The 72,089-nt window shown below is 41.5% G+C and overlaps 1 protein-coding gene across 2 annotated transcripts; it reads left to right on the top strand.

Moving 5' to 3' along the window:
* The first annotated feature begins 16,369 nt into the window (after positions 1–16,369).
* Positions 16,370–67,759, top strand: BASP1 (brain abundant membrane attached signal protein 1). 2 transcript variants are annotated; one of them, XM_058809926.1, is made up of 2 exons: positions 16,370–16,574; positions 66,164–67,759. In XM_058809926.1, the coding sequence occupies exon 2, from the start codon at positions 66,173–66,175 to the stop codon at positions 66,902–66,904; it is 732 nt and encodes a 243-aa protein (XP_058665909.1). In that variant the 5' UTR covers positions 16,370–16,574; positions 66,164–66,172; the 3' UTR covers positions 66,905–67,759. The 2 variants fall into 2 exon arrangements, with proteins under 2 accessions (XP_058665909.1, XP_058665918.1); XM_058809935.1 differs by lacking the exon at positions 16,370–16,574 and adding an exon at positions 16,703–16,840.
* The last annotated feature ends 4,330 nt before the right edge of the window (positions 67,760–72,089 follow it).

The following is a 72,089-nucleotide window of genomic DNA, read 5'->3' as shown; positions in this document are numbered from 1 at the left end:
TGGCTTATTACCTTTTGGATTAAGATTTCATGAATGCCAAGCTCCTTACAGCATATTTTTTCCATTGGAAGGAATTCAGGGCTCTAAAATGTCACCAGCCATCCACAAATAGATCATGCAGGACCTGCATTAGCTTGTTGCATTTCATCTTTATTTCTCAATTTCATATGAAATGATACTGTCTAAAGTTAAGTTTATTGCTTCTTTGCTATCAAGGACAGTCCTTGAAGATGCTTTACATATAAAATCCAACACCACTTTTCCAAGAGCAAATATTTCCAAAGAACAGAATTTTCCCAGAGTTAACAGTGACTCACTCATGAGGTCTGAAGCTTTGACTGATGTAAATAAGCAGAGAAATAATAAATGAGGTTGTCATCTACATCAGCTGAAGCTGTCTTACCACACAGCCCTGAGAAATTTGCTGAAGGCATACCCATTTTAAGAACTCACTGATGGATCATGAAGTCTACTACTGATATGCTTTTTTATTGTTTCCTTTTGGGGTTCACTTGAAAGCTGTAGCATCTGTGGGCCCCAAACAAAAGACCACAAGACTGAAGCAGTTATCTGTTAGCTGCTTGTGAATGAACATAAGCCAGACCAGAACACTTTTGAAGAAAACTGCTTTAAAATCATGAGGGTTTCCAAAGTGAAAACAATGACATGTTCTGGACTAAGACTCTTTCCAGAAACTAAACAGTAAGTTACAAAATAGGACAGTTTTCAAGCATTTTGGAATGACAACAGTTCAAGATTTTTGTGGTGAAAGCATAACCTTTGAAACTGTTATTTCACAAACAAACGGCAAGCTCTGTCCTTCTTCACACAAACACAAGATTTGATTGCCTCTGTAAAAACTGTCCCCAAAGCATTTCCTTTAGCTGGTGTGGAATGCTGACTATTCATTAAATCAGGCACAGAAAGAAATTTTTTTGGCCCTTATGAACTTTTGAAGCTTTAGGGGCTAGCAGCTGCTTATCTTGTGAACAGAATTTCCTGTTAGTATCCTTCTAGCCTATTTGTTCACTGGAAGCCCAACAAATGTCAACAAAAATAACACTCTATGTTCCAATTTTTAAACTCAATTGAGAAATCCCATATATATATTACACTTCTCAAACAGACCTGTGTACTATTAATCAAAGTACTATTATGACCTTGATCAGACCTTGTTTAGGTCTGGTGGTTGTTAGCTGAGTTGAAATTATAAAGATGTTGAGGAACTGATTATAAACATCATGTTTGTGTAGCATAAAATGTACTTCCAATAGCAGTGCCAGCAATCATTTTAGGAAAGACTAAATAATTTTAATTGTTAAAAAAATGGCCCTTTTCATGCTTTGAGAGTCTGATTCTTGTTAAATCTGCTATTTCTGTAGAGCTAAAGGATAAATGAAATATTCTACTCCCTCAAAAGTTCATTCAAATTGTAAATAGTTGAAATGAGTCCTTCCCTCTGATCAAAACCAGCCCTAAGGGAATCCTGCTTGATTTTAGGATTGGCAAATGTGCAGAAACATGAAGCTTTCTGATAATGCCATTTCTGGCAATTCTTGCTGCACAGAATGGCGCAGATCTACTGTCTCCAAGGGTATTTGTCACCAACATTAAATCAACTGGGTAGATACCCAGTTTCTGATGGAGCAGGACACACAAGTGTAGCAAACAGTGCTGCTAGGCTTATTCCCAGGGTGGCAGTCTGAAAGCTATGTCTGATTTTTCAAAGCAGGGAGCAGACACATGAGAAATAATTTGTTTTATTTAAGACACTACTGGAGACATTACTGCAGAAAGCCAAGAACCTAGGAAGACCACCCACCATCCTGGAATTAAAACTACATTGCCTTGAACTCCTCTGACAGCAGTGGGTGACATTTGCAGCACACAAGTTTGTGGTGCTCTGTGATCCCTTCTAAAAGGCAGGAGCCGATTGGGAAGCCATGAGAATTATGCACTACAGAGTTTCACAGCGTTTGAAGGAAGTGATCCTCCTGCTGGCCTTGCAAGATTTAAAGTATCAAGAGAAACAGCTTTGTGCAAGGAAACAAGGAACTCTGTGAGCAATTGAAGTTACTGTAACAAGTGGAAGTTTGTTTTCCAGATCCCGGCGGCTGATGTCCAGTGTCTGCCCCACACACACACGTCGTGCTGCATGTGCATACAGCAACTGCAAAGCACGTGTGCAGTAAAATCAGAGCATCCAACATCTGCCCAGCACATCTGGTCTTGTTTACGATGATGAGATGCTGACTTGCTATGTACATGCGCCTTAAGAGAAACGTTTTTAATGTGCCTTTAATAACTTTTTTGCCTTCTGACTCAATTGTCTGTCTAAAGATGTGTCCAAACATTCTCCTAAACCCAAGGCATTCAGGATGCTCATATCAGTACTTTCTGATGTTCTGGGGTGAAAGTTGACATTAAAACTTTTTCCTAAAGTGGAGCAAAACTGGAGTCCCTTCAGAAATGAACACATGCTAGCTTTTCATGTGAAATTTCTATTGTCACTGTTAGATAAAACTGCCCAATAGGTTCAAAGCTGTGAAGCGATGGGGGTAAGAAGTTTAGAATTTGCATTTCTGATTGGAAACATTTTATTTTCCATACCTTCCTTCATACAGAACATCAACAGTGGCACTGTCAACACTGTCCTGTAACATGGAGTCCAGAAAGCTCTTTGTATTGTCAGCAAATAGCAAATGCAGAAAACATGAATTCTCCACAACTGACATTCACCCTAAGATTGAGACAACAAATCCAAAGTAACCTAAAATGCCTTTTTATTGACATTAGTGATTTTTAATACTTCAGGGAGTATGTGCTTATTCACACATATATTTCCATTGTATATTATCTGTTAGGATACTGCATTCCTAAGTCCATTGGTAAGGAAATTTTTTTGGCATCAGAAATTCAAGAGGCATACACAAGCCACATACAGTCTTTATTACAGCTTATTACATGGACTGCAAGTATAATTTTCCTTATTTGTAGCTGAAACACATTTTAAAATAGCTGCTTTATAAATAATCAGGCATATAATGAAATCCACGTGAGTACTTCAAGGTGGTTCTGGATTCTCACACAGAAGTTCTACAGACCAAACCTGTGCAGTGTTTCCCATGTGAAGGGGGACAGACAGCCTTTGCTTTCCTTTTATTGAGTGCATGGTAGTGTTTTGGGTTATGAAGAATTGCTTCATGGTGTTCATTAGCATTTCAAAAGCATTTAGCTTGGCTGGAGCACTATAAAAGATTGCTGTGAACTGTATCACTGTACATATATAGGCACTACCGAATACAATAGGAAATAGGATATATTTACATTTTTATAGAGTTTCCTGAGTTAAAGGAATGTGCTGACTACTTTGAAGTTGAGAGCAAATTCTCTTTCTTCTCTTCCTCAGCCAGAATGTTCTTATGTGCAGCACAACTGTAGTATCACAGTGTAGGCAAAGTCATTGTTATTTTACCTGTTCTTGCATTTTCAAGGGTGCAAATGCAGGTATGGGTAGAAAACTGAATCTGAGTGCTGGGGCTTGTCTGGTGACTAATTTCACACCTTGTCTGTGCTTGTGAGACATGTCACAGGGAAGAGCTGTGTTGTCCCCTTTCAGATCACAACTACATCTACCCCTGAGTGCAGAAGGGTAAGAGGGACATGTCCTAGAATTCTATTCACTCCAAAATATGAAGCATTTAACACAGTAGGTTTTGCATGACTTGTGAAAGTGAACAGGTAGCTAGCTAGAAACAGGGTTCAAGTTTGCAGAATACTGTATTCCTTCCTTGCATAACATAAATCCTGCTGAACAGTAACTGAAAGGCCATGATCAGACAGGAGTAAAGGCTCCTTGTAGGAAGGATGAGCAGGGGAAAAGAGACACAAGTGAGAAAGAAGGGAAGGGAGGTTTATTAAGAGTCAGGTTGTCCAGTGTTTCAGCATAAAGCTGTAGGACACACTCACTGAGCATGTCCCTATGTCAAAAGCCCAGGAGGAGGGTGCACTGAGTCTGTAAGCACCACCTGACCAAGAAGACATAGAAGATGAGGCTTTCTAAAATGATTAGTAAAGGTTCCTTGGTTATATGCTCTCATCCTTGTGCTTCTCAAGCCTCTAGACATCAACAACATGGCAACATTCCAGGAAACCCCTAAACTGCGTTGGTGATAATTTCACAATAAAAACATTAGAGGCTCAACCACAGGTTGAGCTCTATCAGACTATTGCTCACAAACTGTGAAGAGCTGGTGGAAAATGTAGTTGTGGTTGGCAGCTTAGGCTGTAGTAGCCACAGGAGCTCAATAGCTCAGGATCTGAAGGAGGGCTGGGAAGGAAAGCAGCAGGGTTAGGATTTTGTATTTCAGGAGAGCAGACTTCAGCTTATTTTTAGGGAATTGCTAGGCAGAGTGCCCTGGGAAGCAGCCATGAAGGGGAAAAATGCCCAGGAAAGCTGGCTAATTTTTAAAGAAAACTTCTTGAGAGCTCAGGAACAAACCATCCTGTTGGACAGGAAGACCGGGAATTCTGGCAGAAGGCCTGTTTGGCTAAGTCAGGAGTTTCTCAATGAAGTAAAACATACAGACAAAAAAAGGAGTCCACAAGAAGTGGGAACAAAGAAAGGTAATGAAATAAGCGTGCAACAATATTGCTGAGCAATGCATTAGGACAAATGTTGTAGAGAAAAAAACAGGATGGTCAAAACAGAAGGTGGATCTGGAGCTAAAGCTGGCCACAGTCAAAAAAGGCAATATGAGATGCTGAGGAACATCAGCTGGAAAAGGAAGCTCAGAGAAAAGGCAGGCCAGTAGATGAATGAGGAGAGGGTCTAGGAGAGGGTCTTTCCATGTGACAAACATGGAAATGACTAAAATACTGAAGTAATAAATCCTTCTTACTTCACAGACAAAACCTATTCCCAGAGGTGGTGAGTAGGGGGGCACAACACATTAGAGGGAATATTTGTTCATGGGAAGAGGTGGATGCTGATGGAGATGGCTGATGTGATTGTGGTGCCATTGTCCATAGAAAATAATAACAATCAGGAGAGGTAGCTGAGGACTGTTTCCTCTGGACATTTCCAAACCCATGGACAAGAAGGCAATGAAGACTAGTCAATAGTTCCAAAGGGTCAATCCTCATTTACTAGCCAATTACCTTCTCTGACAAAATGACTGACTATGGAGGCAAGGGCAGATTGATGGGGATAATATATCTGACTTTAGGAAAGAATTTAACATCAGCTCCTACTGTAATCCAAATCTCACCTAGCAGCTCAGAAAGTTTGGACTTGAATAGAAATTTGGGCTCAATGGATAGAATTCAATGGCTTGAGGTCTGACTGCTAACTAATACAGTTCTTCAGAGGGTAACACTACAATCCATATTATCCAGGGTTTCATCCACAGTCTTGATGATGCACACACCTTCCACAAATTTGTGGATGATGTGAAATTAGGGGGTGGCTACTGACACCTCAAATGGCAGAACTTCACAGTTGTTCACAGGTTCACAGTGACCTGAGAAAATGGGACTCAGTAAGACCAAGCACACCTGGGGCAGAATAAGCCAATGTATCAGTACTAGCAGGGAATTGCCTGGAAGAACAGCAGCCTCAGTGATAAAGATTGGGATTACAGGCATGTGACAGTGGATGCCAGGCTGAACAACTGTGTGCTCCCATCAAGAACAAAGCAAGTGGTTAAGGGCTTTCTTAGGGGTGCATGGCTGGCAGATCAAGGGAGGTTACTCCTTGCTTTAATCTGCTGCTTGGGAGACCACAGCTGGACTAATACGTCTGGCTCTGGAACTCACTCTATGAGGGAGATGGGTTTGCAGAAGGTTACCGAGGTGGCAAGGGATGCAGAACACATAAGCTGTGAAGTAAAGTTTAGGGAGCTGGGTTTGTTTAGTTTTGTAAGGAAGAGACAACAGGGTCGTTGAACAGCCCATAACTACACAAAGCGAAGGTATGAATATGACTAAGACAGATTTCTTTTTACAGTAGCAAGCACAAAGCAGACAAGAGTAAAGGACACATTTTGCGGCTTGGGAGGTTTAAATAAGACACTAGGAAAACATTATTCACCAAGATGGTAATGCAGCACTGGAAGATGCTATGAAACATGCTGTAGAGTCTCAAACTTTAGAGATTTTCAGCACTTGTCCAGATAAAGCCATGACAGGCCTAATATAACATTAATGATTGCCCTGATTTAAGCAGAAAACAGAACTATATAACTCCTCAAAACAGCTCTTGTAGTATGCTGTGATGTGCCTCTAGTCTTGAAATCTGGCATTTCAAGGAGCTTATTTTGCTACTGGGCTGTGTGTCAGGGAAGGATATAAAATTCAGATTGTATGGGAATACTTCTTGGTAAGGAAGTAATTTCAGTTGATGGCCTTTTTTCCCTTCTTTTATCTAAAAGCAGATATTTTTTAGAGTTTGTTTGGTAAGAGAAGAGGAATTAGCATATTCAAGCACTTTATTTTGAAAGGTCTGTGTAATCAATAAAATTGGATTGCACATAAATCCAGAAAGTGTTAATTAAGCAATCAAATGGAAAGCAACCTGTAGTCAAACTGCTGACGTGTAATTTTTGTCTACAGTATCAACTTTAGTATACTGTGGTAAAAACGGTCTGGTTCAGCCTTTGTACCATAACAGTGCAGGAGCTTGCAGTATATTCTTCCCATGATTCCTCACATGCCAATGACCTCGTAGTGAACTCAACATTCCTGCTATTTACTGAGGTAAATCTTGTTTTATCTTCAGCAGAAGGCTGGAAGTAAAGGCAAACCTTCAGCATCTGTCACTCATCACATGGTATTGGGAATGAGCTGTACCAGCTTCAAGTGCCTTTGCATTTTGTACTGAAAGCAGCTTTAGAAATGTCAGTGGGTACAGGGAACAGGAGGAGAAGTCAGCCTTCCTTCAAGCTTCCTATTTCTTTGTCTGGTTGGGGCGTCTTGCACTTTTTGTGATAAAATTGCTCATGCCTGTAACATAAATTGCTGGCTACAGGCTTGCTCCTCCATGAGAAAGGCCTACTCTGTGACTGGTAATTTTTGCAAATAATTTCAAAATTTCAAAATTTCCAAAAAGCTTTAGAAAGGGCTAGCAAGTATTTGCTTCTGTATTCAGAAGAAAGCAGTCGAGAAATCAACATGAGAAAGCTTATATTTTGTCCCCTACTACTGAATTTTATCTGTGCTCAGAGGCATAATTAGTTAGGAGATATACTTTTCCTTAAAAACAGACTTTTAAAAAATAATATGCAAAGAAAGAAGTCAAGAGGATTTGCTTTGTTATGTGACCAACTTCAGCACACAAAGTAAACAGACATTGAGTAGAAGTGGCGGAACAAGAAAACCAGATGTACATTGTAGACTGAACAAGATTGAAGCTTCAGAATATGCATGTGCCTATGCATTCATTACCCATCACTGCAAATTCACCATGAAATCCTCAAAAGTAAGCCTGTTACATCTGTTCTGGAAAACCAGTATTCTCTCAGAATATGACCGGCCCAAAATGCCATGGTCAGCTTTCCTTTTTGTGTGCAACTGTAAGGATTTTTATTCTTAGTATTGGTGGCTTCCATGCCAAAAATTGTGTGAAGGTTAGCATCTTCCTGAACTGATCTGATAACCCCTCCAATACCTTTCTTTTCTTCTGCAAGGAGGAAATCATCTGCTCTAGGTGCAGTTCTGGTGCTTCTTCCCTGGTGCATAATTTGGGAGGTGACTGAGCCAACATCAGAGCCATTAGCTACCAGTGCAACAGAGGGACGCAGCCCCCACTAAATCCAGCCTTGCTGCCTCTGAGGCTCTTTCACTGCCACTGCAGGGGTATCACCCATGCTTGTGCTGTTTGTGATCCTCACACCAAGAGCAGCCTGGCAAGCAGCACAGCCCTGCTGCTCTGCTCACCTTGGTCAGGACCTACAGCACACAGGTGTGCATGACTGGGAAAAGTGGCCCCACACTGCAGCAGGACAGACTGCACAGGTCCGAACAGCAAGATGGCTGTAACTTGATTTTCAGTCAATTTGGACTCGATTTTACTTACATTATGAATTCCTGTAGATCCCTTACATTCCTTTTGCACTGGTCAAAAATGGTATAAACCCCTACCTCTGCCAAGGAGCCAAAGTGCTGGTTTGTAAGGGTGGGAAAGGGAGAGAGTGGAGAGGAAGAGTACAAAGAAGAGCTAAAACATCTCTTAAACTCCAATATCATTGTTCTCTGGCCACTGTTTTGTGCTCTCATTTCCTAGTTCACTTTCTCAGTTCAAACAAATAGCTGCCTGGAAGCCCTCCTGCTAATGCAGTGGCTACCATATATGGAGCAAAAACTCTTTAATGATTTGAGTAGTAACCTCTGCTTGTTAACAGCTCAGCCTCAAGATTATGGAGCTCATGGAACCCAAAACACATTTACTAAACTGGCACTTACTTCCAGGTGTGGTATTAGCCTTGTTATCCTGACTGATGAATTAAAACACAAGTTTGCTTAAGACCAAAGAGCAGATGGGGTCAATACAAGCTGAAATCTGTGGACTTGACTAACCAGAAGTAAAACCATGCTCCTCTTCATAAAAATCCCATGTTGAGGAGCCTAGACTGTAAGGTGACATCACAGACTGCTCTGCTGGTCACAGCTCTTCTGGAAGGTGCTTGGGAGTTTTACCATCTCAGAAATGATGGTGCTACAGGAAGAACACTTGGAAAATACTTGCAGAAAGTTAAAACTTCGCATTCCAACAGGCGGCTTGTCTTCTGAGTTTTGTGTCAAACCTACCAGCAGTAAGGCCTCTTCTAGTGATTTTGATGAGAAAAGATGATGTCTTCCTTGTCCCACAGGAAAATTATCTGCTTTTTAACTCACTAAATAGAAGCTGTTTGCATGGCCTGAGTGGTTGTTACTGAAATGAACTGATCTTCAGTGAAGGACAGAATGGCAGTGTGGTGGCAACAGCAGCCGTGCATGGCACCAAGCTGCTACTAACCACTAAACAAATAGGAGCTGCTGGGCAAGCAAAAGCAGCATCTGTTTCTGCTACATGAAGTTTTCCAGTTACACTGGTGTACGAACTGCGACTGATAAAGAAGGCAATGTCTGATAATTCTGTGCTGGGGTACAGTCAGTTATCAGCTTCTGCATCTCCACAGATCCCACTGGTCTTCATCTTTTTCCTTCAGAAGTTTTTCAGTAAAGCTTGAACTATTTTGTGTGTGTAAGTAAGTGCTGGATTTATGTACTGTGACAACCTTGATCCTGCCATATGTCAGGAATCCCCATATGCTCTTTCATTTGTAGCATCCACAAGGTTCACTCAATAAAGGCAAAAGGTACAGCCTGGCTACAGACCCTCTGTCATTCAGCTACAAACAGCTGGTAGTGCACATTACAAGGCTTATTTAAAGCTCAAGTACTTTCACCCATCCTCTCTTATAGCTAAACTTGGCACATAAAAATGTGAAAATAAAAATATCAGTGTAGTGTAGCATTTCAAAGAAGCATTCAGGAAGCAGACAGCCTGTCTTGCTCCACCATGGAGAATCCTGTGGCTGAATGCACAGCCCATGCTCTGAGAATGTACTTGTCTCTGGTATGAAAAAAAACAGGTCCTCTAGGTGTGGGGTGCACAAATTACCACCTAGCTGCTCACACTTGCTTTTGGTAGTCCGAAGCACTGAATCCTTTGTGTGACCATCTACTGCTAGCATTTTGACTTCAGATAAATCTCCACAGCTGGCTCTTGACTGGAAGAAGAGGAGTGTTTTTGCACACAGGAGTGTTTTGAACGGTTCTATGGACATGTTGTTAGTTGAGGAATAATGGGTTAGAGGCACAAGTACAATCTGACTCTTTTTCTGGAGGAGCCACTTCAATCTCAGCATTTACAAATATTTTTAGCTTTAGCCTCCTCAACTGTAGTAGTTTGACTCTTCACAAGCCATTTGCAGCTTGCTCTTGGCACAAATAGCACAACAAAGAAACAGCTTTAAACCTAATGCCTCCAGACTGAAGGAATGAAGGGGACTTAGAAAGGTGGCTGTATTGGTATATGACTAGAGCTGCTGTCATTTATGAAGGTTTAAACTCTTTTCCATGCCCACTTCAGGCACCATAGATTACCAGAACACCTCATTTCAGTCAGTTCCTGATCTAGAGATACCCTTCATTGTGAGAGGGTGGGAAAGGACAGGCAAGGTATACAAAATAAGTTTATAAGCAGTAGGAAGACAGTAGAAAGAAAACCAAAAGATCCTATAAATTCATCTCCTACAATGAGTAGCCAGGGTTTCCCACAGCCAGCTTCCAGGATGGGAGTTATGTCAGCAGATGTCAACAGGCGCCACAACAGCTGGCTACCAGGAATATTTGTCCCATCAGAAAAATTTGACCATGTCTGAAAAAATTTTCCATCTTTTCCTTTCTTTCTCTGCTCTGACTCTGGGGTAACACTGGCACTGTTAGGAGAGTTTTAACTATAAGACTGTGTTTGCAGAAGTACAGATGTAGGTGATCCTCATGTGACCCAGCTTGAATCCGAAAGCTGAGCTGTGGCACCAGTGTCACCAGTGCCTTCACCAAGGATCAGCATGCCAGGTAAACCAATTGCTTAAGCTGGAGTCACCTCAAGGAACTGCATGCTGTGCTGTCTTCACAAAGCTAATGGAGGTGCCAGCAGGCAAACTGGGTATTGCAGAACAGCAAGCACAGGGCTAATCCACGAGGGAAGAGGAGCCAGGAGCTGAGAGAGGGGCAAGTTAAGGAGATAAACCAGACCCAGGGTCCATCCAGAAGTTTCAGTCAGAAGAAATAGAAGATTGGGTCAGAGACAGGGATGGGATCAAGGAAAAGTGTGGTGTAGCTGGGACAGGGACTGCTGGCTTGGGCTGAGCTGGAATGGAGTACTGAGTCATGGGCAGGGGTGGAGGAAGTTCCAGGGGAGGCTTGGCAGGGGCAGTCAGGGCCAACAGTGACTTTGGGGCCATGGTGCTGGGGTTCACAACCAGAACTTCTCTCTCAAGGTAGGAATCCAAAAATTTGTGTTTCAGACAGAACAATGTTTTAGTTCAATAAGTAAGGTATGTAAGCATCCTTTATTGTAGATTTCAGAACACCAAGTAAAGAATTGTTTTTTTTCTCTGAGGGTATTTGACACTCTTTTCTGTGCACTCACTTCTGCCTTTTAGGAGGTACATTGTAGGTAGCTGTCACATCAGTTTGATCATCCAGTCAGGTGTGCATTTGCTCCTGCATTACTGGCATTCTTGTAGCTGAAAGAAAACAGAATAAAATACTACAAGAGAAGCCAATTCTGATCACTATCAAGATATTGATATGGTCACTCCAGCTGTTAACTGAAAGACATTTTTGTTCATTCCTTATTCAGCTATTTCTTTGGTGAAACTTGCCAGTGAAAATGGAGAAAAGAGTCTGAGATCTAACCTATAGATGGTCATGGAGAAGCCTGGCATGAATAAATCATAAGGGAAGCTCATGGTAGTTGAACACATTTGCTTCTTTTGCACATAAGTAACTCTAACTCTTTAGGGTAAGTGGGGTAAGAGACAGAAATAACACAGATAATTGTCTGAACAGCAAATATATCCATCTTTGGAAAAACTTGCACACAGACTTCAGTGGAGCAGTGAAGCCTTTTAAAATCGATGGCTAGTGCAGGACCTCCTGGGAGGCACATATGCTTTGTGTTATAGACTGTGCTGAAGCCAGAAATGCTGGGGTAAAGCAGGGTTCACAACCCACATACCCCTACCTGGCTATAGGCACAAAGTGCCACTTCTTATGATATAAACAGAACCAGTCTAGTAAAACTAGACTCAGATGCACCTAGCACCATAGGATTTTGGGTTGTCCAGATTAAAATTGTTATCAGAAGTTTGCATCTGTCTTTATGTCAGGACTTAAATGTGGATTGAGGTGTCCCAGTAGTGATTTATCAAAGTTGTTATTTTGGGATTTGATCAAAGCTCTTTATTTTATGTGCTTTGCCTGAAAATTTCCATAATAATACCTTGTGTCTACCTATGCCATTGCAGTTAATTTTTGAAATATATGTAGCTACTAGTTATATAGAAGAGGAGATGATATCCACTGCAAATAGAAAAATTTAGATATGTCTTTCAGCTTCTTGCATTTGCCTCAGAATACATGACTCTATAACCAAGAGAATCAACAAGTAATTAAACTGTAATTACAGTTTAGATATTAATTATAAAATTTACTTTAAATGAATAATAATCTTAAGAAACACTTAAAATTTGCATAGCATAGTGAAAGAAAAAAAACCCCATTATTATTACGAAAATGCTTATGGGGTAAACGGGCTTGGGAAAATCACTACATACGGGAAACTGCGGTTGTTCTCTCGCCTGTATACCGGGAAAAGCAGGATCTGCCAATAAACTGAACAAAATGCTCCCTCTCGTGGCGCAAACTCGGGAACAGGAGAGCGCAGGGCAGCAGCCGGAGGCCGGGGCGGTGGGGCGGCTGTTCCTGCAGCTGCAGCCGGAGCTGGCAGGAGTGGGAAGCCCTCTGAGCTGCGAGAAGCCTGGGTTTGCTCCTGGTTTGTTGTGATTGTAAGGGCGGGGAAGGCAGTGTTTCATTTGCAAGGCTGAAAGAGGGGCACAGGCGAGGGTTTTTACTTGATTTGTTTTTTCTCCCTTGTTTGCTGGTCATCTCTCTCTTCCTATGGAATAGAATGGAAAGCTCCCCTGCTACCCCCCAGCATAGGAACTCCTTACTGATCCTAGCGTCTTCTGAGGAAAAAGCCCAGAGTGCTCAGACACAAAAATGGAATTGTGGGTGACGAGGATACAGGCAGAGAGGTGGAAGGAGATGGGAGGTGGGCTTGTGAGTATTTTGGACTTGTGTTATGGACATGCTGGGCTAAGAGATGTGGCTTGTGGCTCTTGTCAGACCGAATATAATCACAGAACAAAGACTTGATCAGTAATCAGAACAACAAACAATTAAAATTAAAGATGAGGAAAGAGTATTTAGGATTGAATTTTTTTCCTTCTGGAAAAGATGGAAATATGACAGCAGGTGACACATAAGAGAGACAGGGCTGAACAAAGCTGGGCCTGAAATGTTGAAGCTGGAGGGAAGAACACTGAGGTACAGTAAGTGGCAAGAGGTGACAGGAAGAGCAGGCTAAGAAAGCGGAGGTAGCATAGGTATTTGTCAAAGCAGAGTAACAGTGTGGATTTCAGAAAAGCAGCTGTTAGTTACACAAAAGGGCCTAGACTTGCCTTTCCACAACAGACCTGGTTATTCATCCTTTTTGCAGATGTCTCTGTTCTGCATTTTTTCTTCTCCAGATACTGGTTTTAATTTCTGAAGAAAAAGGAGAGGATACCTTACACCCCGTTAGTTAAGACAAAGGCTGTTTAGAATATCCATTTGCCTAAAAGTATCACTTTTATTAAACAAGATATTCAGATATGTATCTTTCCTTGATGCAGCTGAGTAACTGAAATGAGCATTTGACAAATTTTGAATTTGGCTGCCCTGAGATACACAATTTAGCGTGGAGGTGTATTTGAAAGAATACTGGCTGCTAAACTATGGTTACCATCTGAGCCCTCCAGTTGCTGAAAATAACAAATTATCATAACCTCTCACAAACTGATAGTAGCAATGACTATTTCTGTGCCATTTTCAGTTGTACAGGCTTTTCCAAGCAAATGACTCAGAACACACTTTTATTTCTGAAATATATTGTGACCCCTGTGTAACTTGTAATTCAGCTACAAAGTCTGATAGTGCTCCATTTCATGCAGGTGAGCATTCACTGCCTCAGCTCATGTTTAAACACAAGCTTAAATAAGAGCCTCTTTCTTTCCCTCTAATATTGCTTCACACTAATTGTGTGGTGCTTGGGCAATTTTACAAGACAATCTCGACAGTCGGAATGTCATGGCCTCATGGGCACGGTTAGCCTTGATCATCTGGGCCAGCATATCCTGGGGCTCCCTCTGAGCCCTACCCACGGCCCAGGACTGATTTCAGCCCAGCTCAGACCCCCAGCCCCTTACTGAGCCGCTCTACGCTCACGCTGCTGCGTTCTGCACGCCTCTGCTTTACTCCACGGCTAGATTTCGGACCCATCTTGCCTCTCGCTTCTCGCCAACGCTGCCTCACAAATACTCCTGGCTCAGAAATAAAACTGAGGAGGGGTTTTCTCCCTTGACCTTGCAGCACGCCGCCCCCGGGCAGGCGCCTGCCGCTCCAGGGATGCTCCCGGGAAGGAAAGCGGGCGGGCGGACGCGGCTCCCGCGGGATGCGCAGCGGCAGCGCGGGGGCGGGACGCGCTCGACTCCCCGGGGAGCAGCTGCCTCCTTCTCCGGCGTGTCAGGGCGTGTTCCCCTCCCTTTCTTCTCTTTCCTCGATTACCTAATTTAACGCTGGCTGCTGCATGCCCAACCAGAGCGGTGCAGCCACCCCACCCCCACCCCCCCCCCCCCGCCCCGAGCCCCTTATCGTGAGCGCAGAGATATCGCGGCCGGGGAGAAGGGTCTCGCCTGCCCTCCCTCTCTCCCTCCCTCCCCCAGCTGCGGCAGGGCGCAGCCAGTCCGCACCGCGCCTCGGGAAGGTGGGATGCTGCATCGGGGCAGGTGTGGCATGCCGAGCTCTGCGCCCCGGCGGCTGCGGAGCGAGGGTTAAACCACCAGGAAAACACCGAGATACGAAGCAGAACTAGGAAAGAAAAAACCCTCATAAAATAAAAATATGAGAAAAAGACTGACTTGCAAACGCTTTCATGAAAATGTACGGAATTGTCCCTGCCCGGTGAGCCCGCTGTGTCCAGGCTTCTCCTTTCCTCCCTTCACTCCCAGGGCTTTTGTGTAACCACGGGGGTACAACGGGGGCTCCGGCCGCGCTGCCAGGTCGTCCCCGAGCGTCTCCTCTGGCGTTTCGGACCGGCTCCCCGCCCCGGCAGCGGCTGGGAGGATGCTCGGCACAGCTACAGGTTGCAGGGTGCGGTGTGTGAAGCACAAACTCAAATGCATTTTATTGCCCGATAGTTTTCCCTCGTGGGAATGTCCGGGAAGCGTGACATCGCACATCACACCGCGCACCACGGCCCTCAGAACAGCACCCTGGCGGCCGCACCCTCCCTCTCCACAAGCCCTGCTCCCCTTTCGATCCATATCCATCGAAAATGCAAGCCGGACTTAACCTTATCACGAGCCTACTACACGTCTCTCGCTCGGTCCTTGTCCCCAGACAAATGGGAAACAGCTTCCATTGTTCTCGCTGAGAGATGGTGCTGCCGGCTGTGAAGCCCCGGCGCAGCCGGACCGCGCCCCTTGAGCCGGAGGTTTCCCCAGACGTGCCGCCACCGCGGTCCGTTCCCAGCGGCTCCGCTCCTTCCCGGGATGCGGGTCCCGGGACCTGGCGGGGCCAGCGCCCGGCACAGCCCAGCCCAGCCCGGCCCGGCACAGTCCAGCCCAGCTTGGGGAGCAGAGGGCGCCCCAGCTCCGCGCATCGCCGCCGCCGCCGCCTTTGCCGGGCTCCCGCAGCGCGGAGCGGGCGCGGAGCAGCGAGCGGGGCGCGCCCGGCCCCGCCACAGCCGGGCTGTAAAAAGAGGGCGGTGGGAAAGTGCGGGCAGCGCCCTCGGTTGTGCTGTGGCGGCCCCAGGGATGCTTTGGAACAGGGGGAGATCTGGAGGGATACCAGTCCTGAAGCCCCAGCGACGTTCAGGCCAGCTCTTCAGCTGCAGGAGCGCCCGGGAGAGATCCATTCTCCTGAGAAATGTGTTGCTTTCCTCTATGTGTTGCTGCCTTTTGTGTTTAACCGGCAGACCCTCTCCTTAAGCGTGCCAGGAGCATCCAGGCTCGGGAATTTTTAGTCTCCTCCGCCCGTGCGGCCCTTCTCCGCCGTGCGAGCGGCTTTACCGCTCCCCAGAAGGGCTGCAGGTGTAGGCAGGCGGCCCGGCTCGCCCGCTCCCTCCGCCGCGCAGCATCCCAGCTCCGCCGGGCGCGCTTCGGGCGCGGAGGGTCGCGGAGCGCCCCGCACCTCGCCGCGCCGCGCCCGCTCTCCTCGGGGCAGCGAGCCTGGCCGCTCCCTTCCCTTTTTTTTTTTTTTTTTTTTTTTGTTTGAGGGGTGTGGGGGTGTAATGCTACAAGGTGCGTTCGCGGAGCCGCGGTCCGGCCCCCCCTGCACGGCCGGTATTTAAACGTGGGGTCCGTGCGCCCCCTAAGCGCCAGCGCCGCGCAGCGCATCCCCCGCCCGCCAGCGCGGGAAATAAATAAATAAAGCGTGTGGCTTTTGAACTGCCCACAGACTGTCACAGGGAAGGGGGGAGGGAGGGAAAGAGGGAGGGGGAGAGAGTGAGAAATGCAGAGGCAGCAGCCGCGGTAGCGGCGGCAGTGCTCCAGCAGGCACTAGGCACTCCGGTCCCGGCGAGCGAGCGGGCGAGAGCCACAGCGCTCCGAGCGAGGCGAGGGGGCTCTGGGCTGCCCGGGACTCTCTTTGTGACACCCCAGCACACAAACACACCGACAGGGACAGAGGAAAAACACAAAAAGGTAAGACGCGGTGTGTTTCACTTATGCCATTTACACAGCAGCCCGCGAGAGCTTTGCCATTTTTATCATTTCCCCCCCTTCCGTTGTGTCTCGATTTGTGGGGAGGGGAGATGCGCGTGTGAATCGGTAAGAGCAGAGAGAGCGGAGCAGCCCGGGAGGCGCCTGCCCGGGCACATTTTAGGAATATCGCTGCGAGGAGCTCGATTCCTCGAGAGGGGACCACCTGGGAGCGGGATCGAGGCACACAACGGACCGAAGGCGATTCCGTGAGATTTAAATGCCCGGGAAGGCTCTCCTGGGGAAGGGTGGGGGTAGCGGTGGGTGTGGTGGGAATAATAGTGGTTTATGTCCAATTTCTTTTCGGCGCTTTTAGCCTGTTTCCAAAGGGAGTCTCCTTAATTAATAACAATAATTTAAAATAAAAAGAGAAAAAAAAGGGGGGAAAAAAAGGGGAAAAAGGAAGATGCCCCAAGCTCTCCATGAAAGGAAGCGCTGGGAGAAGAGCACGCACGGCGCCAGGAAGATGGCAGGGCGGCTGGGCGGGGGGCGGCGGTGCTGCAGGGGGATTGCGGGCTCCGGGCGGCTGCTGGGGCGCTCCGCGGGCTGCGGGGGGCGTCGGGGCGGGCGAGGAGCGGCCAGCGGCGCTCGCCCATTGTGGCCGGCGACAAGGCGATTGTCGCTTGCCCATTGTGGCGCGGAAGCGGCGCTGCCTCCGCGGTCACGCGTGCGCGTGGGCGCGCCGGCGGGTTTGAAGCGCTGCTCCCGGCCGGGCGGCACACGCCGGGGCTCGGCTGCCCGAGCAGGGGCACGGACCCGCCGTCAAACACGACAGGGACCGCCACTGCTGCTGCTGCCCCCCGCACTACGCCCCGATGCGCCTGGTCCATGAATATTCACCGACTGCCGCCCTCCGCTCCCCACAGGTCCCCATCGACCCTCTGGTTTTCCCCCCACCAAAGAAAGCTACGACTCCCCTCGACCTTTTTTCCCCCCCTTCCCCTCACGACGCGCCGTGTCGCCTCTTCCCCACGCACACGCGTGTCTTTGGAACGCGGCACCCGCAGGGCGCTCTTCCCGCGCCTCAGCTGGGCGTGGCGGCACACGCGGGGGAAAGGGAGGCGGACACACGCACACCCCCGGGACACCCCCGGGACACCCCCGCCCTCCTGCCACGCCGGGTGGGCGCCGCGCGGGGGGATGCGGGGCGACAGGGGGGTGCGGAGTGGAGCGGGGAGGAGTGGAGGGGGGATGCGGAGTGGAGAAGGGATGCGGAGTGGAGGAGGGATGAGGATGGAGGAGGGATGAGGATGGAGGAGGGATGCGGTGGAGGAGGGATGCGGGAAGCCCCCGTCGCCCTGCCCGCGCCTTTGTCTGCGCCCGGCGCATGCGCGGAGGCGGCGGCGCGGCCGGGGCCGGCGGCGGAACAAAGGCGGCTCCCTCAGCTCCCCGAGCCCCGGGCTCCCCCCGGCCGCCCTCGGCAGCCCCGGGACTCATCGGGGTGTCCCAGTCGTACCCCGCACCCTTCCCTCCCCGCGCTGAGCCAGGCTGAGCTTGGCGTCTGTTGCTGTGCGCGGTGGCGGAGCGGACCCGTGCCCCCCCTCACCTCACCCACACAAAATTCGGCGTTTAGGAAGGGGAAAAGGCCGGCCCGTTGCCCGCCCCCTCGGGTTCGGTGGGCGGCAGGCGAGCGCCCGCGGGTGCGAGCACCCCCTGAGCTCCCCCGGGGCGGGCTCCAACACCGCCCCTGCTGCTCTCAGCGGCCTGAGGGGCAGGAGCCGGGGCAGGGGTCCCTCTGCAGCGGCCTTGGGGACAGGAGCTGGGGCAGGGGTCCCTCTGCAGCGGCCTTGGGGACAGGAGCCGGGGCAGGGGTCCCTCTGCAGCGGCCTGGGGTCGCTCGGGGGTCCCTTGAGCAGAGAGGGCGAGGCGGGCGGCGCGTACGTGCCGCAGAGGCGGCAGAGCCCCGGAGCAGCCCCACCGCAGGGACGCGCTCCCGGCCCGGCTCCGGCCGTCTGGGAGGCACACGCGTGCTCTGCGTGCCCGGGCGGGCGCTCTTCTGGAGCATCGCATCTCCCTCTGCCGAGGGGAAGCAATCTATCAAGAGGAAGATTGTGTGCGTGCGTGTTAGTGCGACATCTTGAGATCTCTTTTGTTCGAATTGTTGCGTCTCGATGCTGGCATCGGTGCCTGTTCCTTCTTCACCACTCTTCTTTCCCGGCTCTTGTCTAAAATTCGGATATATCTCTTTCTAGAGGGAGCATGCTTAAGCCTGTTTGAAATGTATGATTTTGTAAGCTAATGACGGTTTCTAGCAGAAGACAACTGGTGTGTTAGTCAGGCTGGAGTTAAAGCTGACAAAAGAATATTGCCAGTGGGCTGCTAAACAGGCGATGGCAGTGGATTTTATTGCTTCCCCTCGAGGGTGATGAACATTCACTAGAAAACATACACCCCAAGGCTCCTTGCATAGCAATTACTTGATATTTCCAGTGTTTCCAATTAAGATCTCCTCTGAAGAAGCCATCAGAGCCCTAAAAAATGTCTAAATGTCCCCTCTCTGCTTGCCAGATGCTTGCCAGGCACCACCTAAACTGGTGGCCAGGCTTCAAACACTGAGGGTTTTTTTTCCTGTGTAGATGTTCCCCATTAGCCAGGGAGAGTCTGAAGTGGGAGTGCCATACTGAAGGAAGATGCAGCATCTGCTGCTACTGCTCTCTCCAGGGGAGATACCTTGTCCAACACAATCCTTTTGTATTCAGGCTGTTTCTGAGAATTCTGGATAACGTTCAGGGGTGAAGAAAGAGAAGAAGCGAGAACATGGCCGAAGGTTTTTGCACTTGCTGTCTACTCATTGTCTCCCACAACTTCATTTGAGGGAGAAGCTTTGCTTTGTGATCTCCCTTGCTAGTGGATTGTATGCAGTGGATATTTTCTTTTTGTCCAGCTGTTTCAGTTTAGCCAGGGAGCACCAACTCTGATCGGTGGACTGAATAAACACAAAATATTGGGAAATTCGTGATGGCTCTGTCTATTCTTGTATGCTTCATGTATGGAATAGCTGATTGTGTAATACTCCCTATATTTCCCTAATTGTACGTAGCTGCCAAAATGCAATCATGCAGCAGTTTTTTTATGTTAATTTCAAACTCTGAGTGTATCATATCCAGTTAAAATCAACATTAAAAGGGTGAAAATGGTAAAATCACTGTTCAAGTTATTGCCTGAAGCAATGATCAGGTGAAATTTTTTTCTCCCCACCCCGCCCTCTTCTATACATCATTGCATTTGAGATGCAACACCCTCTAAAGCAACATGGTGATACAAGGTTGACTTATTTGATTTATTTCAGAAAGTGGAATACCTTTGGTGCATACCCTTACCCTAAGTCTACAGAGTGTGCAACCTCCATAATTCCCGAGCCATGTCTAGAGCTGTCTCCAGTCCTCAAGTACTTGTGTTTTGATCTTTCAAAATCAAGTCTGTGGAATAAATTGTATTTTCCAAGTGAAGCTGCTTCTGTTTGTGCTGTGTTCCACTGGTAGCTTTGGCCCATGCAGTGAACCATGAAGTCCTTCAGCAGAACCTCCTGCGTACACGACGGCTTCTGTCGAACAATGGTGAATTCTTCCCTTGTGCCAGCACCTACCCATGGCCCAGTGGCACACACTGAGCAGGGTAGGAAAAAAAAAAAGCTGGTTGCAGGGTAGAAACAGGCCTTCCCATGAAATCTTGGGTGAGTTCTGTGTGGTTACAGTTTTAGACACTCAGCTACCATTGAGTTAGTAATTATTTGGAAATCTGCCATTGAAAGCTGATCTTGCACTAATTTACTAATTTTGAAATTTTGAAAACAAGAATTTTGGAGGGCTTTTGTTTGGTTTTTTTTCTTTCTTTTTTTTTTTTTGGTCCCATCTCTATGAAGAGTATTCTGCAGTTTTTTGTACACGTTTGTGCACAAATCCCAGGTCTTGATCTAGGTGCGTAGGTGCAAGCGTAGTGTCCATGGGTGCAGTGTAAATTTAATGGGTAAAATCTAGCTCTTCAAATAAGAAAACTGGATGATCTTCAAATACATAATGAAGAGTATAATAATCAACCAATATTCAAGGCCTTTCCTTTATTCATACAAGGGTAGCAAAGGCAAGCCATTTTGAGGTACGCTACAGAAGTATGGAGACTGATTTATAACTAAAGAAAGATACTTAGGAATGACTTGGGTTGCTGCTTCTGTGTCAATAAGGAATGAAAAGAATGAGGTAACAACCAGAAAAATCAAAGAAATTCCTGAAAGCATTATAGACTTGATAATAGAAACCATATGCAGCATAATGGGGGTTTCATGCATTAGTAGGAAATGCTTTCGAGATTAAAAAAATATGCAGGGGGAAGAAGGGGGGAAACCTTATGCGGAATGGAAAGGACTTTAAAGTCTTCCTTGCAATATCTTGTATCTCACAGTTCTCTTCCCTAAAAGTGGTACCACCTAAGCTTCTTACTTCAAGATGGAGAAATGTGATTAATATTAAAATGTATCTACTGGTTATTTGGTATGAAAATTCATAAGTTTAAGATAGAAATAAATTGATAGCCATGAGATTCCTCAAACATGAAAGATTCCTGACTTGCCAGAATCTGAAAAGAAATCTTTGGCTTTCGTCTGCACACCAATAAATGTAAAGAGATACTGATTTGTAACACATGTGGAATGGTCAGGTTTTGCCTGGGAGCAAGATGTGTAGTAATTCTGTCTTAAGTACAGTTAATGGAATTTAACTCAGAGGAAACAGTTTTATTAATAAAAACCTCGTGTCTTAGGATATAAATAATAGTCTGATCTCTTTTGATGTGTTTGGTATTGTCTTCTGCAGAATAGGAATGAAGCAGTCTGTATGGTTGCCTGACTTGTTGGGTATATACTGCCAAGTACCCCAGCAGTGCGATAGCGTTGGGAAAGCCACATGCTTTTTAGTCACATGTTGCATAGTTTAGATTTTAGCCTGGTAAGTGGTGCCACATATGATTATGATCTGCTGATCCAGGGATTTTTTTTTTACCCTTTAGGAATTTGAACATCTTTTCAAAAGATTTTATTTTGTGTACACTGCCTTAGCAGTTGTTCAGAGCAGCATGACCTGGCACTTCATGTAAACTGTAGGACTGATGGCAGGATCTTCATTTTGAATAGAGACTTACTGTCCTTACAGAAGAGGCAACACTGAATGTATGATAACAATGGGCCTCAGCAACCAACCTTGATGGATGATGTCACGATGGTGATTGTAATACTACTGATGCCTTGGCATGAAGAGGATATGAATGCAGTGTTGAAGCATAATCTTTTCCTTCAGGCAAAAGACTAGTAGCTATAATGACAGTTTCCCAAGAATTAATTTTAATGATAGAGATCTATGCCATCATGATGTCGTGTGACAAATGGAAGCTAGTTCTGTAAGAGTAGTGAAATCAGGGGGCTGCTGGCTATCTGCTGTTTCAATAGTCTTTAAATACTCATTGGTATACAGAACACAACCCCTGCAGAGGGACAGAGCCTGGTAATAGTTTTTGAACTTATTTTCTGCTATTACTGTTTTCCTTGTGTGATTGGTTGGTGATGGAGGGGCTCATATTCAAAATTACATCTTGATATGATTAACTGTTTTAGAATGAAGTAGATGGTCACATAGTGGGATCCTGTAGATGTGCATCTTCTAGACAAATTTAAGATGATTGATGAACTATGGAGAAGAAATTAAGCAAAGACAAAACAAAGAATGGATCAACAATAGCAGAATTGATGCAAGTTTCCCTCATCTTCCTACCTTAGAAAAACACATGCAAAACATGCACAAATCAAGATGTATAAAACAGTGAAAACCCAATTACAAACATAGTCAACATGGAAGGTTACACCATGGGAAATGCTTTGGTATGTGCTTGTCTGAGATAGTGGAGCCAGAGAATTGCTCCATCAGTTTCCTGTAATCATCCTTCCTCAAGGCAGTGAAGCGCTTCATTAGCGCAGAACGAAAACAAAAACAAAAACAGGGTAGAGATCGTATAAAATTTAGAGTCTGGAAAAGGACAGGGTGAAACCTGTCACCACTGGATGAGGTGTTCAGATTATTTCTACATTTCCATTTCATATACAGAGTTTCCAGTAACGCAAAGTTGCTGTATTTTGGCCAGTGCTGGTAAGTGCATGATTGACTTTTGCTGCTAACTGTGCAGATCTGATGGGAGGAGGCAAATTCAGTGAGATCTGAGGTGGTGAAAACAGTCCTTATGCGTTTCTTGCTGTCCCCAGGAAAACTTCAGCAGATGGGGAAGATGTGCTAGCTGCTCTAACAATTGTTTCCTAATTGGATATACTGAGACAGTGGGGCTCATTTTCCTCCAGCAACATCACTAAACCCTGCACCAGTGAATGCACATTCTGCACTGGGAATAGCTGATGTCACTGAAGAGAGGGTGAAAGATGTGTGTTTGCCCTTGCTTTTCTTTTCAGATCTACAGGCCTTGCAAAGCAAGGGAGACATAAGTTCTCCAGATGATAAAATTCAAAATCAGGTCAGGTTTTCCAGGCTCTTCCATTCCACACTTTGCTTGAGATGTAGGAGAGTACTGTTGGTTTGCAACTTTGTTTCACTTGGAGCTTTCACTAGGAGCTTGTGAGGCTTCTGTAGGGGACTTGAGTGTTCAGGATAGCCCCCGAGCCTGTAATTCAAATGCTTAAGTTAGCAGAACAAAGCAAATGTGGAAACGTGGAAACTCTTTCCTTGTTTGCAGTCCACACATGCTCTGTGTAACGCCAGCAATCATAGCTAAGAGCTTTCTGATAGCCCTAGAATGCTGCATGTAGGATGTGACAGTTCAAGGAGAGTGACAAGTTGTCCTTGAGGATATCTTTTTTCTGAAGGATCTGCTGTTACACGCGAGAATTTTGGTAAGAGGAATTTATCCATTCTCTGCTTCTGTATGCTGTTCCCTTTTCTCATTTCCTACCCTCGGAGATCTTCATCTGGAAAAAAAACCATCCTCCGGTGAAGAGGTACCAGCAGAAATCTTTTTAGCTGCTTGTAGCCATCTGATGTTCCACCAGTATTGTGCATTTTAATGATTTATTCAGTGCTAGTTTCCTTAGTGATATCTAGGGAAACATTCAGCTTTCTGCATATTGGCCCATCCTTTCCATCCAGTTGCCTCGAACAGATGACATTACCTTAATGAATAATAGTTTTAGAGCCAAGCTAAGTAAGAGCTGCCATGTGCACTGAAATATGATAGCTCACTGGGGTGCACTCTTTTCCTCTTCGTGTAATAGTGAGTAGAAGCCTCAACAGAGCTCAAGAAAACTAATATTACAGTATATTTTTGTAAGCACTAGAATGATTATTAGGTCACTGGAAGTTCAGCTGTCATCCTCTTCTGTGGATGAGTCAGTGACTGACAGATTCATGAAGAAATTATTGGTGCTGCTAGCAATAGGAATGTGGCACTCCTTATGGTGTCTCATTCCCCACTGAACAGCACACTGACAATCCACTGGGCCACAGTGCATGACAGTGGCCTTCAGTGCTGAGGTACCTCCTGTTACCAAGGGTTCAAACTGGACTGCAAATCACCTACAGGTGTCCTTGCAAACACCTCTTGGAACGTCACTGTTACCAAGACACTACGGAGAAGAGCAAATATATCAGCTAGCAGATGACAAATGCTGGAAGCAGGATAAAGATTGTGTCTTTAAATACTTGCCATGTGTGTTCTGAGCTGGCATTGATTATGGAGTACGGTGTTGAGGGAAATGAGCTGGCATTGCATGCTCTCCCACAGCCATTGACCCTGTGAGGAACATCCGAGTGCCTCACTATCCGAACACAGAGGTGATAGAGAATGAAGGAAATTCTGCACTGACAGATTTGTGGTTCAGAAAAAAAATGTCTGTCCAGGAGTTTTCTGTGGAACAATGACAGTAAATTTACAGACTAAGGAAAGAAACATTCATCTCAGCAGCTTTTATTTCCTTTCTACTTAAAAACCAAGTTCTTTGGCACATTTTCTCCTGACTGAAGAAGCTATTTTGAATGCTTCTTATTAGAAATTGAATTCTAACCTGTTGGGATTTATCTCTGTCCATGTTTGTAGATGTATCTCATTAAAAAAAGTTTTATTGTCTTCACATGAATTTTTCATGTAGCTTTGGCTCTGTGCACTTCCTTGCCATATTACTGTAGCTCACTTATCTGTATTTAAATGAAGTTATCATGGTGGCTATGCAGCCATTTCCCTTGCTTATCCTTTCTAGAAGCCCATATTTTCAGCCATGAACTAACTCAGCCTATTTCAGGGAACACCTTGATAATCACACAGTGAGAGGCAGTGTGTGCATAAGCAGACACGCAGAACGCAGGAAGATCTATGTCATCAGCTTAATTGTGTGCTGGCATTCATGTATAATGAGAGTCCACAACCACTTCTTGTAAAACTTTAATTTTAAACTCTGTAACTCATGCTACTAGACCCCAGCGGTTTGCATGCATATGGCTCCCAAATCTAGATGTTCACTAAAGTGAGATCATATCAACATGAGAACTTGGTCTTAAACAAAGTTTCATGCAAATCCTGTAACAATATGGAAAACTTGGAGCTCTGCCAGCTGAAAGCTTTCAACAGTTTTAAACTTCTTACCAGCTGAAGAAATATTAATGTGATTTCCTCTGCTGAGTGAAAAGGGAGAGAATTTTTCCTTTTTACACATTGTTTCAGTTTTAAACAAAAGTGGCTCTTGACTAAATGAAAAAAAAAAATTCCACCAGCAAACCCAGCCCTTCTGTGATAGCTTGAATTTTGTCTTATTTTCAAGAAGAACTAGATTTGTTTGATCCTGTAGACAATTAAATTGCTACAAGCTCATAATTAGACTGCATTAGTGAGTTGAAAAACCATCCAGAACACAGTTTTAGGGGAAAGATTTCCTATTATAAAGGACAAAGCTTGTCTGTCAAGCTGTGGCTGTGCTGGGTTGCTTATTGCATAAAGGCCAGTAGCTGTCACAGTCATGCTGGCCCAGGCTTCTTTTATAGAGAACCATTATTTGGATCCACTTCTAATTGCTCTAGATTTTAATTGTGTTTAAATAAAACATAACATTTATAAATTATGGAGATGACAACATGATTGCTGTGGACATTGAGTGTGATTCCATCAAGGTGAGGACTGTATTCAGGCCAAGTGAGTTCATGATGACAGATATATATGTCTTTTATTCTGAAGGACAAGTTTGTAGCTACAGGGTGAAGACACGAAATAGCCTTTGGTCTCTCTGGAGGGTCCCCGAGTAGGGGGCCGGGGAATTTAAGGGTATTGATTTAGATCATCTGCTGTACATTGTGGTCCCAAAAAACCCTCTCAAATAACATTCTTTGCGTTAGAATTACAGCTAGTCATCTCAGTTAATTGACTCCGTACACAGAGAAAACTTACAGTGTTGATAGAGCCAAAATAATAGATAAATAAGAGGTTTATTCACAGCCTCATCTCCGCCCACAAGCTGTTTCAAGTTTTGAATACTAATGCTTGTTTCAAGTATGCAGAAGTTTTGGAATGAAAATCTGGAGTCCTCCCTGGTCCCAAACTTCCTTTTTAACACCCTTGGAATTGACTGTGGGTCCACTACCTGGTCCTCAGCATTTTAAGGTTTTTTTTCCTAAGCTTCAAGTTCCTGGCTTGAATCTCTTGCCTGTCTCACCCTGCTGTCTCTGGAAACATCACCTCTGAGCAGCCTTAGGGAAGGAGGTCCTCTGGTCATTGTAAAGCAAACAAATAAAATCAGACTGTTCAAGGGAGCCCTCTGGGCTGTCTTGCAAAGAGTGGCTTTGGTGAGACTGCATCCATGGTTGGAAGTGCCAGTCATTGGTTGCTCACTTGTGATGTTTGTCGACTCCCTGCTCTGGAAAGAAGACCAAAGAGGTGACTTAATTATTACAAATGCCCTGTTTTATCCTTATCTTTTATCTAGCCATATGATTCTGATCATCTCTGATCTAGTTAGTTAGGGAGATAGTTAAATATAACTTCATGTATCTAGGCGCATTTAGCTATTTGTGGTTAAATCTGCTCTCGGTTCCTAAGAGACTGTATTTCAAAGTTTCAGAGACACAGCCAGGAATACTTTCATATGAAATAAAAAATACAGGGAGTTTGTCTTAACTAACACAGTGGGATATTCTTTTATCTTAGCAATACACCTCACAGCTTACAATCACATTAAAGCCTTTCATGGAAACAAGGAGTCATCTTTCTGTCTTCTGTCACTAAGGACTAGTAGGTAACTGAGTGGGATTTCTACTGTTCATGTAGATAACTTTGGACTGCATGAGGAAAACAGTTGCTCTTTGCTCTTTAACAAATGACAGATGATCAGTAAGTTAAAATTATTTTAATAAGTTTTAATGAATAAATCATAGTAAAAATTCCTTGTCTGTGGGATAACTTCTAATAAGACAGTATGTGGTAGTTGTTGAGAATATATGGTCAGAATTGCCATAAAGAAGATTTTGTTGATGAGAAAGGGAAAACAAGCATAACAGAGGTCCATTCCTTAGTTGTGTTGGGTGTTTAGAACCAGAACAAAATAAATTGCCTTTTAACTATCCTAAAATGGACATTGAAGAATTTCCTTTTTTATATTGTGCTTTGAACATTTAAAGATATAACTTGCATGGGTCATATGCCACATAAAAGAGAGCTACTGTTCGAGTGGATGCACATGTAAACAGTGTGATCAAACAGGACCTATGAAAGGGAGAAATGAACACTTTGGTTTTTGTGCAGTGTAAAGAAGCAAATGATTATTTTAAGACTAGGTAAGAAATAACCATTGAAAGATTACTTAAATATGACTCATTCTGCCTTGGGGCAAGGAGAGGAAATATCTTGACTTCTCTTGAGGTGTCTTTCAGTCTTGTGGTTTGTGTGATCAGGGACATGGGGAGCCTTTGGAATGAACTAGTTCTTGAGTGCAGAGAAATTAGTTTAGTTGAAACAAAATCCTTCCCAAGTGTACTGATTTATGGGCAGTGTGTCTGAGCTCTGTTAATATTGAGATCCAAAGATGAACCTCTGCATAGATGCTTTATGGACATGATATGTGCCGTAAATAAATACGCAAATAAGGCTTTCCTAGAGCTGGCAAGAGGCTATTTAGTTTATTGATGATGAACAGCATAGGTTGTTAAATGAAGATTTCTCATAGTGCTCTTGACAGAATTCTTTAAATGGACTGTAAGTTTGAGGATATTCTTCAAAATGGAGCTGATGTGCAAAAAGGGGAGTAAAGCTTACAAAAATGATTGAGGCTTTTCAGGTCATAAGTTTTATTTAAAGACAGTGATAAGTAATCATATGTCTGTGTTTGAAAATGTTACTCTTCAAGCCGAGAATGAAATTTTGTGACTGCATCTGAGGACAGTTGCATACTTCTGATTGATATGACACTAGGATGTCTTTTGTTACTTAGTTTATAGGCTGCAGAAACCTTTGCTGGGTTGTTCCACAGATGAGTGGAGAAGGCTATTCACATGTTTTCAACACATGGTGACTGAAACTTAATGGTATAATAACTGTAGCTTGGAAAGTGATATAATCTCTAAAGAAATCTTTGGTGTATTCATAAATGCTTTTGAATAAACATAATATTCAGCTGAACAAATATCTTTGTGCAGTTCATCTTTTGCATGCATGTGGGCAGCTGCCATTGAAGTTCCTGGCTCAATACCAGGGGCTAGATCCATGCTACTTTGGACTATGTGTTTGAAATCAATTAATCAATCAATCAATCAATCAATCAATCAATCTTTTCCTACCTGAGGGCAACCTAAGAGTTATTTAGTTTCCACATGTGCTTACTGGAAATAGTGTGCTCTCAAGAGGCACTTGCAGATTTTGCCTGTGTTTTTCTGTTTAATGTACCAGGTTCTTGGCTAGTTGCCCACGTCTTGGTGTTATTAGAGATAAGGGAATGCTCACCTTCGTTTAGCTGCTAATTGTTAGATTATTCAGCAAAGTATGGATGTTAAGTTGTGCACAGCAGTGTGTTGGGCACTTTTTAGAGTAAGCTTTTCCAAGAGGGAGGCATGTTTAGGAGCAGAGCTAGAGTGGTGGGCTTGATTCTGGTTTTATTCATGTTGATCAGTGAGTATCTGATTTGAATCTAATTGAGTTGCACTAACAAAGTCAGAGCTGTGAGCCACTAGAATTTCACTGTAATTTGGATGGTTGAGTGGGCAGCACTGATTGGGATTGATGTTTATATATATATAAAATATAAAATGCTTGTGTTTGCAATCATAATACAAAAGCATTTACCAGAACATTAAATCCCAGTGTTCTGTCACCTGTCTGCTTTTCTGTCTTTCTCCTTGCTTCCTTTGAGAAACAGTGGTAGGTTAAATTGAATAATATCAATGTTGAAGGCGAGTTTTCTACTGCCTGAAGAGGAAGGAGCATTATCTTTTCAATCTGTGCAAGGTAAGTGTGTGCAGCAGTCAAGTTTTCATGTTGAGAAGATAGGTCAGAAAACAATATGCCTTAGGTTAGAATTCTTTTGGTTGGGAACAAAATCCCTGGCATTAGGTCTTATTAACATTAATAAGCTCATATAAACTGACACAGAGTACTGCAAAATGGAATGGGGTTTTTTTTCCTGTTCGTGGGCCTGTACATGAGAAAGAGCACACCTAGTAATTATGGCAGTGAGGAAAAGGAGTGTGCCCTGGATAAACTGGGTTCTGCAAGTGTGTGCTACTATGCAGTAGCATGTGCTACAGGAGGTGGGGAATGTGTGGTAGTGTAGACACAGGCAGTGCCCCCTTCTCTGTGGGAGATCTCTGTGTGGGAGCTATTGAATGAGGGTTGTGGGTTAGCGTGGTTGTGGGGATTTCACTGCTTGTCCTGGGTTTAGTCAGCACCCTGAATCAGAGCTGCCTGCAGCTGTGTTTTGATGGTTTATCTGGTTTTGTTAAAACTGCTCACAAGTAATCCAGCCCAGCCTGTTTCATCAGCTGCCTTATGGAACTCTGCCAGGCAAACAACAGGTAAGCAAGATGAAGGGCTAAAAATGACATGTTGGAGCTTCATTTACAGGCTGATAAATCCTAGAAAGCAGTTTTAGTATTCAAGTATTATGTTCATGCTGATGCCTAAACTCAGAGCTGGTCTGATTTGTCATAGAGAAATACCTCACAGATATCAGTCAGATATGGTTGACACAATTAGTCACTTTTACAGAAACCTTTTCTACTGAACAGACAGGCCAAGGAAAATAACCATGAATTTTAAAATCAGCACTCAAATTTGCATTTCAGGAGTAGAATATGGTTTTGAGGCTACTATCTGCAACATCCTCTGCTATGAGGATAATCTGAGAAAGTTGGGGTTGCTCAGGCTGGAGAAGAGAAGGCTACAGGGAGAGCTTAGAGCAGCCTTTCTGTACCTGAAGTGGCCTATGAGAAAGCAGGAGAGGGGCTTTTTACAAGGAAATGTAGGGATAGGAAAAGGGGGAATGGCTTTCAACTAAAAGGCTAGATTCAGATTAGATATTAGGAAGAAATTCTTTGCTGTGAGGGAGGTGAGGAACTGAATAGGTTGACCAGAGAAACTGAGTATGTCCAAGCCCTTCGTCTAGTAGAAGTGTCCTTGCCCACGGCAGGGGATTTGGAACCAGATCATCTTTAAGATCTCTTCTGACTCAAACCATTCTGTGATTGTAACAGCATTTCTGTTTTCTACTGTAGGTAACTAGCCACTTAATAAAGAGTACCATTCATAAGAGTTCCTAGGTTTAAGACCTAAACCATGCAATATGGACTAATAAGTGTTAATTAATGAGACACATATATAACATGGACAGTCAGGATGCAAACACTTGCTCCTGCTGACTTCTGCTGGGGTATTAGTTTTGTCTTCTATAAAACATATTCAGCAGAATATTATCTTGTTTTGCTTGGGTCAGGCTCAGCCTCTACTGATAGAGCTGTCTGCTCTGTGCTATACAAAGTACCAACTGGCAAGATAATGTCTCTGGTCTGACCCCTCACCAAGGTGTTGAAAGCTCAGATTCAAGCCTAAAATTGGCAGGGGAGAGTTGAAACATGCTCTTTTATAGAAAAAGTGACCCTCTTTAAGCGAGGGGCGGCTAAATTTTTGCCTGTTAGATTGTGAAAGCTTATATAAAAATGCCACAAATTCCAGTCTTTTGGGAGACTGTAACAGATTTTTACCATGTAATTCTAGTATAAAGAAATGTCTTTGTTTGAATTCATAATTAAACATGTACTCCTTATGCTGTTTTGCAGTATTTTATTTGTAGGAGTTACTGGGAAGATGTTCAAGTCCCCAACTGCCAGTTAAGTGTCTGGTATGAATCTTACCCACAGAGCTGGTCCCATTACTTTACATTAAAGAAAAAAACATAGTGTGAATGCTTAAAATTTACATTACAATGTCTGTGATTTTTTTTCTTATTTGAGAACTAATCCCATCTCAATATTAGATAGATACTAATGTGTGGTAGATGCTTCCACACCAAGGGTGCAGGTACAGCTGACCTGAACCAGCAGCTCCATGGGGTGGGCTGGCTTCATGCTTTTCTGTGTTTGTTTTGTTTTTCTTCTGGCTGGGCTCCTTTCCTCACAGCTCAGTGAACTGAATCACCTCACACAAGGCTCAACTAAGAGCCAGACCAGCTACAAGGCAACAGGAGCTGGCAGTGGCTGTCCCACTTGACAGCAAACTATTTCATTTGGCTTAGCTGTATCACCAAAATACACCTTCATTCCAATATTGTAAAGATTTTTAGTGTTATTCGTCTAAGCATGCTTTTCATCTAAACCCACATTTGTAAGACGATTCATCTTATGACTAGAACATGGAAACATCACATTATGAAATTTAAAAAATAATTGTACTTTAAACCCAGTTGAGAAGTCTTCCAATAAAATGCATTTGTTTTAAAATATAGTAAGTGAATTACTTCAGTCACAAAGGGCTAAATGTGCCCAAAGACCACTGAATGTCTTTCAAGGGAGTTCCAGTATGGGAAATCAGAACTGAATTAACTCAGACTATGACCTGTAATGACTGTCTGCATCTCTTACATCCATTATTTTGTGTAAAGGAAGACTGACTCAAATATTAAGCTTGCTTTTTTTCCCCCTCTTTTTTCTTTTTCTTTTTCTTTTTCTTTTTCTTTTTCTTTTTCTTTTTCTTTTTCTTTTTCTTTTTCTTTTTCTTTTTCTTTTTCTTTTTCTTTTTCTTTTTCTTTTTCTTTTTCTTTTTCTTTTTCTTTTTCTTTTTCTTTTTCTTTTTCTTTTTTCTATTTTAAAGTAGTTTCCTGTCAAACCCTTATGGTTTATCATGCAATCCTTTTGTTTACATCTGAGTGAAGATTGATGTGTAAATCTCAGGTGTGACTAAACTGGTATGGTGAGTAAAGGGATGCCTCTGACCATTCCACACTTTGGTGTCTTGGCCAGGAGCAAGATTGTTCAAGGGATATTGTGATCTTGGCATTGCAATAGAGTTGCAGAAGGCTCACTAAATTCTTATTTTATGTTATCTTTTCATTTGAATAATTAAAATAATGAGTGGGTTGTTTTTATAAAACTGTTACGTTGAACTGGAAACCTGGGTTCAGACTTTCAAGTTTTTTAGTGTTTGCTTAATGCTGGTTGGAGGGAGTTTGGGGGGATTTCCATCAGTTTTAATCAAAGGGCCTCTATTTTAATTACTAATACATATTTATGATCTCTTCAAAGGAGTTGTGGGGTTTTTGTTTCAGTTTTTTGTTTAATACAAGAGTCACTTATAGTTTGCTTCAAAAGATAAAGGTTATTTTAGCTTGACAGTTTCATCTGCAATTCTTGATTCCCACTACAAAACAGGTCTTTCAGACTACAGGCTGTACTCCTTGATAGAGCTAGCTCAGTACAGCAGCAATCAAAACATGTTGCACATAACAAATTGCTACATCAGTGCTGGTTTAAGAAATCCTTTTTATCGTAAACAGGAACTTAGCACTTTTTCTGAAATGTCTTATCCTGTGGAAAACTGCTCAGCATAATTTATGATTTCTCACTTAGCGTATTTATGAAACAGCTGTAAATCTGCACTTCATTTTGTACAGGGGTTTTGTATTTATGTCTAACTGTGTCAGCCATTTGGCTGCAGGAAAACGGTACCACTTGCTCAAGGGAGGGGAAGTTAGCCCTGTTAGCAAAAAATGAGACAGTTTGTCAGGACAGCAAGGTAAGTGTGCTATTCTTGTGTAAAGCTGTGTTTTATGAGGTGAGCCCAGCAATCATATTGTCTTTTCATGCAGTAACTCATTGGACACTTCCTGCCTACCAAAACTCCGGGAGAAGTCTTTTCTACCATGTCCTGAGGCAAGGCAGTAAAAAGAAAGGCCTATTGATGGGATTTTTGAGAAACAAACTGCAAGTAAATGCATTTTCTGATTTTATCTGGAAGTGGAGAATAGTTGGACCAGCCTCATCCATCAGTTCTACAGCTTTCTGCTTGTTTATATTGCTGTCATAAAAGTGGGTGTCTGTCCATCATGCATTTAGTAGCTTTAGAAGTGCAGTTGGCTCTGTTCACAGCAGCACCATAAGCCACATTCATGAGGAAGCTCTGTGGGAACTAATTTTATCCTTCTGAGAATTTTAACCACCTCCTATAGAATTTCACAGGCATTTTGCCCTACTGCTTCCACTAGCATGGACACCAGTATATTATACTTGTCTGTGCCCCATAGTTCTGTTTTCCAACTGCGTGCTTCAGTACCAGTTTCAGTATTGCTTTGCCTGGGGTAAGTGTTCTTGTTTCATTCTTTGAAGCTGAACTAAATTGAATTGAATAAAAGCAACACATCAAAAATCAGTGGTAGTCAGCTTTATCTTTCATTATAAAACTTTTTTTTGCACACACAGCTTTTCAGAAATGCTTGTAAAATCTAACAGACCCTCTTCAGTCTTAAAAAAAATGAGTAATGACCAAATGGCAACATGAGAGATGACAGTAATGATGGAGATTCCGCTGCCTTACATTTGCACATTTCAACATATGTATGGCACTGCAGAGACTGAATCCATCCTACAAGTGTTAATGGGTCCAGTATCATTCCTTCAGCCCAGATAGTCAGCATAAATGCAGGTTAAAGCACACCAGTGTTCCCTCTGTTAAAGGGAGCAGGACACTGACCCCTGTTATCTAGTGAATTTGCTTCTGTAAAGCAAACTCACACTGAGTGAAAGAATGAAGCTTCTATAAACTGTCATGGACACTCAGATAAGTGTATGGCTAGCATATCATCCCTGATAGAAATACTAAATACTGGAAATACTAAATACTACAGTACTAATATTCAAGGGGAACAGACTGAAAAAAAAGCAGTTTTTGACTTGAAGTTGTGTTTTCACAAAACTTCCTGACCTGGCCACCCCTGGCTGATGCCACGTGGCTTCTTGGTGGGGAAGCTTCCCAGCAATGGGGTGTGAGGAGGAGCTTACCCAATGGTCCTGCTGGGGAAACTGCACAACTGTGCTGCTGCATCAAAACCTGCTTCTTTCTCCTTCTGCCTGTGAGTTTTTTTTGCTCATCTACCCTGCTGGTGCTGCTGGGATGGCTCTGTGGTGCACCAGTGCTTTTGAGTTCTCTCAAGGTACATGCTAGAGCTGCATGGCAGCACAGGGCTCAGCAATCTGCAGAAACCATGCAAGCAGCCCTGCAAACACACAAAAAGCTGGCCCAGGCTGTGCTTTGGGTAGCCACATGGCCAGCATCAGCTGGTGTAGCTGGTGTTGAAGCCAGGCAGCGTGCCTCAGCGCTGCAGGCGGTCTTGTGCGAGCCTGTGCCTGACGAGGCCTTGGAGCACTCCAGCTCCTCACCTGCATTAGCATGTCTGATTGAAAAGCTGTTTGCTATCCCACAGGTATAAAAGCCACTGCCTCTGAGAGGAGGAAAGGTGACTTCTTGAGAAGAACTTCTTGAGACAAGGAAGAAGCTATATGAATTTTGATCCGAAACTCAAGTGCTAGCGCTAATACATAATCACTGCAAAAATCTGATCTGAATATTATCAGCTCCCTCTGCTCTTTTGCGAGGACAAACCTTTCTTTCTAAATCTCAACAAAGCAAGCTTTTAATGTGGGTCAAATGGAAATCCTGTTTGTTAAAATGTTGCTAAAGACAACTAGATTTTTAATTTCAATGGAAGAGGCTTCTCTGTGACCCTTAAAGGCATGCCAGTGGACTCTTCCAGCACATGCTTCAGTAAACAACAAATGAATCACTGAGGTGCTCTAACAAGGATTGATGTGTCCACCCAATTAGAGGGATATAAAGAGCTCTCCCTTGAAATTCTGGGTTCATTTGGGTTGCTCTGCTATTTCCGCAGTCTAGCACTGAAGCATTGCTTCAGGGGTATTGTTGGCCTCAACAACTGGCTTGTGTGCGTTGTCCTAGCTAACAAGTATGATTTTTGTACTGATATTTCTCCCATGAAGTACTCTAGCAGAGAAATAAAAAAAATAATGCTGAAGGTCAAAAACAAATTCCTCACTAATATCTGTTTAAGCTAAGAACAAGATCTTCTCCAAATTTAGCACTGCTCTGAGTGTGATTGATGAGACTCGCAAATCACCTGTTTTCAAGGGCTTGCAATTTCTTAACTTTACATGGGTTTAGTTTTCTTTTTGTCTAAAATATGTGCAGTTTTGGGAGGTGAGAGGGTGCAGTGCATGTTTTATGATGTGGGTAATGCAACTGGTCAGATGAAGCAACACATGGGAAATTCATTAAGTATTCTGAGGCTGTTTCCTATTTCTTTTGGAACAATGTTTCTATTTTCCATTTCAACTGTACATGTAACTTGTACTGCTTCAGAAGTTTCTTACATCATCTTAAAAGAAAGATACAAATTAAAATATTTTTTCACTCTACAGAGAATTTCCATTTCATATAAATAGCCCAATTTTTTTGCCCAGAACAACATATAAAGCAGCCTAAAGAAGGATATTGTGGACATCAAGAATAAAGCAAGGATGAGAGTATGTTATGTTTTTCAACCAAACACCAAATTGTGGAGCACTTCAAGACTGCACAGGGTATCTTGCAGGTGCGATTTAAGGATTCACTCTGACAAAATGTGTTGGCAATTTACAATTTCCTTACCATGCTTCTAGGAAAAACATATGATGTTATTATATCTGAAGATCGCTACACATTGGCACCTGAAATTTCATTTCCTAGATCACAAATGAAACCCTGACTTTTTTCTTGAACTGCCTTGGCTAAGCAACAAATCATTACAGACCATCTGGTTAAGATATTCAAGTGACTGTTAAAGAAGATGCTTTAACTCCTACCTTTTTGTTGCTTCATTTTATCCCTTCATTGTGAGCTGGGGACTGTAACTTAGCTATGGTTAGCAGGTATTTGAATTGCAGTGACATGCCTGGGTTCGATGGTATTTTGATGCCTTGATTCATCATCTGTGAAGGTCCTTGCACCAAAGGCCTAGTGCTCTGAAACACATCATTGTTATATAAAAGATTTTGCTCTATTCTGTGGGTTTTATAAAAAATGTAAATGTAGTGTTGCAGTTCTTGCCAAGTACCTTAAGAAACAAACTCAAATGCCTAAATAAGAAGCCTTGACATCTACCATTGGTGGAGAAAGTCACGTTCGTTAGTATTCCTAATTACCCACTGCAGATAATTAGCTGACCATTTTTGGACATGTTTATCATAACTCAGATATGAAAGCAATGAAAATGATCTGAGGATTTCTTTGAAGTAAAGTAAAGATGAGAAGTGTTAGTTAAAAATAAGTTCTTTAAGTTACTGCCTCTCCTCTTTGTATAGCCAGAATCCTAAATACCAGGTGCTCAGTGAAGCTGAGCATATTTCAAAAAGTTTTAGATGAAAATTGGTTTTAGCCAAGTTACTAGAGCCAGTTACTTTAAATTTGGGGTTGTGCTGTCTTTTAAGCACAGAACCTTCCTAGATTATCTTTTGCCAATTCCTGATTTTTCATACACAAGACTTTATTTTATTCATAGATCAGCTGTGTTGGGAATTGTTTGATCTCTATTTCCACTATTTATGTAATCAAGTCACTGAACTACTGCGAAAATTCAGTAGCAGGCAGTTGTGTACAGAGTGTCTGTGTCTTCTGTCACTGGCCTTTGTGTCCATAAACCTAAAAGCTGTTGCCTGGCCATTCCTCTTCTTGAAAAGTCTTCCTGTTTGCCAGGTCCTTGAGGACATAAAAGAATTGACATATTTATTTAAAATTGAAGCACACACACACACGTGTGTGTGTGTGTGTGTGTGTGTGTGTGTGTGTGTGTGTGTGTGTATGTGAGGATTTCCCATCAGAGTGAAAAAAATTTTAAAAAGCAACACAGTGAAAATATCCTGGAATTACTTCAAAAAATATCCCCCTACAGTATTGAGTGAGAGCTCTTTATTTAAAATAACCTTAATAGCATTAAATACTACTGAATGGAAAAACAGATGAACTCTGTGCTTCGATTTAATCCATTGCTGTGTGCCAATGTGTGGTTTTTTGCAGTACTGGAGATTATTTCACCTCTGTTTCTCTTGGGCAATTGTTTTGGGACTGGACCAGCATAATGGACAATTCTCACTAGCTCAGATAATGAGAAAGAAAAAAACACACATGAGAAAGGCTTGGTAGAGAGAAGTCTGTACAAAACTCCATGATTTTAACTCCTGTTCAGTACCAGACCCAATCTAGCTGTTTCCAGGACCTCATGAATCTTTGCAAGGCAGCAGGCAGGCAAAGCACTTGTTCTTGCTCTCTATGGAGTTTGTAACATAAACCAAAATTTGTTTGTATGAATCAAGGATTGCCTTGCTACCTTGAACAGTTTGTGTTCTCTTTTATCTTCTTTCCCCTTGAGACCCTCCACCTCCCATTTTCCAAACCAAAACAAGGTAGGCAAAACTCTACTCACCCAGGGGCTCTCAGGCTAGAACTTCATCTCTTCTTGTCTCTTAACAGGGTGATTTTCCCCTGTCTGAGGCTTCTGTGTTTCTGCTCTGTGAACATTGCCCTTACAATTTGTCACGATTGTCCTATTCCTTATCACAGCAACAGCTTCTTTCAAATACATTCTTTTATTGTGCTGATCCCCCTGTAGTGAGCTATTGGCACAGGCATCTCTGCTATTAAGAATCCCTCTTGTGCCATTTCCTTAACCTTCTCCCAAATCCTGCACGTCTTTGGATCTTAGGGCTTTTCTTGCAGTCAGTTCCCATCTAAGTTTTGCTTCTTTTCCTCCCATATGCTGCAAGGTAGTCCCAGCCCCTGACTGACCATGGGCTTCCCTTTGTGCTCATGTGTTCTCCTTCATCCCTTCTCCCTGTGTTCACTCCTGCCTGGATACAGATTAGGTGAGAGACTGCCTGGTGCTGCCAAGGCTCACGGGAAATATACTTCCAATAGACATTGCAAAGCTTGCCAGGGCCAGGGCACAGGATAGTTTATTCTGGCAGCCTGTATGGTCACCAGGCTGCCAGCTGGCAGTGATTCTTTTGTGTGTTTGCAGCATCTCAAAACATACCAGTCCTTCCTTACTTTTGGTTTATTTTAAATCCTCTCTTACAAGCCTTAAATATTATGGGATCAGCTTTTCCATTGTGGGCTGTAGGAAAGGTTGGAGCCCAGAAGGCACACACTGAGTGCACACGTGCAGCACACCATGAGCAAGGAGCTCCTTCTGCTCCTTGAGCCTCAGCCACGTCTTCAGCTGCACTGAGCTGAAATCCTCTCATGGGTTAAGAAATTCTCTGTGATACTTTACACCCCCACAACCTCCCCCAACAAGTGGGAGGTGCCAATGAGTACCTCAAAGCAGAAGTCTCTATATCTGGATTACTTCCTTTGCTGGAGAAAATAATTACTTTTAGCTGGCAACTACAGTCATTTGGAGACAGAGAAAATATCCTGTGTGCTTGGTATGTTGGAAGTAGTGAATAACTGAGGTATGTAGAATGGAAAGAACTTACATAACACACTTTCACAGATCAGTGGGGAGACCTGAATTTGCTCAGCCCTGCTCTGCTGCATGAGGCTCTCTAGTTTTTACCTTGCAAATACTGATTAAACATAGAAAGTGAATTTGATCAGCCATCTCTTGATAGCTTCTAGATCAGTTATGATCTTTTCCCAGTGTCATTTCTTAGGATGTTTAATGAGCAATTTCAGCTATTGCTTTTACATCTTACCTTTTGGAATATATTCTTATACATGAGTGACCTCATCTATATCAGCCACTCCTAATTCTTTCCTTTCCATTCTTGGAACATCTCATGGCTGCCACTGTCAATACTGAGTAATAATGAGTTTTCCTGCAGTCACCTCAGACCACTCACTGTAAACAGCTTCTATTTGCATCCATTTGACTCTTTAAAGACTTTTTATTCTAATCTGTTGGAGCACACAAAAAGAATATATAAAATGGAGATGTCTGAATAAAGTTATTTTTTTGTACTGACAACATGATTGATTCCGTTAAAATAATGTTGATTAAATATTGCCTGCATCACTGTTGTACTTTTAAAATTTTAATTTTCTTTATTGAAGACACAAGAAGGCTAAATCACTTAAAATTGCAAACTATTTTAGAACTATGTCACAGCTACTGGGAGGATCTCTGGGATGTTCCTCCATGTTGCCTCTCTCATTTGCAGATTTCTTACCAGGATGGTCTCTGGGATGATCCTCCATGTTGCTTCTCTCATTTGCAGATTTCTTACCAGAATACTGATTAATTCTCTTGCTAGTTTTATTAGATAAGTGCAGACCACCTGCTGTTTATACTTGAATTTTCATTTCCATTTTTGTAAGCTTTATTTTTGACACACTGATCAGAGGATGACAGTTGCTTCCTTGAGAAGCTGTGAAAATGTTTATCAAATAATGCTCTGGCACTGATGTTCTTGTGTGTAAAGCACCTTTCTCCTACCACAGGTGGATTAGAGTAAGTTACTGCATTTCTTAAAATAAATTCAGGATGGAAGTCGTAGGGTTGACTGTGTCTGTGAGGTGTTACTTTCCTTTTTATTCAGATCATTGTGCTGAGTCTCTGTTGCTGCAATAAAAGTCCGCTGCGCTTCTGTGAGAAAGTCTTGCTTAATGCAGGACACACCAGGATGTGTAATTCAGATAGGGCAAGACACCTTCAAACCATGCCAGGAATCAGTGTGTAAAATTCAAGGAATGAATTTCATGAATAACAGAAGAAATGTTGTCCTGGATCTGACATTTATATTGTGTACAGTGGAATAAATACCACAACTGCTTTTAATAATAAGACGTGCCTCTCTGAGAGAGTATCACTTTAAGTTCTCTCGAATTTGGAGTATTTCTTCTTCTAAATTTATTTTATATTGCACACAACTAGTATCTTGGTAGTGTTGAGTTTTGAGGATACTGACAGGTAAAAAATTATTCCTCATTGCAAGTCTCCATACTGATATTCTGCCATTGAAATCCAATTTATTGCAGTTATTTCCATCTTTCCTTCAGAAAGAAGTGATACTCCTGTCTCTTATCATGTCCAGGGCAATCCCACAGCACATAATTTTGCAGTTTTGCACTTCTCTTTTACAAGGCTTGTCGCTATATTGAGAAGGTTATGTTCATCTGAAGTTCCTGTCTATCCTCTTGCAGTGGCCTGTGTGCAGGAAGGAACCTCAGCTTTCTCTGGAACTGTGGCTTGCTTTCTGTCATATGGGAATTCTTTGAATCAAATTCTTTTTAAGGCAAGAAAGCAAGCCAAATCCAGATGTGGTAGACCCAGTTCCTTAAATTGTGTAGTGGTTGGTTTCATAGAATGGACACAGCTGTAAGAAGTCCTGGTCATCCAGATCACTGATTCTTCGAGAATCTGATGTTAAAATTGAGGTGAAAACCTGTTTGTATTTAGGTCTGGAAGCAACAGAATGCCCTCTGAATCCTCTTTTCTCTTTGCTTAGGCTTGTACCAGACATGTTTTACACTACTGTGGTATGCAGGTAGAATCTTAAGTGTTGAAAGAAAATGTTGATGATCTCCTACTCCTTCCTTTTGGCCTCAGAACTCTTACTTTCAGGGTGGTGGCAAATACTTCTGTGCTTTTGGAAGCCTTTCCTGGTTCTGATTGAAATTCCAGTCGTGCCTGAGTGCCTGCTTGTATGCAGGTCTTGCGTGGAGCAGCCTATCTCCAGTTCTGCTCTTAATTAGTTCGGAGCCTACAATCATCCTAAATTTGTAGATATTGAGAACTCTGCCAGTGCAACCTGATAGCTCGCCTTAGATGTTTAAATGAGTTTTGCTGCAGTACTTCAAAGGTATTACAACACCAGGGTTAGTGATGACCAGGTGACTACAAAATTTTCATTTTGTTAGATTGCCCAAATCTCATACAGTTTGTCAACAAAACAAAAAAGAAAGGGAGATATTATTTGTAAATTCTCTTTACAAAACAATACATGTGGAATATCAGCCAGCTTGGCTACCTGTGAAGTGATTGAAACACCATAAACGCTTTGCTATGAGTTTTCTGTCTCTCACTGCATTACATGAACCCAATCAACTCTACTTTTTTTTTTTTCTTTCCTTCCAGCTAGATGGTATCTATATTCAGCTGTATATTAGAAAACTTGTGAACTTAGTGTAGTTTCACTTCCTGCAGCATTTCTGCCATCCCAGGCCGGTGTGTGGTATGCCGGCGCCTGTTGTGAAACTTTCCTCTTTCAGAAGCTGTGCCCCGGGCTGTGGGAAAGACATGTTGTAATGCTGGGGAGGAGGCAAAAAACACACCAGCCTCATCTACAAAATGGTCATTTCTCAGAACCTGTGTGGTCATCTTCTCCCCTGAAAATGCTGAAATTTGGGCTGTGTTTGTATGGTTTTTTCACTTATTTTTTTATGGACAATTGTTGACTAAAAACACTTGCTGAAGGAATAACTTTGCACACATGCTACCTGTGCCTTTTCAGACGGAAAAAAACTTTTGCTGACATTAACTGTATGTCTCTGAAAAGCCTTTCAGAGCTTTTAGCAATTGTTTTTTAGCAATTCTGACCTGACAGAAAGACAGAGTATGGAAAAAAATGCTCTGCAGTATTTACTTGAGCCTTCCTTCTGTCCACACGAACCAAAATTAGCAACGTCAGTGCCGATGTTGGGTAGTTATGCCACACATGGATTTATGGGCTTGCGAAAACATCTTGTTATTAAAAGTTTAAATATTTACACTGAGGATCTGCTGCCGTATGGACTCTTGTGGGATTATTTCTAAACAGCGAGGATTTTTTTTTCAAATTGAGAATATTCTAAGGTTGATTAGCATAAAACTGCTTTAGAGCTCTTCTAATCAACAGTTACAGATTAATTTATGCTAAATCAGGGCTTAAGTGTTGCTTAATCCTTTTAGAGTTCTAGCAAAGACTGACCACTTGACCAAGATTATGTAGCTTAGAAAAAAACCCAGTTTTAAATAGAACATTGAAGCAAAATTACGTAGAACTCAGGGTTCTGGCTTTTGTTGATATTTTCACATTGGCATTTTGCAGTGCTAAGGCAAATTTTTGTATGGGATCTTTAGGAAATCAAGGCTTATGCTGTCTATTCCTCTTAAGGACCCAGTGTAAATCCCTCTAGAAGAGACTCCTTGTTTTTGGTGAGGCTTAAATTGGAGTATTAAAGCAGAAATCATTATATTGGGTTAAAATTTAAACTATTTTCTGTTTAGTTGTACACACATATAAAAAATATGCCCTTGGCTTGCCAAACGTTATCCAGTTGGCAATCACATGGCAAACAACATGCTGAAAATTAAAAGTCTGTGCTTTAAACAACACCTTCTGTACTTGATGTAATATTTCCCTTTTTATGTCAGGAACTAGCACTGTTAAGTGGAAGCAAATAATTTCTGTGAAAAAGTGCAGAATTTCTAAGTGGAAGTTTATCTACAAAATCGTAGTGGGTGGTGGAAGATAAGAAACAACCAAATATACCTAATGGAAGGATTGGCTTGTGACTGTGTGCTGCACTTGAATATTGTGGGACCTGGAGGAGCTGCAGACTGCCAAACATCACCCATTGAGGAAGGCAGAGACAGCTCTCTTTTAGCAAAACAGCAATGGACTTCAGTCAGTGTGGAGAGGGAAATCATGGGATGAGGCATTTTGTGTCAGGGAGGCATGTTCTAGCACCAGCTGTCTGCAGTGGGTCTTTTAATTCTAATATTTTTAGCGAAGTTTTAATTCATTCAAAGAACAAGATAATCCTATTTTTTCCTCTTTTAGAAGTTTGCAGGGAGGTAAAAGAAGGATTAAGTAATGACTCCGGAATTTTACACTGAACATGGATGTTGGCTCTGTTGCTGTAGCTACATCATCCATCTCAACATACAGTAGCTATGGGAACAGAGCTATAGCACCTTGTAAAAGGAATGCAAACATTTCATTGCTGGTGTGCCATTTGTCAGAGCCCTTTTCTCAGAAGCCTTAACATAATTTCTATTCCAGTCTTAGCTCATTCAAGCCTAAAATTCTAACCATGGCATCTCCCCCCCACAGAGTCAGTCTCCATGCAAACAGGTCTCTTTTCTCTGTATTCTTACAAGTCTTTCTATCAAATTTTACTTTTTTGACTGAGCAAGGACACTGAGTAAAATATAACTGTAGACAACAGGGGAAACCAAATGGGCATAGAATGGCATCACAAATAGCTTCACTGCTCAGGACACACCTGCAGTTGGACAATTCAGTCACAGAATCCCATGGGTATTGCAAGTCCAAATGTTCTGGTACTGCTGGATCTTGGGGAATATGGTGGTAGTGAGCATTTTAAAAATGCTTGACAGACCAGCTTGTCAAATAAACCAGTAACAATGAACTTGTTTCAGAAAATGTTGCAATCAGCTGCAAGGAGTTACAATACTGTAATTTAAATATAAATACAAATGAAAGTTGTAACTGTTTAGTGCTTTTTTTTCCCCCTACACATCATCCTGACAAATCCAGCAAAACTCTTGCTCTTTCCTGGCTGAAGAATGAACAATATTAGGTATATCTATATTAGGCTACTTTACCTGAGTGCTCTAAAATGTTGGTGGCCTTGGGAAGGAACAGAAGGAACCATAAATATTGCTCTGTCAGAAAGCTACAGGAAAAGAAACAGGGCAGTTAAAGTAAGATACTTATGTTGATGAAATTAATGTTCACAGCATGACTCTGTCAAAACTTGGCTTAGTACTTATAAGCAATTTATCAAAGAGAACTGGTATATTCAAGATAAAGACAGCCAAAGTGTCCTGGTTTTTGAGAGCGGAATATAGTTGAGTTTGAGCCTCAGGAACCTGATCCAGGCTTACAATTTTTGGCTTCAAATCAAACCAGTAACATTCTACTTCCTAGGAGATGAACTAAAATAAATCATCCGTGAAGCCTGATTCTGTTTCTTGCTTCTATCTATTCTACTGCAAGTAAGATTTCTTATTAAAATCACCATGGATACATGATCCTTATAATCCTGTGAGTCTTTTTCTGATTGTCTGCTTAGCTGCAGAAATTTAACTAATGCTATGCCTAAAAGAAATGAGCTGCTGCCCCTCTCCCAAAATCCCAAATCCAAGCAGCTCACTTTTAAATTAGCCACGCACATATTGACTTGGTTTCACCATGGCAGACGCATTTGACAATGCTTCACATCCATCCAAGTGGGATCTGGGCTATGTGCCCTGTGCTACATGGCCTTTTGCAGTAACAGAGAAATAAAACATGTGTGGGAAGTTGCTTAGGCATCTTTGGGAAGAGTGGAGTAGCAGTTCAGAAGCAATTGCCCCGACACAGAGCTCTTTCATAGAGGTATGTGCTCACTGCAGACAACAAAGTGCCTTTATTCAACAACCAGTGTGATTGCTGTGGTCCAGCTGGTTATTGCTGGTAAATGGTAAATCAGTATTCTGATTTGTATGTCCCTATGTGAAAGTATGAATGTGAAATCTCTGATCTTCTATCCTACTGCTTATATGCAGGATGAATTTGAGTCCCTTAAACTTGGTGACATACAGTGCATTGAGCAGCTTGGTGGTCACTGAGAGCATCTCTTGGCTGCTGGAGAAGCAGTGGTCAGGAAGGGAAGGCAAGGGTCAAAGGTCCTAATTTTAGTAACTGCAGCAATATTTTGTACATAGCCTAGCCATTCTGCCATCATCACCTTCTACTGGTATGGGCTTTAAATAAAAGGTAGCACAGATGACTTACACTGTACATGTTGTTTCTGGGCTCTTCCTTAGCAGCAGTGATGTGGTGTCATTATGTGCTTCTCAGAGAAAGAGGCTGAATTAAAAACAACTTCTGTTGCTGTTTAATGTACTGCAGCAAATGCTCTGTAGATCTGTAAATCAAGACATTTGTTCTTCATTTTTAGCAATGCCCTTTCCCTGAACTCATTTAATGAGACAGTTGTAAGATGTTTGTATGTTCTCCAGCTGGACTGGGTGCACAGTTCTTGAACTCTGTCTCTTACTACATTCTCATTTTAAACTGTCCTGTGTCAATAGATAGTGGCAGCCATACTCTTAAGGCAGCCTTGTTCCACAGAATACCACTCTGTAAGCAGTGTAGTAGACAGGAAGATGCTTGAGAGTGAGAGAGTTTGGGAATTTCTTTGTTACTGAAGATCTTGACAGCTGTGTTTTATAAAAGTGAAGGGGCACTGTAAGTAAAAGGGGAGGGTAAATTATGGAAGGTACTGTACAGACCAAAATGTGATATACAGCATAAGGTGATAGTGAAGAATAGAAGACTGTTGCTTATTATCCCTGCTTGTCACAGAAAACATGCACAGAAATCATTTCTAGCATATAAATGAAGTTTATGCAACTAAAGCAATGTGAATAATTATAAAAGTAGTTTTAGAGATGCAGATTATTGCCTCTATTTTCATCTATCTCTTAAAAAAATTAAAAACATGTTGCTAAGTGACTCTATTATTTTCTATCTGCTCTAGATTAAACTAGAAGTGAGGATTTTCTCAAACCATTTTCCAATGTGATGCCCCTTTTCTGCTGAACGTTATGGCAAATGTGGAGTGCTCAGGTTCCTGGGTCCGCCCTACATCCCAACCCCTGTGCACGGAGCAGCCATTTACCAAGGATGGGTCAGGCAGAGCACTTTTCTCTGAACACTTTGCTTAGGTTTCACTTGATGCCTTGCTGGGCTTAGCCTTGTGCATTTGAGCTGTGCCATTTCCCTGGTGACACCAGGCCCTTGGGCAAGCCAGCCCTGTGCCCAAACACATTCCAAGCTCCATTGCTGGAATTGCTACTACTGGTCTGAGGGATCTTTTGTTCTTTGCTGGTTTGCTGGATTGTTTTGTTGTTGAGCTAATGCTGTACCTTCCTCATCTAGTCCAGGGCACCATCTTACACCTGTGTACAGCAGCTAGTGTATCTAACTTCCACTTATAGGTGGGGAGAACTTTTTGTTTGCAAAGATCCCATGGAAAAACTGATGAAAGCTCATCTTGTGTTAGCATATTCTTGCCCTTTTTGAACATGTGAAGGATAGATTTCTTATATATCTTTTTGTCCAGCATTTTAGTCTCTCTTTTGTCCCTCTCCTTCTCTCCCTTGTGGAGTAAAAGTGTGCATTTACTTCTGGCAATTCCAGGTTTTCATGGGATCTTTTGCTACATGCCAATGCAGAGGAAGCAGCAAGATGATAAATGGCATCAGGAAAAGGAGAATGGGGCACATCCTGTGCTGAACATGCACAGGAGAGCCTGAAGCTGAGATGCTCTGTCATGGCAATGGAGAATGATATGAACCATACTGACCCTGTGTACAAGCTGGTTTGGGTTTTTGGTTAGAAAAGGAGACATCTTGCCTTCTCTGTGTGGTGCTCCACACTACCTTGCATGCTAGAATAATTTTCTGGATATTTCTGCTATGAGGAACATGGTAGAAAAACAGAGGGAAGACAGTGAGAGGGAGGTGACCTGCCATTTTCCAATATCCACTTAAAAGCTAAAACACATCCTTCAGAAATGTTCTGAGGGGAAAAGGTCACCCTTTTGTCCTTTCTCCTTCTTTTGCAAACTGTTGGATATAAAAGCAGTTTCACTCTTTAACATTTACAGATTGACCTCAAAAATAATCAGTGGCATCCTAAAATGACTGTTAATCCTGGGGGCTGCAGAGATGTCTGCCATTTGTCAAATACTTACACAACATTTGGATTATCAGAAAAGCACAAGGACCAGTTTAGTAACCTTCTCCTGGCATTGTTTGCTTAGCATTTCCTATTAGACCATGCTCACTATGAACAATATCGTTGGCTAACTTAGTTTTCTGAATTACAATCATAACTCATGCTTCAGTACCTTATGTTCTGGCTAGTAGTCTTAGTTTAAATCTGTGGTTTAACTTTCCTCTGTACCTTTAACTTGCAGATTCTACATAAGAACTTTCCTTGGTAACCATGCTTGCAATGTCCAGATTAGTGCCCTAATGACTTAATAATTTTGAGATCTAAAACACTGCTGTAGAAAAGAGTTAAAACATAGCCTGGAATGAAAGAACTACTTAACAAATGTTATATCCCCTTTCCATGGAATACATTAGCTAAGTATAGGTTGTTCAGGCTTCCAGGTCTCCTATGCAGGGTGACCTCATGATACTAAATCCAGATGAGATGCAAAGTCCTGTGTGGGGGAAATGTGTGGTAGGACAGTGTATATTTTATTTTCTTTTTGCATTTAAGGTAGAGTTGAAAATTTAGGAGGATTTAGGTGAACAGGAAAATTAACCTCCATGAACATATACCACCAAATTTATGCTAATATCTGAAAGAGATGTGTCTCCTTAGTGCTACAGAAACCTCCCAGCAATATCATGCTCCAAGAACAAAATGCATGGCTTCGGGATGTTAATACAATAATTCTATGGAAGTGTCTTCATGTAGACATCATTGTTTCAGGCTGTGATTTTTTATTCATCCCACAGTGCTTATAAATCTGCACAGAGCCCTGGAGTGCTGGTGGTCTCTCAAACCTTAGGAAGATCAGCAGTGGAGCATGTACCTTTTCAGAGCTGCAAGATTTCCATATGAGGTGTTAAAGGGAAAATAAACATTTCAGTGATGCACTCCTGTTTTCTGTAGGTAACCATTGATTCAAAATAAGTGCAGACTGACAGGCTCAACAAAGTCCCCACATCTGGATGGGAATGGAAAGTGGTAACATTTAACATTTATGTTTTTGTTCTCTTTTTTTTTTTTCTTTTCCTCTACTTCCTTTCTAGTACCAAGGGAAAGGGGAAAAAACCCCACTCTTTTCTCAGATATTATTACCTCTGTAAAAACTCCAGACTTTTTTTCCTGGCAACTTTAATTGCAATTGTGCTCTAATGTCTTTCTTTTTTAATACAAAAAATGGCTATGTGCACAAAGTTGTTCTCCAGTTGCTGTCTTCTCCTGTCTACTTATTAACAGAGCTGTAAAGTGGTTGATCATGTCACATGAGGGATGGCAGACCTTTATATTTTCTTAGACATAAATCCAGGGTAGAGTTACAGAGGGCTAATGGAAAATCAGGCTTTTAATTTCATCCTTCTGTCACTAAATATTTCATTAATTGTTGAATGTTTTTGCAGCTGAGCATTGAGTCTTTTGTTCCATGTGCTTAATTCCGTGTGCTGAGCTTTCATGGGCTCTGTGGTGCATTCTGCTTCTCAGCATTGTGCTGAGGTGCTAGTCAAGGGGAGGCTGAAAATCTCAGCAATTTACAGTGGAGAAATGGTGGTGTAGCTTGCGAATGTAAAAAAATTGCTTCCACTAGCTTCCTAAACACTGCTGGAAAGTCATTACAGTGATCTGAGGAGAGTGATGCTCAGTTGAGAAGAGACTTAATTGCTTTCAATCTGTATAGGCAGGTGGTCATGTGTAGCTGCAATATTCCTTTTCCCTGGCCATTAGCTTGCAGATTCTGATGTTCACCCAGGTTTGCCACTGAGACTAATGTTTTCCAGCTGCTGCTTGCTAGTATGAGCATGTTTCTGGCAACTGAGCTCTGCATTTGAGTAACTGTAGATGCCATACAGTTGGGCTGCATATGGACCATTGCTTTTTAAAAGAAATCATTGAATTTTAGGTTCAACAAAGCCAACTGGCTTCAGAGCCTCTGGTTAAGTATTCTTTGCTCCAGTTTCTAACTTTATTCATAGAACAAGAAAAGAGTGCTGGAGTCTTTCTTATTGTTTTTTTTACTGAAAGGGAGTTGTACTGGTAAATGCTGGAGATGTGATTAAAGATCCCAGTTAAATTCCGCCTACCTAAATAGAAAACTTATTTTTTTAATACTTATTTGAATACTGTATTACAGACATTCATTGCAGATCACTTTTGTGTAGCATTTCTAAACATTATTTTTGTATTTGAGTCAAACTGTAAAATTATTGTTAATGATGATGTCATTTTGTAAAGACTGAGTTCTTGCTTTGCACTATCAATAGTTATCCTTGAGGAAAAGAGCATAAGGAAAAACTCTCAAGACCCCTCAACTGAATTTTGAAAATGTAACTCATGCAAATAAAATCTGGAACTTAAAAAAGTGTGAGGAAGCCCCCATCATTTCAGCAATACTGAAATTGTACAGTGATTTATATCTGAATTAGCACATTACTCTGAACAAGTTTTAGAACTGCTCTTTTAATCTTTTCTAATAGCAAATAGTTATTTGCCAGTTTCTAAAAATACGGATGAGATACAAAAAAAGATGTTCAAAAATATCCAGGAAAAACAGTTGAAATGGCCTGATAGGCAGCCAGGTAAAATTCCCATGTTTTCATTTGTGAATTAATTGAAGTCTATTAAAAAAAATAAAATCCCATTATTGTTATAGTGTTCCAGCTGGAAAACCTCTCAAGAGCACCAAAAATAAAAATATTAGTAATGTGCAAGTGAGCAAAGAAGTTTATATCAGAACACTCAGTAGCTGGAGAGTTAATGGCATAGATTGTCTTAGTGATTCAATATATCTAGCTTGTAGATGACAAAATTGTTCTCAATTTTATAAGGTTAATTTAATATTTTTAGGGCAATTGTGTATTTTTTGTGGAGGTTTGAAATGGAAAAATGCCAAAGATATCTTCTTTCTCCACATGTGCTGACTTTGACAGACTCCCATCTCCATAGTCCTGGCACACTTGTTACCAGGGACTCAGTTCTCTACTTCCCATTTACAATTCCTCTGACTTCTCTATAGCCTTGTAATTCTGGTTATCAGGTTTATTTCAAGTGGTGCTGCATAGCTTGGCTTCTGAGTATGTACAGTAAACTTACCAGAACAATGCTAAGAACACTCACACAAATTTAAAAATAAATTTAAAGGACACTTATGTTTTTTGAACTTATCTGAATACCAGCATAACAAGTATGAATGATTGAAATAAATTAACATCAGTTTTTAAAATGAATGTTTCACATACCTTTCTTGCAAGCATGCAGTATTCTCAGGCATAAACATTTAAAATGAATGATATTGTGAAAAATCATGAAACAAAAATTGCTTTATGGTTTAGGACTCTTTCAAGACTTTTCTTGCTAAATCCAAGATTAGAAGTGAAATCTAGATTAATTTTGTAATCAGTACTAGAGCTGATGGTTTAAAAAACCACAAATGCTTTGATTTTATTATAAAATTATGAGCTGTCAACTTACAAACACAGGAGTTCATAGAAACTGAGAAAATTTGAAGCTGAGTGTCATTTGCTTAGGATCCCACATTATTTATTTACTTTAAGCTCTCTTCTTTCTCAGGCTAGAATCTCTAGTGTTTTTTGGCACACATGAATATATTCCTGACTGGTCTCTGAAAGATAATGGAAGTAGGGTTTTTTTTTAGTTTTAAAGGAAAAAAAAAAAAAGCCTTCCAATTTTTTCTTTCTTCCTTTGTAACTTTTGAACTTTTTACACGGAAAGTGTGTTTTCAAAAGACTTGTGGTTATGTAATGTAAATGTTCTGACATAACCTGTAGAAGCATAGGAACATTTAGGCTGGAAAAGACCTCTAAGATCATTAAGTCCAACCCTTAACCCAGCACTGTAAAGTTCAGCACTAAACCATGTCCCTCAGTGCCACATAATCTACTTATAATGAAAAAAAAAAACAAAATGTGCTAAGGTAGAGGTTCACAAATTCAGTCTGTGACTCTGGGCCCCTCCTGCAGTCCTTTGTATCTCTCTGTCCCTTGGTGCGGGTGCTGAGAACTGAGAGCTCTGGGGCTGTTCTTCATTCCCTTGACACTGACCTGGTCAAATTTGTACTGCTGATCTTGATTTACTTCCCAGGACTTCTGAAATTCCAGAATAGAATCTAGTTTGAGTACTGTGATAGAGGGTAATGTACCTAAATTTGCCACCCTTTAAATCCCTAATTCCTGCCATTTCTTTCAGATAACCATCTCCAGCAGTGTTGCTGTGTCTGTTTGATGCTTAACCACACTTTAAAGGAAGACACTTCCGATTTTCATTACTTTCTATGACTGTAATAATGTACTTGCTACAACTCAGATCTGTGGGTAGGAAAGGAAGCTTGTGCAGAATGTGACAAATATAACTCAGAATTTTCAAACTTGTGTAATCTTAAAAAAGGTCTTGGAAAGTTAGTGAACCAATTTAGAACTTCCTCTTGTATCTGTTCAAATTTGAATAATCACTCAGAAAAGGGATGTAATTTTAACAAAGACATGTATCTACTTGAAAAAACATAAATATAGCAGTGACCAGAATGTGTCCAATGCCCAGAAACATAAAGAAAGCAGATTAAAAAGGGCTTATGGTTGTTTTTCAAAGATTGAAAATTTTCTGTTTAAGAAAAAATGGCTTTGTTTTCTTACATCTGTCTTCAATACAGCACTAAGATGGCTGCCAAGCAGTAGCTACATCTTCATCCAGCTGGATACACCTGAGCTTTCTTAGCTTGAGAAAAAATCCTTCTCAGCAAGTCAGCCGTAACTGAGTGAAATGTGCATATTTGGAACTATAAATCAAAATGTCCACGTACAGATGTTCTCAGCCTAGAGGCATAAATGTGAAGGAGCTTGGTTCCAGAAGGATTTTTCAGCAATACCTGAAATTGGTCAGAGATGCTTTACAACTGCAGAATTGACATAGAACTGTGAAATCACCATGAGTGACTTGCTTGTTATGCTGTTCTTCTATGTGATGTACAGTGGGAAGCTTCAAAGAGAGCAATTCAGCGCAGTGCCAATATGCAGAAAAATAGCCTTCTCTAACAGAGAATTGGGGTGAAGGAGTCATATGGGATGGGCTTGCTTTTTAAAACAAGGAGAAATATCTCTGAGCCCTTACAGCACCTATTGGCATCAGGCTTTTCTGAGGATGGAAATGGATATTATCCCATTTTGCAAATGGGGAAGTTGAACTGCAAATTCAAAGGCCTTCCATGCAAAAGCAACAGGGAAAGATTGAGTAGGTTTTGGGTTCTTGCCTCCTCTGACCCCAGGCTGCTGTGGATCCCTGAAAATAGAAAGAGGGAGAGGTAATCTTATGGCTTTGTGATGTGTTACAGGTTTAGTGCAGTGCTATATGTCTGCTTTGAAAGGGAAGAACTCATCTGTCATTTTTACCGTGGTACACTTGTACTATGACAGGTCCCAGAGGCTTAAACCAAAGAATTTGTCTCATGCTCTACGATGGCTATTTCACCCTCTGAGAATCAGATGCCTCCTGCTGTAAATAAGCATGTTGTGATTTTAGGGAAAATGTGATGGGGTGGTTGTAGTTTCGCATTATTTATCTAAGTTGTCCTGGGTAAGGAGAATAAATCCTTCTGTATCTGTTTTCTGTTTTGGAATGAAGTGGCTCATGTCAGATTCTGTGAGGAGAAGTTTGTGACAAGCAGAGTTTGAAGTCATTGGCAAGCAACATAAAAGAATCTAAATGTTTTAGACTCATATTCACACAGAGTTGAATTTGAAAAGGAAACTTCTTTTTAATCACCACGTTGCAAAATCTAGTAAATACTTAAATAAAAGCTTTGTCCACTTATAGTGAAGAATTGCTGAGCTGAAAATGGACAGGGAAATTGAACATTTCTGTAAAAAAAGGATTTTTTTTTTTGTTTATGTGTAAATCATAAAATAACCTTACCTTTGGTATTGCTTACCAGTTACCTGTGACTAAAAATAAAAGAAATACAGAAAGTAAGAAATAGAGGTAGGTAAGAGACTGAAATGAATACGTTTGGGGTTGTAAATATTCTTAAAATAGGTGTTTCTTGTGATGTATTTCTTAAAACTGTCTCATTTGGTATATTTTGGGATAGCATGAGAGCTTTGAAAGTAATATTGCCAAATATGGATAAGAGACTTCAATGCACTTGAATCACATTTCAAGCCAGCCCCCTTGTTTGGGATGTGTGAATTCAGTGCTCAGCTTGTGCGTATGGGGGGGATTACCCAGAAAACTGCAGTGAGCAGGGCTGTGAACATGATTTCTGCAGAGCTGTATGCCTCCTGGCTCCTGACAGCCAACACCTTGAAGTTTATGAAGTGCAGCTCCCTCTCCCCAGTGCCCAAGAAAATGAATTGCCAAACTCTGGGAGCCAGAGCTGAGGCAGCAGGGCAGAGGCTTTAACTCAGTTCACATTTCTTGATGACATCTCACAGGGGAATGCAGGGGCCCTGTCCCCCCAGCTGACCTGCTAGAGCAGAAAGGGAAAAATCCCCAAATTGAAGTGTTGGCCAGTCTGATCACTGCTACCCCACCAGCCAGAACTGATTATAAAAAGCCTCCAGAAAAGCCAGTTACTGTTGGGAGTTGCAGCAGCTGTATTCTGTTAATGGAATTAAAATGAATTTATATCCTCTTACTCCTACACCCTGGGCTTCCTGGGGCACACATGGGTTCCATGTATCTGCTAGTATGGGGGACAGAGAAATGGAGCTGCAGTGCTGGTTTGAAACATGGACTACTACTAAAATATATTAGTGCTGAAACAGCTAGCAGAACCTTTTTAGTGGTATTTTGCTTTTTATTTATGGCTCTGTCTTGAAACATGAAAACCAATTTTCCATATTTCTGCCGTCTCCATTGCTTTGATAGACTTCTCTCATTTAAATCCTGAAATAGCTCGGTTATGCTTTATATTGATGTCTGCTTACCTTCTTTGGTTAGAATAAATAATTTTTCACATAGCCATGGGCTGAAATCTTCTTAAACTGAAGGAATGGCTGTAAGAATTCTCTATAAATAGCATCTGGGCATTGGAAAATAAGTTTTTTTTCTGGTATATGGTATGAGGTGACCAAACCTGCAAAGTGGCCTACATACAGCCTTGATGGAGGTGCATCTAAGAGCTATATCATCAAAGACAATTGGTATGGATTCTGAACTGCTAAAATTTAATTGTGGCCATATTAAGTATAACTAAATTCATTACATAAAATGCAAGTTAATGCCCAGGTGAGGGGGTGGAAAAGGGTATCCAACTCCACAGCCCTCCCTGCAAAGTTATTTTTGCTTTCATTTAGTGAGTTTAAAATTGATAGCTCTTATGGACAGATTTTCTACTGATACTTAAGTGGAAATGTAAACCAAGCTGTTTTATTGAGAGGAGATATGCATCTGATCATCTTTCCTGATTTCTAGTTTTCATTGCTGCTGCAATGATGTTCTTCTTTTTGGGTAGTTGCTAGCTTGGAATGGTTCTGGCTGAGTAATTATTAAATTGAATTTCTGCCTTTCCTGGTTTGAACATAAATGTCTCAGTGCAATTCATGGATTGCACTAGCTGCTCACTTCATATCTTGCCAAATGGACTTGTTTGCCTCTGGTCTTACGTAACCTTCGCTCTAGCTGAGCTGATCAGACATCCCTATATAACCCAAACCAAAACAAGCAAAAGAAAAGAGAAAGTACAGTCAGTGAAGATTTCAGAAAGAAATTTAAGCAATCAGTCCAAGCCTGGGAGTCTTGAATCCAAGCTGATGTCTAATAGCTTAAAACATGACATGGTACAGCTTACTGCCTGCCATGCTCTTACTTTGGCATGATTAGAAACACTTTATGTTTTTAAAGTGAATTTTTTTAAAGCTGACCTTTATCCTGTTGGATCAGGAGCTCTCTTACAGATGTTGGTTTTGTTCTGCAGTTCCCACTGTTGTCTTGCACCACTGAAATCAAAAAGCAAACAGTCGTTGTTTCCTCTGGCACACAGAATATGCTGTACCTTATTAGCATCATGGGGCACTGAAGGAGGGTAAAAGGCTCCACTGACAGTGCTCATGGATGCAGACCTATGGTTTCCATCAGTATCAGGAAATACAGCTCTCATTTTTCAGGTTTTGGAGAATACTGCAAGTCTTAAATAAAAATTGCCTGAGACGTCTTGGTATTTTTAACAGTCATTGAAGGAGTGCAAATGACTAGTGGTGGAAAAGATGGAGAAAGATGAGACACAAGTAAAAATTATCTGGTTAATACTCTTTTCTTTCAGTAGTTTTTGAGTACCTGTTCCGTGTCATTTTGATAAACTTCCCCTACTGGTAAATCAGCTTGAATGTAAAGTTTTGTTTAAAAAAGGAGGGGAGTGGGGGAAGAAAAAAGTAAAAATGTAGTATTAAACATGCATTCTAAATAAGATCAAAAAGAAAGTCTGAAATATGAGATTTTCTTTTGTCTTAATGTATGGCTTGATTTTCTTTTGTCTTAATGTATGCTGGTTAAAAAAAAAACCTGCATATTGTGCTAGTGTGAGAACCAGGAAGTGAAAGAGACTGAAGTGAAAAACTTAGTATAATAGACAAAGCTGCAGTCTGGTAGAAAATGTATATGGCACAAATGACTGCTCAGGAACAGAAATATAGAAAGTTTTCTAAGGTGTTGAGCATTCCATCTTCCACTTTCCTGATTTCTTTTGAGCACGTCTTTACTAGAAGATGTTATTACAACAGAGCTGTGAGAAGCTGAGGGCTGATAAGCTGCTGACACTGATACTGTGATCACGAGGAAGAATTTTTCTTAGCAACATGCGAAATACTTGTAATTCAGCCCAAAGTCTCACAGGTTTAATTATAGGTAGTTTTGATGTTACACAAGGCATGACTTGACTTGAATACATTGACTTCAGTCCAACATTTTTTATTTAAAATGAAACTTTGTACACAGGACTGAAAGTCAGAAGTTTTTATTCCAAGAAGAAATGCAGCAGGGAGTTGATGTAAAATGCCCTGTGAGTGCTGCTGAGGTGGTGAGAAGGCTTTGTGCTGGTTGCTTGTAGGAGGTTAAATTCCAGCAGAAGCAAGATGTGTAACACTATCCTAGAGACGTAAGCATGCTCAGCTTTCTAATGCCATGTTAGACCTACAGGTATTTTTGGAATAATGTTTCAATTACTAATTTAACTGTCATTAGCAATTGTGTGTTAACTGGAGGGTGAAATTGGTTTTATCCTGTGATTCTTGCACATGTTTTAATTTTTGGGGAATGCTGTTGCTGTGTTCAGGACTGAGGTTATCGGGAAGGTGGGCACATCATCAGTGACTGAAGTAGATGCATGCTCTTTGGGAGAAAAGAGCTGTCAGTGCTCTTTTAAAATCAGCCAGCCTCTTCTGATGTCTAAACCCAAAAATGTGATACATCCAGGAGCATCAAGTGGATGTGTAATCATTTCCTTTTGAGGAAAAAGAGAGAAAAGCTATTCCTGCAGCTCAATATAGAGCTAAAACAGATAGAAACAGACAGAGAATATGTTAAATAGATACTGAATCTTAAAATACTTAAAGAGTTATGTCATGGAAGAAAGGAGTCAACAATAAATATTTCATTTAAATAGCTATTTTTTTGTTTTGTTTTACTGGGTGGTATTTTGGTATTTTACCAAAATACTGTGTATTTTGGAAGGAAGAGCTTGCACTGCTCTCATGAGTACCACGATATGCACAGCAGCAGCAGCAGCAGGTGCTGCATTAATTCAGTGGCTGCTGGTCTTGGCTCCCTGTTTTCCTCCTTTCAGTGGTGCAATTGTGGAGTCGTGTGCTGCAGTCAGAAATGGTGTGTTGCACTCCATGTGCCTCAGATTTAAAGATGAAAAACGAAACTGAGAACTGGATTTGGTTTATAATTGTAAATGGGGTTCCATTCCTTGTGGTGAGGGTGTCATGCAAACAGAAGAAGGAAATGGCAAAGTCTAAGGATTGCCATGACCTATCCTATGTCTGTTAAAAGTTCTGTTGCCAGATATAGAGTGCTTTCTTACAGCCAGGGTTTAAGAATGGTTTTTTACAGCCATTGCTTTTTTCAGCAAGCAGCACCATGAGATGGAAAACAAAAATGAGGAAGAATTTAGCAATGACTTGGAGAATCCATTTTCAAAGCAAAACTCGTAGATCCTAGATTTAAAAGCTATTTCTTATAGCATACTGTAATTAATATTCTAAGGACTCTTTCAAGTTTGATTAAAACTAGTTTGACTATTTAAATGGGAATGAAAGTAATAAGGTGTTTTTGAGTGTGGAATGTTAGACAAATAAAATGTAATTATAGATCCCCATAAATAACTTTCTCTAGTGAGAGTTCCCTAGTTAAATACCCAAATGTCTTATTCAGAATGTGAATGTGGCTCTCCATGACTATTTTAAGAAATGACAGGTAAATTTACTATTTATACAAACAGTAACTGAGAACTTTTGCTGTTGAAGAAAACATGTAAATTAGGATCATATGATAATTTCTTTTTTTAATACAGAAAGCATGAGTTCCAGCTCTCTTCATGTTCCCCAGATTGTTTATTCTTTGTTCAGGAAGAGGCTAGAAAAATATAAGCTATATGTGTTAAGCTTGCTTCCCTTTTCCAGTGTGAAATCCCTCCAGGAATGAGGTCTTCCCACCACTGCTCCTCAGTAGGACTGTAGTGAGGAGGAGGATCATGTTTTCATTGCTTGCTAGCATTTGACTGTTACATTTTTAATGTAGTCTTTGGAGGCACCCAAAGGAGGAACTGTTCCTGGGTCCACAAGCCGAGCATATTTGTGGTGTTAAGATCCATGGCAGGGATTGCACTGGAGGGACAGAATTCAAGCAAAACACAATTTAAAAGGAAATCATCCCATCATCTAGGCTTTTATCACCCTGTGTGTTTTTGTAATTATACATGGTGGTGGTGGCTTAGGTATTTGAGGGAGGCAAGAAGTGGCTGGCCATAATTGGAATAATATGTGTGGAATCTCACCTCTCCCTCAGTGTTGTGTGTCCCGGGACCTGAACTTCAAAGATGTGGGTAAAAGAACCACCTCTGAAATTTGCATCATTACCCTCTTAGAAACTTGATTCTAGGATACAGGTTAGAAAACCAGCTAGTACAAAATATTTATTAAACTGGCTGCTAAGGAGACGTGCACAAACCCCAAAATGATGTGGCAATTTAGAAAGAAGGAGACGGCATGTGCTTAAATGGCTTGGCTTAGCTTTCAGGTTATTTGAATCCTGCAAGCTGTTTCTACAAGAGGTGTTCTTGTAAAGTTAATTTCAATCTTTGCGAAGCAGGTGTTTACAGCAGAGTTTCCTCTTCCAACCATGTGCCTAACAATAGTGTGATTAAGATCTCACTCTGGGGCAGGCTGACTTTTGGCTGCATGTGTGTGCCTGCACAAGCATGTCTGCAAGCTGCTTTTATTATCCAACAAAGAGAACATATGCAATTAATCTGAATATAGGAGAAATGCTCTGAATGGGTCTTGAATCTGTGAGAAGACCGGTAGGCAGAATGGAGCAGATGAGGCAAATAAATAGAAATTGATGGCAGCATTTTTAATTTAGGCAATCAGAACATCAGATGAACTGAATGCAAAGCTGAGCAATACATCCACTGCACTGTAAAAAGAATATATTTTATGCTGCTTCTTTTTTGCTCAGTTTTTAATATGACTTGGTTTTGTTATACACAATGCAAAACAACCTTGGATTTGCTGCCAGGGATGAAACTGAATGTGCTGGAAGTTGTATCTGCACTGCTGGGCAAAGTAGGATTGTGTTGGATCAGTGAAAAAAGCTCACACGTGGCAAAACACTGCAATTCTGCTTTGAAAGCAGCAATGGGAAAATAACGAAGAAAACTAACACAAAAATGTGTCGGTTGTAGACAATTGGCTAAGGAGAACAGGGGTGCTGTTATCTCTCTCCCTGTTAGGTGGTCTAACAAAAGACTTTATCTCTGCCTGCAAAGCCCAGCCTTGACTGGGGCGGGGAGGGAATTTTTGCACAGCAGAGCATTTCTTCCATGCTGCTCATTGTCCCAGGAAGCAAGAATGGCCTGTGTTTTCAACTTGTGTGCTCTGCAAGATGGCTCTATAGCTGTAGAGGCCATTTGTGCACTATGGAAATGAGGTGCATTATATTTGGGAACCTGCTCCCACAGAGTGACTGCAGCACACAGGTCAGTACTTCACTCAAGTGCCTCTCATGGAGTGACACACACAGACTGCATAAGGCAGTGATGTCACACTCTTGTTCCCACAGAGCCTCCTACAGCAAAGGGAGTGCTGCTGTCTGAGCACAGTCAGGCTGAGCAGGGGTTCTTCAGTCACTGCTGTGCTCCCAGGTTCTCCATGTGTAGGGCCCTCCAGGTCAGGGGGATGCAAGTCCAGAGTCTCCAACAGTGGCTTTCAAAGTAACCCATAAAATCTTCATCACTCTTTGATCAAATAATGGACAAATTTTACTTTTATTCAGGAATTCTGCCTAGCTAGCCACCTTTTTTACACACAGAGTGCAAGGATGGATTATGTGTGTGAAGTGCTTCTGGTTTCAGGCTGATGCTCTATGAATTGATAATTCTGTCAATATCTTTACCTCATATGAAACTGCTGACTATCACCCTTCATCTGTTCTTGGAAAATTTTTTTTTTCTAATTGATTAATTAATACACACCTCTGACCACAATCACATAAATCTTAGCAGTATCTCAGGTGCAAATTTAAATTTGCTCTCAAAAAAATTGTCATGTGATTGCTAACTTTTTTGATAACTTGCTGTATCAGTAGCAGTTATGCTTCTCAAATGAAGCCGTTTTTCATGTACAAGTTCTTAAATAGACAGAGATAATTTTATATCAGCCAGCAGTGTGCTCAAATGATTATAATTCTGATAATTGAAGCCTAATACAAACAATAATAATTTAGGTATATTAATAACAAATGGCTCATATTAAAAATCATGCTTCCCGTTTTTGTGTTGTGTATATGTCCTTGAGAAATTTAAAGTAATGCAAAAATTGAAGTTACTTTTTTTAAAAGAAATTTGCATTAAACATATTCTGGTGCCCACCAGAGAAAACTAAAACTGAAATCTGGCTGAGAATTAAGCACTTAAACTTGGCAGTATTACTTCGTAGGATTCCTTTATTGTCTGAATTTTAAAGGAAAACACATAGGTCCCAAAATTGGAATTGTCTTCTTTTAAGATTACAATTAGGATATCAGGTGAGCATAATTTCTGTGTTTTAAGCATTCACTGTTCTTTTACTCTATACCCCTTTTCTAAGTCTTGAGATTCCCAATGCTTTGGAAGAAGAAAAGGAGATGCAGTAATTACAAGACTGTGCAGGTGTTGAGTGGGGGATTAAAAATTATCAGTGGTCTGTGAAGAAAATAGCATGAGTGGCAGGCTGAGATGTTCCCAGTTGGTAATTGTGGCTCACAGCACAAACCACACAAAATTGTGTGGTGCTAAAGAACAACCAAATCATACTTTTTTGTGTGCACCTTATATCTGGGCACCTTGCTGCTCTGGGGTCTGTGCAGGTGTGCAGGTGATGCTCACAGCCCCACAGGTGCAGATTTCCACAATGTGCTCTGCCTCTCCTGGCACAGCTTTGTGCCAGCCCAGCATCTCCTCAGAAGGGGGAGATGGCCAAGGGTGTGTTTCCTTCTGCCTCCCTCACACCAGCCTGCCTGACTGTGGGAGAGCTGGTTCCCATCAATGCTCTGAAGCATAAGTGACATAGAACAAGAGGATAGGGTAGGGTAGGGTAGGGTAAGGAAGGGAAAAACAAAAAAAAGAAAAAGAAAAAGAAAAAGAAAAAGAAAAGAAAAGAAAAGAAAAGAAAAGAAAAGAAAAGAAAAGAAAAGAAAAGAAAAGAAAAGAAAAGAAAAGAAAAGAAAAGAAAAGAAAAGAAAAGAAAAGAAAAGAGAAAAGAAAAGAAAAAAGAAAAGAAAAGAAAAGAAAAGAAAAGAAAAGAAAAGAAAAGAAAAGAAAAGAAAAGAAAAGAAAAGAAAAGAAAAGAAAAGAAAAGAAAAGAAAAGAAAAAAGAAAAGGTCACTGATTCTGAGATTCGAAGAGGCTTGAACTTGAACGACACCTAGCATTTCTGTTCTGTTAGTTCCAAGTAAAAATAGACTAAATGAAAGATGAGGGAAGATAATGGAGAAAGAACAGAAAAACATGGCTTTGTTGCTAAAAGGCAAAGCTAGCAAGTCTAATTCTGTCTAAGGTTATGCTGACAGATATTTTCTAACATTAACCTGGAAAACTGATTGACCTGGCGAGGATAGAAATGTCTCTTGAGTGTGTGTAAATGTAATGGGGAGCATGAAGTTCTATTGTGTATTTTGAGAAGCAGTAAGTTTTGGGTGTTTTTCTTTCATAAAAATTTCAGAAAATCTTTCAAAACCAGCATTTGCATACCCCTAGTTTCTTTCAGTTCCCATATGTATCCCTTAATTAAAACTTTTTGCCCCTTTTTTCATGAAGGTGTAGGGTGAATCACTGGGGTACAGAGATGCAATGGTTTCTTCAAGATCTTTCCATTTCTTTTCAGCACCTGGGGAACGGGGCAGTTTCTGGGATGGATATTTCATTTGGTTTGGAGTGTTGAAACTCTGCCTTGCTAGGGACGTGCATTTTTGTCTGCAGGCAGTGTGAGATAACTCATGCCTGGGAACAGGCTTGTGCAAAGGCTACTTTGGCCTGAGCCGCCGCACGTGCCTGCCCTGCGCTGGAGGCAGTGGAATTTCAGAAGGCACCCATTGTCTTCCTGAACTGGTTTTCCTGGCAATGGGCTGAACTCCTGATGATGCTTTGCACGCAGTCAAACAGGAGCTTTGGAAGTTCAGCTTTGGCAATCAGACTGAGGTAACCGCAGGTGCAATCTGTGAGTTTGGCCTTTCCTGTTGCCCTGCTTCAGTGCTGTGAGGGAGGGTGATAGCAAACCCCGTCTTGTAATAGTCAGACTCTTTAATGTTGTGTGAAAGCCTCTGCTGAAAGAAATGTTTAGGAGTTTATAAACACATGAAACTAATTGGGCAGACAAACCTTTACTGACAAAAGAGATAGTAAGACTCTAACTCTAGGGACTTTTTCAATATAGAAGAACAATTTGAAGTATAAAACTTCAAAATAATAATTCTTTCAACAAACAGTGCAAATGTGTGCTGCCCGTGTTCCAGGGACTCATGTCTATGAGTCTTCAGATGGAGAATTTGAATTGTTCTATGAGTTCTTCCTCCTCTTGCATTATGGTCTTATGGACATTGAATCTCTGAGTCCTGATTATCACAAATGTGGAAATTTCAAAGTGCTTAACATTCTCCAGGTGACCTGTACACCCGAAATGTTTTAATCTAAATAATCCACCCCATAGATTATTTCTATTGTACAATAAGAAAGGTAACAATGCAATTTCTCTGGTTCTGTTCCTGCTTCCTGCAGGAGAATGGAAACTTCAGGGTGTACAAAATGTGTAACAGCTTCTAGAAACCGAAGAAATCCTTGCTCCTCTTGCAAGAAGTAGCTCTTCTACAGTCAGACACAGTGATTTCTGGATTGGTTTCTCTTTCCATAAGAAGACCAATACAAAGTATATTGACCAGCCTGAGAAGGAGACAAAGTCTATTATAGCCTCCAAGTGTTATATTTTCCCTCACTATTCTGAAGTACTGCTCTGCAGAGTTGTTCACCAAAGTTCCCCGAAAATTACTGCTAAATTGCAACTTGTTATATAAAATCGGCTTCTGGGCGCTCTCTCTCTCTCTAGAGTCTTTTCTTTCCAGCAGTAAGAAGGCACAGCCATCAAATGCTGTGCCTTTTTATAGCAATGGTGGTCATTTTCAAGAATCAAAATTTTCAAGGATCTTCATTTGGGACATGCTTGCTGCAGAGAGCATTATTTTCAGCTGGCAGCTGCTCAAGCTAGCTCAAACCTGTACCTGTCAGTGGAAGTGAAAATAACTGAAGACCTGAAGAGGGGTTCAGCCTCTAAATACTGGTCAATAGTTGTAGGCGAACTTTGGTCCTGGGTCCCTCATTCACGTGGTGAATGCCGTGATTATGGGGTTAAGGAGGGGCATAGGTAAAGAAAGAGACTGAGCAGTGAAAGCAGGACCCCAGTCTCGCTGGGACAGAGGGTGCATCCCCTTTATTTTCTTCCATAATTTAGTCCCTTGGTGGGGGTGGGAAAGATGTCTGTACTCTTTTTAAGTGTTAGCATATAGGTGATAACACAGAGTGGGTTTAACACTGTATGAATTTGCATCTCAATGACTTTTTGCACTTTGCTTCACTCAGGAGACATTTCACTGACATCCACTTTCATTTAGTACCAGGCGGGATTATCCCTGCAGCAATATCCAGCACAATCAAGGAGATGCTTAGGTGTTGTGGTTCACATGCTGGTCTTCTTGCAGGTACAGATGGCTGTAATTTTAAAATACTTTTTAAGGCTTGCTTTGTGTCTGCCACACCTTTAGAGTCTGCACTGGATGGTTCAGAGCTGTGCTTCAGGCTGGGACAGGGACAAGACCAGAATCTGTGTGAAGTGGAGCATATGGGGCTGTTTCTAAAAAAAGGTTGTAGTGAAGCCCACATGTGTTATCAGCAGGAGGAATGTTTTAAAATCAGATCTGGGGGAAAAGGGAATTTGTAGCATTGCTGCCTGGGTGATGACCCCAGTGATTGCTCTGCTTTTGCATCATTGCCTGGCTCAGCTGTTATCACAATGATCTAGGCAGCTTTTTAACAGGGAGATATGAGATTCAGCATCCCAAAGAGTGAATTTATTCCATTAAAGTAGTTGAAACTCTGCTGGAAGATGACAGTCAATTAGTAAGTGTAAATATTTGCTAATATACCATAATGGTAGTCTCTGAGCCTCTTCCCCATCTCCTGCTCCAGTACCTTGGGATAGCTGGCTCTGATGCCAATTGAGACACAGAGATTTCACAGTGTACCTCCAAGCAATGACAGTGCATGTTTCGTTTCTTAGTTTGGGAGCACATTTCTTTTATGCATGCTTCTCTACTTTTTAAAGGTTCTTTGGCATATACATTCTGTATCCAACTATATCCAAGGTCAAAAGATTGTTGTGGAAAGAAATATAAATTGTGGTGTGTTACTAATATCAATGAAATAGCAAAATCTTGAAAAATACAGAAGACACAACAAAAAAAATTAGGCTCACTGTACCTGGGCTTTGCTGGAAAACAAATAAAGGCTTAATTAGGGATTATAAATTGGGATACATGTATGGTTTCAATATAAATCTCCAATCCGACTGATTTGCAAAAGCCCTCCCAAAGTATTTGGCTGTAACTGCACATAAACAATAATCAGGGCAATATTTATGGAGTAATCTAGAAGGCTATATGTTTGTCAGATAATGAACTAATGTCCACAGCCTGCCCTAAATACCTAAAAACCGGATAACTCTGTCATGAAGGTAGAGATTAGATTGCTCAGCTGTGACTCTGTGGAAGTTAATCCCTTTATTGCTGTTCCCATAAAATTTCAGACAATAAGCAGTGTTTCAGTAACATCACATTACCATTTTGCAGGGCTTTGTGATAACCTTTCAACAGTATTTGCAAATTGTTACTCTTTTTGAAAGCTGAAGTCAGAAAGATCTCTGCTGACCATAATATCTCAGTTTTGCCCAAGATGTGTGGATATTTGGCTGTTGGGCTCTGCCTGGGGCTTGCATCTGTGGTAGCAGATAATATACTGAGAGGCAGGTACTTCTTAGTTGTATGTAATATTACTTTATATTCAGCCTGCTATGAGCAATCATATGGATTTTTACTGATTTGTATTCACAGTTTTAGCAAGTGTGTGAAAAAAAAACCAGCCTATAATTATATCTACCTGTGCAAAATGGAAAATTAAAATGATTCATCTCCCTTGAAGAAGTTCTTACATTAAACATTTGTTTGACAGTTCTTTGAAAAAAGTCACCGTCTCCTATTTTCAAATAGTAGAAAACACAGAAATATTTTTCTTAACCTTTCATTAATCATGAATTAAATATTTCCTTTAATACTAAAAGTGTAATTTTTTCTCTATTCATAGAGGTTTTTCTTTTCAATATAACAATATCTGTGTCTCCTTCTGTTTTCATAGACAAAGTTTGCTTTGAAGTACAGTGAAAGGTTTTGTGTATTCTTAGTTAAGACTCCCACATAAAGGCTATATAAATACTGATATGGTTATACACATGGTCAACTTCTTTTAAATAACTGAGCAGTTATTGCTTGTCATGCTTGAAAGCTGGGACCAGAGGCTACAGATATGCCCCTTTCTTCTCCCATTTTTTTATGCATCATGTCACATGCCACGTGTAAGCTTTTGGTCAGAAGTCTGTATTTGTTTCTTTTGTCTTATGGAGTGGTCTTGCTGCGCTTCAGGCTCTGTGTCTCCCATCCTGCTGAGCTGGGAGTGCAGGGCTTTGGGCAGGCAATCCCTGTGGAAGCTGCAGAGCCGGGTGGGACTCTGTGTGTGGGAGCTGTTCCTGCTTCTGAGGCAGCCAGGTGTGGGTGCCCACATCCCTGTGGGTGAGGGAAGCACATGCTCCTGGCCCCTGGTACCTTCAGCTCTCTACAAAGGCCAATGTCCAAGGGAAACTGGCCATGAGGGTAACAGGCTGTGAGGTGTAGGGAGGAGATGCAGTTGCTTGCATCAACCTTCTCACTGACTCCAGGCTTCCTTTGACTTCTCCAACTTTAATAAAAAGGTGGTTCAGAGCCTTTGCTAAAGTGATGGTGGACTTTGTGTTAACCAGGGGTGGATGCCATGATTGACAGCTAAATTTAGTTAATTCCCAGCCTGAATATAAATACGTCTTTTTTCTACTTCCACTCTTTCTCAAGCCACAGAGGATTGTGGTTGTATGTTAGCCCTCCAGTGTCCTGCTACTTCTTGTTATTCTGACCCCTTCCTCCTTGCTGAACTGTAACCAGGGTTAGAGGTGTTTGCAGGACTGTTTGTCGGGGGTGTGTCAGAAGGCGTTTGCTCACTGAAATTCTGCAGGGCTGGGCAGGATGAAAGCTCAGTGGCAGTGGTGCTCTGCAGCACCAGTACATCCAGCTGGCAACATCTTACCCAACCTCACGTGGTCTCCTTTTCAGGAAGGAACCAGAATCAATTTTTCCTCTGCACTCTGTTTATTCTCTCAGTGGTGAGTACTGGGCTTTGTGTAATCAAACCCTTTCTCTTTTCTGTTACAGAGCTCCAACATGGGAGGCAAACTGAGCAAGAAGAAGAAGGGATACAGTGTCAATGATGAAAAAGCTAAAGACAAAGACAAGAAGGCTGAAGGAGCAGCAACTGAGGAAGAGGAGACTCCAAAGGAGGCTGAGGATGCCCAGAAAACCACAGAGACCACAGAAGTGAAGGAGAACAACAAGGAGGAGAAGGGAGAAAAGGATACTCAGGTCACTGCCAATAAGACGGAAGAAAAAGAAGGGGAGAAGGAGAAAACTGTGACCCAGGAAGAAACCCAGAAAACAGAACCCGAGAAGTCAGAGGCCGTTGTCGATGCAAAAGTAGAGCCACAGAAGAACACCGAGCAGGCACCCAAGCAAGAGGAGCCGACTGCTGCCTCTGCTCCTGCTGCCAGTAGCGAAGCGCCCAAACCCTCTGAGCCTAGCACCGATGCAAAAGCTTCCCAGCCTTCAGAAGCCACAGCTCCCAGTAAAGCAGATGACAAGAGCAAAGAGGAAGGGGAAGCCAAAAAGACTGAGGCTCCCGCAACGCCTGCAGCCCAAGAAACTAAAAGTGAAGTGGCCCCAGCTTCAGACTCAAAACCTAGCAGCAACGAGGCTGCGCCCTCTTCCAAGGAGCCCGCGGCAACAGCAGCACCTAGTTCCACTGCTAAGGCCTCGGACCCTGCAGCCCCTCCAGAGGAAGCGAAACCTTCTGAAGTTCCAGCCACTAATTCGGATCAAACCATAGCAGTGCAAGATTAAATTGGACAGCCTGTTGAAACAACCACTTAAAACAACCTGTGTCTTTTTTTTATTTTTTCAGCTATACTAACTCGTTTCAGATCTGAAATAGCAAAGATGTATTGCCCAGAAAAGAAGGAGAAAAAAAAAAAAACAAAAGAGAAAAAGTGAAAAGGATGTCCCATCAAGTTGGGAGGGAGGGAGGGGGGAGAATCCAAATAGTATTTTTGTGGGGAAATATCTAATATACTTTCTGCCAACTTGACACAAGTCCTGGATTAAAATAAATAAATAAATAAATGGATGTCTGAAAGTACAGCACATCTTTTGTATCTGAACTGCTGTAAATGCACTCCACCAGTGTATCAAAATCTTCTTTTTGTTCTGTAATGGGGTTTGGGAGTGATGCGTTTGATTCTGCCCACTAGGTTTGTGCCAAGGCAATCAGATCTTTATGAAAGCAGTATTTTCTGTGTTTTTTTTTTTATTTACAGCCTTTCTTATTTTGATATTTTTTTTATGCAGTGGATGAATGCCAACTTTCAGACAAAACCCACTTAGCTGTCCACATATTTCTCAATGCCAATCCTCCAATTCTTCCTCTCCAAATATTTTTTGGGAGTAAAAAGCATTCTCATCCTACTTAGCCTACCTAGATTTCTCATGACGAGTTAATGCATGTCCGTGGTTGGGTGCACCTGTAGTTCTGTTTATTGGTCAGTGGAAATGAAAAAGTCTGCGTTCATTGCAGTTCCAGTTTCTCTTCCATTCTGTGTCACAGACACCAACACACACTCATTGGAAAACAAATGAAAAAACAAAATGTACAATGGATGCATTGAAATTATATGTAATTGTATAAATGGTGCAACAGTAATAAAAGTTAAATAATTTAAAAAATATAAAAGTGTAAAGACTGATTAAATCTTCAATTTCACCCCTTGAGAACTAGGCAAAGGAGGTTCTTACACCTAGAGAAGAAGTATTATGTCTGGGGCTGTTTACTTTCCTATAAACAGTTACTCTCCCACAGCCACAAGTGTTCTTAGGTGAGGTTGGAAGAAGTGGTCAATGGACAGCACATCTCATAAATGTTTTATCCCAGTCAAAATAGAAAAGGCTACTGCCTGCCTTAACATGTGAAAAAGCTCTCTTGCTATTTTGAAGAGCCACAGGCATGCTGACTGAGTTTTAATTGGGACTAAGACAGTGGATTTGATAAACTGATCTTTTATAATGAGGCAATTAAATTTAATCCTAGTCCTATTAAAGTATTTCTAGTGCCGATACACTTTGTTCTTTTCCTCATTACTATTGCGTAGGGGATAAACTGCTGCCACAAAAAGCCAGTCCTGTGTATTTCAAATGTGGATGAGCTTGTGTAGCTGAGTAGAGTTTAGCCCAGCATAAACATTTTTCACTACTTTTGCCTACTTGCTTCATTACTATTCAACAGAACAGCTGAGTAATTGCACTTTCTGCTGAGTGGTGTCATTGGTGGATATGGACAATGATTTCAGGGCAGAGCTCAGGATTCACAAAACCACTTCAAGCAGCATATTTGGCCTGCCTATTAGTAAAGTTTTAGGTAGAGCAGAAGTTCTGAAAGAAGTGGGCAGTGGTAAACAGAAACACAGCTGGTACACATACCAAAGGGATGAGCAGGCTTGTATTTAGTAAATAAGGAAAATGGAGTTTTAAAATGGTATAAATTATTTCAAATACTTTCTCTCCATGCAGCGAGGATGATTCACTCTACAGACTTGCATAATGCTAATCCTATTTTTTTTTTTCAGACATACAAACTTCCCATACCATGCTGGCAATATTGTTATGCAGCTGTGCCCCTGGGAGAAGCTTACTGGAACAGGCAGGAATAGTTCAGTTTGGTTTAGATCAGGTCATTCACCTCCATGAATTCTTGCACCACCATGAAGCTTTTGCATCCCTAATGTGATGCTGAATGCAGTCTCTGCTTTAATTCTTTGAGGTAATTAAAAATTCCCCTGTGCTCCACAGCTGTATCCAAACCCAGCAGCCTCTGCAGCTGTGGACAGCAAAGTCTCACCACAAGCGCTCTTGCTCTCACAACCTGCTTGCTGATGGCACTTCTGTCCCAAGAAGGTCAATACTCCAAAGAAATGTTGGAAATCTTCACATATTCACATGGCTGGAAATCAATAGCATATGGTCAAAGAAATATGCACTTGTGTTTAGGAAATTGAGAGTCAGCACAGCCAAAGATCAGTGCACTTCAAACTCTTCAGTACTCTCAACAAATAAAAAAGGAAAATTGCTGTATGAAGTTTTAAATATTTGTATTAATAGAGAGGCCTGCAAAATTGGCTTTTTTGCATAATTGCTAAATTTCTTAGTGTACAGCTGATGGTTAAAAGGCATTCTGGCCCAGGCCACTTCTCTAAAATGCTGTTGTTCCATACCTACATACACAAGGAAAGAAAGAACCTCTGTTCAAAGAGCTTATGAACTAAACATATATGGCTAATAGAAATGTGATGCATATTGCTTGCCTGAAGAGCCATGAGAAGAGGTGAGAGCCTGGAGGCTTGCTTTTCTTCAGTCCAGATTATATTTTTTCTGCAATATAATCACTCTTTAATGACAGTAAAAGCATCCTGAAGGTGCAGAGCTAACAGGCATGTTAATGCTCTGAGCGTAAGCACATTGCAGATAACCTCAAAGGACCCAACCCTTTTGTGAAAGTGTGCCAAAGGAATAGAGAAATTCAACCCTGGGAAAGAACCTTTGCTATTGTTTAGAGCCCCCACAGAGACATATTTGCAAGATCTCCCTTGTTTTGCCCTGGAAACTGTCAAGAATCTCTTGCTTTCCTTTCAACAATAGGAAGGTCAGTGCCATTGACTTTGCTCATACTTTGCTTGCACTTGCACAGCAAAGGGAAGCTCAGATGCCTTTAAATGTACAGCAACTTTTCTTTTCTTTTCTCTTTTCTTTTCTTTTCTTTTCTTTTCTTTTCTTTTCTTTTCTTTTCTTTTCTTTTCTTTTCTTTTCTTTTCTTTTCTTTTCTTTTCTTTTCTTTTCTTTTCTTTTCTTTTCTTTTCTTTTCTTTTCTTTTCTTTTCTTTTCTTTTCTTTTCTTTTCTTTTCTTTTCTTTTCTTTTCTTTTCTTTTCTTTTCTTTTCTTTTCTTTTCTTTTCTTTTCTTTTCTTTTCTTTTCTTTTCTTTTCTTTTCTTTTCTTTTCTTTTCTTCTCTTTTCTTTTCTTTTCTTTTCTTTTCTTTTCTTTTCTTTTCTTTTCTTTTCTTTTCTTTTCTTTTCTTTTCTTTTCTTTTCTTTTCTGCTACTATTTTAATGGTGAATTTTGGGAATGGAAAAACCCTCAAGTAATGTTAAATTATTCATACTGAAATGGCTTCCTAGAAGCAATGCTTACCACTTGCCCTGTAGCTGGTTCTGTACACTTCTGTGCCTGTACAGGATAAGATGCTTCTCTCCTTGAAGAAACAGTACAACAAAACATTGCAGGATGTGCTAGTGTCCTATGTGACAGCATTTCCAGGCACAGGTCTGTGTGGCTGCCAGTATCTGAACAGTCAGTGACTTCTGAATTTCTGCTGGCACTTCCTCTGTCCCAGCATTGAACTAGGAGGTCTGTCTGGTCTCTGTCTCACCTGACCATTGCCTTTTCCAGATCACCATGAACTCCAGCTTCGTGTAAGCGTACTGATCACTACATCACATTTCTGTGAATTTATCCTTATTTAACCAAATAGGGAAGTGTCTCAAAAAAAAAGTCTCAGATTTGTTGCCACTGCTGCAAGAAAGCATTTTCTTACAACATATTTCTTTAGTACATCTTCTGCTATGCTTTCATTGTTGGGTCATTGCACATAATTCATAGTATTTAAAGTTATTTTTCAAGATTTTTGAGATGCTAATCATGTGGTTTGCTCTTTTTATTCAACAATACATATTTTCTTTCTGCATTAAACTCTTGACCTTTATCTTGACTGCAATTTAGTGTACTTTCTGCCTCTCATTTCATTATTTATATATATTAAATTTTTACATCCTGTTTTATATTTAACCTCACCACCACATTTCATGCAATATGAATGCATATCAGCTGTTAAATGGTCAGATTTAGAAATCATGGCACTGCAGCCGTGGGAAAAACATAGCCAGCAAAAGGAACAGCAATGCACCAGTGGTTTCCTTCACTGCTATGAAAAAGTGTCTTCTCCAGGATGGGCAGAGCTTTGCTTGCTGCATTTATCATGGTGGGGTCAAGATCTGGCTACAGAGTTCAGTAAGCAGAAGGGTTTTTTTACTTCTTTTTGTTGTTTGTTGGCAAAGAGAGGAAAGGAGTGGATGTTTTGAAACATGGCCACAGGAGTTGGGACACAGAACACATGACACAATCCTTTTGTTTCCTGGAGACAACACTATTGTGTGTTAGCTGGCCACCACACGGCTACCAAGCCCTTTCAACTTGGATTCTTGTCTCTATTTTTGTTATTTTTCTCTCATTTTTTTTCATCTACACAATAAATATTAATTACAGCTCTTACTCTTATGGTTGTTTAAACGTATTGTCTCTATCTTTAGCTTGTCTTCCTTCCACAATTTAGGTCTGACATCTCTTTGAGCCTCCTATTGCATCAGGAGGTTAACTGAACTTCTTGACATTTTAGCTTGATCAAGATGATTTTTTTGAGACTGTTCAGTCAGGTGAGATACAGATTTGATGGAGTTACAGGTTTGTTTCACTTGCTAAGCAAAAATTCAAAGGCTTTACAGGATATTGCTGCTGAGGTTAGAGTGAAATCTTCCTCCAAATCCTATCAGTCTGTTTTTCGTCATGTCATCAGGTTGCTGCAAAATGCATAACTTGCTAAACGTCACTGCTGGTTCAGCTGGCCAGTAATTTTAGATCAACACTTGGTAAAGTTTGACATTCAGTCTCTCTTGGGAATCAAACAAATTGTACTGAGCTCAATTCAAGGACAATTTTAGAAAAAGAACTGTTCACATTAGGAGATAAAAAAGTATTAGAATATTTTTTAAAAAAATTATTCAGTTCCATACTATTCAGAAACAAGGTCCACCCCTAGCTCTTCCTTTCACTTTGGGAATGAGGCAAATTTCATAGCAGCGACACTGTAAGTTTCCTAGCCACAAAATTGTCTCTAAAACTTTACAGTTAGTACTTTAAGCCTTAAACTT

Source organism: Ammospiza caudacuta, chromosome 1 (assembly GCF_027887145.1).
Source record: "Ammospiza caudacuta isolate bAmmCau1 chromosome 1, bAmmCau1.pri, whole genome shotgun sequence".
NCBI classification, from domain to species: domain Eukaryota; kingdom Metazoa; phylum Chordata; class Aves; order Passeriformes; family Passerellidae; genus Ammospiza; species Ammospiza caudacuta.
This window is presented reverse-complemented; position numbering and strand designations above follow the sequence as displayed.

Bases quoted from the DNA above. Each gene is read 5' to 3' on its own strand.
- BASP1 (XM_058809926.1), top strand. From the start codon at position 66,173: ATGGGAGGCAAACTGAGCAAGAAGAAGAAGGGATACAGTGTCAATGAT.